The sequence below is a fragment of the Zonotrichia leucophrys genome, chromosome 1A (genome assembly GCF_028769735.1).
Source record: "Zonotrichia leucophrys gambelii isolate GWCS_2022_RI chromosome 1A, RI_Zleu_2.0, whole genome shotgun sequence".
Lineage (NCBI taxonomy): Eukaryota > Metazoa > Chordata > Aves > Passeriformes > Passerellidae > Zonotrichia > Zonotrichia leucophrys.
This window is the reverse complement of record NC_088170.1, coordinates 29,544,323-29,616,411: the sequence shown is the minus strand read 5'-3', so window position 1 is coordinate 29,616,411 and position 72,089 is coordinate 29,544,323. Positions and strand designations below refer to the sequence as shown.

Sequence of the window (72,089 nt, the reverse complement as noted above, 5' to 3'; positions counted from 1 at the left end):
GTGCTGTGTGAAAACTTTGGCCTTCCTTTGGCAGTTTTCCTTGCTATTCCTACTGTGCAAAAGCAATCTTTAAGGGATGTAAAACAAAGCTGTTGGCAATAAACCCTGCATTTAAATTGAAGCATAGCAAGAACCACATGGTAAAGTAGAAAACAATGGCAAATCAATCATTAATCACTCTTATTTTCTGGAGCAAAGCATTATTGTTAATATAATAAAGCATAATGCTACTCTGATAGAATACAGAGACTGGAAAGAAAAAAAAACCAAAAACATTTGCATGGTGTCAGCCGTAACAGTTCTTACACTTATTTGCTCTCTTGTAAGTTTGCACCATGTTTAATGGAAGACAACTTATTTTTGCTGTGTTCTTCTTCTGCTGTCAAGAGCTGCATAAAAGTCAGCTTCTTGTGTTGCAAAGTTCAGGGAGCAATGCTATGCTAGTTGTTCCAAGCTGGATAAATTTAGGAGCAATTTCTTCTTCATCTTCAAGCATTCTCTAAACATCTCCAAAAATCAGTGAAATTTTCAGCCTGAATGGAGGGACATGGCTATAGTCATAACAAATGATCTGCGACTACATATGAAATATGGTTTGTGATAAACTCCCGGCCTCATCCTATTCTAGAGCTGTTTCTCCAGAAAATATAACTTGAATAATGAAAATAGAAAATATCAAAAATCTGGATGTGATGAAATGCTAGTGATCCTACTTTTAAACCAGATTTTTTGGGAGGTAAGTATACAGAAAGATGAGTGTACTGCACCATGTTTTCTTTCCTTTCTTTGCCATTTGTACCCATTGAATAAAATGTTACACTTCAAACATTAAATGTACACAATTAAATACAAATACCACAATAAAAAAAACAAGCTCTGTCCTATAGAATTGTTGATTTTCTCCAAAATCTTTCCAGTTTGTCTTACAAGATAAAACCCATAGTAAGATGCATTAAAATGAAATCACTAGTCATGCACTGAATCCACACATTTTTTTGGATGCAGACCTTTGTTTTTACAAAACAAGTCTATGTTGACCTTTTTCACTTCTACAAGCACTTCACTAAATTTGTGCCGAAGTTTCCTTGTTGTTCTTGGCAATTACTTTTCTAACTTATCACTCATATTTAATATGCCGCTTAAGAATTAACAGAGATTTCAAGTCTATAAGGAATCATTGTAGCTTCACCTGCTTGTAGAAGCTGTGAACTTTAAACTGGTAAGTGATATATTCACTCTGCAACATCTGAGCTAGAGACATCCGAGAAAAATTATCTAGCCTTTATTTAAAGACTGCAGATGACAAAAAATTCAATGGTTCATTAGAAAAGCTATTTCAATGGCTAGCTACTCTGTGTTAAAAAGGAATTCCTCAATATTAGTCTACATTTGTCTTATTTAAGCCTACAGCAACTATACTATAACATTTCTGCCTGTTATAGATGTCTGTACTTTAAGAAATTTGTTCCACACTTACCTACAGAAAGTAATGCAATTGCCTTATTTTTCTCTTGAATAAACACCAGAAGTGGACATCATCATCAAAAAATTATTTCTCAAGTGCCCCACAGAGGAAGACAATAGGAAATCACAAGATCTACACACTTGCGCCTTCCAATCCTTATGCTCAACTTACACATAAGAAATTCACCATGATATTCCCAAAAATTGCACTTATCAGAAAGTGATTTCAACCAACTATCCTTCATCTGGTTGTCTCAGTACCTTTTTCTTACTCACTGCTTTTTAAAAGTTGCCCACCACTTTGTGTGGTTTATTGATTTTTTTTTAACTGCACAGACTTTGCAGAGAAGAGGAACATTGATAAGAAACTACCCTTTCATTGTTCAGTACTCCAGTGGGTTGACCTTGGCTGGCTGTCAGGTGCCCACCCAGCCACTTTGTTGCTTCTGCTCCTCAGCAGGATAAAGGAACAATATAAGATTAAAAGCTGATGGGTAGAGTGAGGGAGATCTCTCACCAATTACTGTCACAGGCAAGAGATTAAAACTGAGGAAGAATAATTTAGTTTATTTCCAATTGAAAATAGAGTAGTCTAGTGAGAAACAATACCAAAACTAAACACACCTCACCACTCCCACTTCTTTCCAGGCTCAGATTCTCCTGATTCCCATACCTCTGTCCCCCAGGCCCTTGAGTGGGGCAGAGGGAGGGAAATGGGGTTGTGGACAGCTCATAATGCTTCAGGTCACCTGCTCCTTCCTCCTCTGCCCTTCCCCTGCTCCACTGTGGGGTCCCTCCCATGGGACACAATCCTTCATGAACTTCTTCAACAAGGGGCTTTCCCATGGGTTGCAACCCTTCCAGAGCTGCTCCAGTGCAGGTCCCCACAGGCTGCAGCTTCCTTCAGGTTACTTCTATTCTGCACCCCCCAGATATCCCCCTCTCACCTCTATGAAAAACATATTTAAAAATTATCATTAAAATATGCATTCACCACACAGTCAACACAAACCTCACACAGAGGTTTGATAAACATTGATAAATCATACGTTGATAAAGAGCATTGTCCACCAAATTTGGACTGATATCATGACTGCACTGATGCTGGTGGACAACACATGCATGCTGGACCCTTTGTTCCTACCCCACATTACAACTACAAAACAGTTCTCACAAATATTCTGCTTTCTGGTAACATTCAGGTCAAGATCTGCTGATTACCTCTCTTGGTTACTGCTCTTTTCTCAAATTCCTCCAGAGCTCACATGTGGCACCAGAAAAGACTGTAGTGGGTTAAGCTGATCTGATCTCACAGCAGCCACCCCAGCAGTTCCCCTGCTGCCAAACCCTGCCAAATAAATTGAATATAAACACCCTTTCTCTTTGTGAGTCATCTACAAATTTAATGAAGAAAAATTTCATGTTTTCCCTCAGTAAACATACTAAAAATCATTAACCACATGCATAATAATTAGATTCCTTTGTATTCTTTATTCTTTTACTTTAACTGCCCTGTCAGATTAGTGACAAATGCACATTGTATTCATAACTGTTCATTCTCCCTAGGTAACTAATAACTGTATTTAAAGCTTCCAAATCATGCATCAGTTTTGTGACAAGGAGCAGCTAATCATCTTTCTGGAAATTCAATACCTTTTGTCATAAAACTTTGAAAATGTTTCTTCAGACAGCTTTTGTACAACATAATAATAATATTAGATATAGATTATTTAACTCTCTATGGAAAACAAAACACAATATGGAAAATGATGCTAAAGTATGGGGACATATTCTAAGTGGGAGACTAATTAATTTTTTGAAACAGCAAAGCTCCTCTCTGGCACAGTAAGAATGGGCAAAAGAGCAAATATTGGTTTTTTACTTTTTTTTCTCCTACCCTTCCCTCTTTATAAAAAGTTAATTTTCACAAAGGTTTTTCAGAAACTGTGGTTCAGGCAGAGGAGGCTGCATACTGTGCATAGTAAACATTCCCTTCCTTTTTCAGTGAAGAGTCTTAGCAACACAGAATCCTTGTCTGAATGCATCAAAACCCAGCAGCATTTGCAATGTTGAAATTAGAAGAGAATGGCAAAAAGGAAACCAAGCAAAAGTTAAACGATCCTGACACCTAAGCTCATATCTTGTGGAATATAGTTTGTAGGATTTTGTCCAGGATTCTGCAGCAGTATAGCCTTTGGCTACACTTACAGATGTCCATCCTTCCTTTTCCTCATTGTAAGCATCATCTTCTCTTAGACTGGTACTGTGTCAGGGCTCTTATTGCTGTGACAAGCCTCTGACCCTGTATGTTAGCCTATGAATCATGAAGGGTTTGCAATCCCAGTGTAGGATGTCCTTGACATTTATCTTTTTCAACAAAATGAGACAGTACCATTTTTCTCAATCATGAGTGCTTGTGCCAGCTGACCGGCAGAGAACAGGGAAGAAGTTGTCTCTTGGTATGAAAACATTAGCCAAATCATCAGGCAACATTCATTTCTCTAATTCTGTTGCTCAATGCCAGCCTTGAATATGCTACTATACATTTAAGGATACACTCATAAAGAACAGTTTCATTTCCATTTTGTTTATACAAAATTAGAAAATATTTCAATAGTATGGAGAGCAGCTATCCTCTGTTCCATGTTGGATTAGGGAATGTTTTCTATATAAAGATTTCTTTTCAAATACATTGTTCCATACATTTCAGAGTTTTCAAAAGAAACACAAGTTCAGTGCTATTGGCATCAAATTGAGTTTCAAAAGCTACTTTAAAACCATTGGGGATGCTTATACAATAGTAACCACAGGTAACATTTTGAAATAAAATACTCTATTTTAAAAGAGAATGGTGCATTATTATTCCAATAGTGGGAAATATAATAGTCATTAGTAAGATTTTATGTCTTGAAAGTCTCTTTCTTCACATGCATACTTACTGTAAATGTGGATCAGAATAACTTCATGCTGTATTCTTAAAGGTTTTCTTTTTTAAAAATGTGACTGATGGTGACATGGTATTTTGATTTCAGAAGTGTTGATTTTCCTTAGTTCTTATCCATATACTGAAAATTACACCGAAACAAGAAATAGAAGTATTTATTGTGGAGATGCTTAATATAAGCAGTAAATTCAAGGCAATACTATGAATAACAACTTAGCAAATCTAGAGCTTTAAAAACAGAGTAAATATAAATATCTGAAATTTAGTCTGGCAGCCTCATTTCACCAGACTCACACTGCAGCTTTTATTTTGTTTTTGGTTTCAAACTGAAGCTAGAAAAGTACTTAAGTTAAAAGGAAGAGTATTTAGCCCTAGGTACCAGATTATCTTTAAGTTTTTGATGAGTTAAATGTCTATTCTTTCTCAACAGGAATCAGATATGTGATCTTCAGAGCCCACTGTTAGTACAGAAAAAGAACAGGTTCCTACCTCAAGCAGCCATAACAGTGCATAAAATAAAGATGTACTTGATCCCGACTAGCTGGTCAGTTGAGAAAATTTAGTATCAGCTTTCATGGGACTTCAGGAAAGTTGATAGAAACTTGATTTTTATCTCTTATCCTTCCTCTCATTGAAGAAATTATTAGTTTTGTCCTTTGGTATAAAAATAAATGCAAAAAAAGTCTGCTTTTGTATGAAAAAGCTTCTGTGTCCAGTTGTAGCCACTTGTCAGTCAAGACAGTCAGAGATATCGAGCCTGCTATTAGGGGGTATCAGGGAAGGACTGTGATCTTACCTTGTTTCAGGGAATGTATTTGCTAATATAATGGCTGTAAAAAACCAAAAATCTGTGCTTTTAGTGTGTTTCCAACTTCTATGTTTAGAAATTGTAAGAGAAAACCCAAACACAACAGTGCTGCAAATAAAAAGTGACAGCTTTTGGTTTTACTTATGTAAAAGAATGGTTTCCCATTTTGATTTGTATATTTAAAATGAAGGTCAAGTCGTCCATTGGGGTAGGTGTTCAGAAATGAACACATTTACTTCTTGCAGCTTTTTGTGTCATCTTATTTTTGTACTCTGAATTAAATTCTATTTTATTTACTTTGAGTTTTATGTTTCAGACAGAAGTATTAATTTTTATTCTTTGGTTCTTTTCAATTTTTAAGTATTCAGGTTTTTGTTCATAATAATATTTCCAACCACTTTACTTTTAATTATGTTTCCAGTTTTAACTGCACATCGTTTCACTTAGGTCAACTTTCCTATACATTTTGGATTTGTTTGAAGGGCCTTTAGCTCTGAAATAAATCTGCTTCTTTTTACTTCTTTCTTCCCTTGTAAATTCTGCTCAATTTACTTTAGCCAGTCTGGTTCTGATATATGTTTCATTTATTTACATTTCATTATTTTCACCTTTTAAACTTTTTTCAACCCGTGATTTCTCATTTTCTGATTCTTTTCAACTGCTTACAAGTACCTCCCCCACACCTATTAAAAAGTCCTGGTTTTTTACTGTTTTAGCTTTTTTACCCCATACTGAAAGAAATCTTCCTTGAAATATTTTTCTTTTTTTTAAACATACTTGGTTTTATTTCCACCTTCTTTGCCTCGTCCTTGTAAAACCAGTTGAAACTGATGCTCCTTAAAACATGGCTTGTGATTTTCCTATTATGTTCAGTACCTAAGATAGCTAGATTTTCTGTAACTAACACTTTGAAATGATCTAGTGTTTTATTGATATCTCATTTTACAAAAGAGAAGGAGAGGGTGGGATCACATCAGACTGGTATGTTTCCTCTCACCATTTGTCTATGCTAAAAATGAAAAAGGAAATGAAGATCTGTTTTGCTCTGTAGTAAAGTTGGCCCCAACATGGAAAGAGAAAAAAGGCCTTGTTAAAAAGGGAGATGACTGATAAAAATCATGATGGAATATTGAAAATAACATTAAAGGCAACATTTTGGCTTAGTATTTTTTCCAAGTTGTTAAAAATGAAACAAAAACGTAACTTTGTCCTCTGTTACATTTCACACTTTTTGGAAAAGTCCTCTTGATTGAGACAAAAGTCTTATCTCATATTTCTGTTTTGCAAATATATTTTCTGTTTCAAGACTGGATTTTATTAACTATTTCTGAAGTCTAATAAGCTTTTCTTCTGCACATAATACAGTACCATATTTCCTTTTACATTTCAGTTTCACACCACTTTAAAAGGGTACAGCTTTTAAAACGGAACCTGACAATGCAATGGTAAATACACATTGTGCAGCGTGGGACTGAGTAAAATGTTCAAAGGAAAGATTCCAATTTATTTTACAGGATGCTAAAGTGATGCCTGGTTTTTTTCAGATTATAATTACACAATGACATCTGGAGTGTTCAATGCTTTTTACAGGAAATTCCTGTTCTCCTCTATGTTCCGTTTATTTTAGCTTGTTTTGTATTGTCAGAATCTGTCTCTCTTTCATATAAAACTGGTGAATTATTTAAGCATTTTAATCTGTAATCTTTATTGGCATGACAAAGTTGGTGCACAGGTGTTTCCAAGATTACAGTAGGCAATAAAGTTCTACTGCTTGGGTATGGAAACCTGAATTATTCAGCCTTCATGACACAAGGCAGAAGGGTAACTGTATGTTGATAACAAATCGTTACTATCTGCTATCTTTTGCAGCCTCCTGTATTAAAGTACATTGTTTTATACAGGATGATTTCCAAACTGATTCCATATTAATTGCCTTCCCTAATCCCAACATAAAGCAGACATGAAATCTGACCCATTACTCTAACTTGATCAGAAGTACCTGTCCAGACCACATAGTGAAATGTTTCTTAAGGTCAACACAGGAAAGGAGGTTTTTGGGTTTTCTCTTTTAATTGTAGGATTTAATATTTGTACTTTTATAAATTGAGTTACTGTTGGCTTTTAAATGTTTATTAAAGAACTAAATGAAATCACTGCTTTTTTATAGATGCAAAGTACAGGTTTCATCCAATACTGGCTTCTTCTGTGGACTTCAGATAATTACATAATCTAAATCCTCAGAAATCTCATTGTTTTCAAAGGCAAAGTATTTACTTATAGTATTTACTTTAAAATAAAATAAAACATGAAGTTGGTGTTTTTGAGCAATTCAAAATTTCAATAATAATAACTCTTTTAAAACTATGTGTGATAGCAGAAAGATGAATAAATGGCTGTTCCTTTGGCTGGACAGCCTAAATCAAACAGTCTTTGGTTTAACATTGGTGCCAAGAAATATTTTCTATAAATGATTTTTCAATCGCTAAATTAGTTTTCAGTTAAATAAAAAGAGCATATACTTTCCTCAAACTCTTTTGACAAACACATGATTTTGGCAAGAATGCTTACTCTTTAGCCAACACATACATAAATTTCTGAATTTTATGGACAAAAATGTCCAGGTTTCAGTTTCTTAAAGAAGAAAAATCAGTGTTTGGGTTTTTAAGCCTGACCAAAAAAAAAAAAAAAATCCCATTAAAAATTGTAGAGAAAAGAGCAAAATATGTTGATGCAGAACCTTCTCCATCTTTACTTTCCAATTAAATACAGTTTTTTGCAAGCAGTTGAGTTTATAAAAGTCTGCAAGTAATGAAATTATACCCTGTAGACTGACATTTGAACTTGTTCAATTTCTCACTTGTTTTAGCTGAAATCCTGAGACTTGCACATTTTTATTACTGATTCACATTATTTAATAAACATTTACATTTTTTGACCTGCCAAAATTAGGTTCCTCAACCATTATTATCAATTATGTAAAATTTACATTATTCTGCTAATACATGCGAGTTCTATATTGAGAGAATAAGTATTACATGTGCAATTCTTTTCCTTCGGCATGGCCAGATTTACAGCAATTTCAAAGAGGGAAGCCTTCTTCAAGAATAAGGACTGTTGCAGATATCTTTTTATAAAAAATCCTTTCCTTAGGATTTTTTCCTCCTGAGAAGCTGAGAGGCCTCAGGAACAAAATGTAAACAATGATTATCTGCTGCTGTGGAATGCAACAGGGGGATCTGTGATTATCCCATCTTGGATGTTTATAATTAATGGCCAATCACAGCCCAGCTGGCTCGGACAGAGAGTCCAGGACAGCTGCCTTTGCTATCATTCTTTGTTTTCTATTCTTAGCTTAGCTACCTTCTGAGATGAAACTTTTTCTTCTATTCTTTTAGGATAGTTTTAATGTAATATATATCACAAAATGATAAATCAAGCCTTCTGAAATATGGAGTCAGATCCTCATCTCTTCCTTCAACATAAGACCCCTGTGAACACCATCACAAAGGACTTGCACAGGTCTGAGTTCACAGGCCACCAGATGGTAAATAAATAAAACAATATATGCTTCCACACTAAGAGATATATTTCAGAAGGTTTTTTTTAATAACAAATCTTTATAAAACATGCAATATAACAATCTTTGCAAAAGATGCACATAATATATGATCACTTTGCCCCCATACTTCATCTGTCAGAATGCGTGCAATTACACGGATTACACAGAGGAATGATATTTCTACTCCTGAAGGTACCCATGTGAGGTTAAGGTAGAAAATAGTACTAAGCTCACCCTTCTGTGGCTTTGCTTACTTCTCACTCATGTACTTTCATGTACTTTTAAAAAAGTGTAGTACTAAAGAGAAAATATAAATCATAACAGATAAGTACACAACTGTGAAGACCTTCGAATATATAGGTATTCAAAAATTTCTTCAAGATGACTAGGGACAAAAGATCTTGAAGCAGAAGCAATAGTCAAAAAATTAAGAGTCTACAAATGATCAGACTAAAAGCTCTAACTGAAACCACTCGTTTTCTTCATGCTATATTAAGGTAATAAAAACTACATAACCAAACATGTAAATCCGATATATTACATGAGAATTTAAGTGGAAAACTTTGGCCTATGTTTCTATATATTGCATAGTCACAAATGCATAGCTAGATGGACAGAAAGATAAACAGAAGCATAAACCAGAGACTCTCTGTGAGGGAATAATCTAACATCTCAGTAAGAAAGAGTTCAATGGAAAAGGCAGTAAAAATATTAAAGAAGAAAAAAATCTGGATAATGTGAAAACTGGAGTTTGAAGCCTAGTAAAGAGTTCCAGCAGAGATGGGAAAATAACTATATTACATTCCTGAAGAACAGTATTGCCTGTTCTTTTGCTGGTTGCTCTGGATTTCATTTACACCGAGAAATTTGGAACAAAAAAAAGTTTGCTCAAGGGCAGATTTCTGAGCGACAAAGTGATAGGAAGTGCTGTTAATTTTCTTCTTTGAACAGCATCCCATTGTGCCAGAAACACAGTATTAGAGTTTCATATAAAAAAGGAAAAAAAATCCTATTTTGTTTTTCACAGGAACTTTTATTTTTCACTGTTCACCAGTCATGTGACATTTATTAAATATCTGCTTTGTACTGAGGAAAGTAGCTGCGTTGTCTGCATTATTTATTAAATGCATTTACTAATTAGGAGTCATATTCTTAAACACTTCAAGATGCAAGTCACCATGAAGAAATTCAGCAGTGTTCGAACATCACTGGTTTCAAGGAGGTAAAACACCAGTGCTGCATGAAGATTCTCTTTGAACAGCTGTCTAAAAGCTGACTTCAAACCACTGTACCTGACCATTCTTCACACAGTGTACAAAGGACATACTGCCAGGGTACATAGGGCAGCCCAGTCTTTACACTGCTGAAACTTTATGTCAGGACTATTCAACACACCACCCTTACCAACCTAATTTCTAGCTAGGCAAGTCATTCGCCAATACCAAACCATCTGTGTTTGATGTGCTGCAACAAGGCCAACAGCAAAGAGAAAAGGCGCTCTCAAAGTTACTACCTTGTAGGAGTTGGCGTAGTGTGAATGTGAGCTGAAAAGGTGCTTAGCTGTGTGTGATTAGGAGAGCAAGGTATTAATGCGTTTGTGGATAGAGGATGGATGCCATCATAGCTCTAGCACCAGATGCCTTGGCAAGTTTGTGAAAGGAGATGGTGCAATATCTGGATTTGATAAGAACTCTTTACACAGAGGAGCAATGCCATGGATGGATTATAAAAGCCAGACACATGAATGATATTGCAGAGGGTGCAAGAGCACACTATAATAATCACTTTGAGGACTGGCATTTTACAATGAACTTCTTGAATCTAAGCAGATGAAACATAGTACACAGCATCCATCCATTACTTTTTGCAGTGTCAACAAAAAGAATTAGGAAAATGTTTGCTGTGCTGAGTTAATCAGTTGTGGGGGAGTCTTGTACCCTTTTCACTCTGAGACCTAGACACAGATACCCAGGAAAACATCTGTGGGAACTACCTGTGGGTCTACCTTGGATTGCCATCAAAATCAATCTAAAATACTTATTTATGAGAAATGATCTGTTGGAAGGTTAGTGGAGAGGTAACACAGGAATGTCACAGCTGGACTTCAGCTGACACAGTCAGAAAGAATCATCTTTACCAGTCACAGCAAACAGCTCTGTAATAGTTACTGGGTGTTGCCGGGCTTGCAAGGGTTGCAGGGTGAAGAGAGAGATGAGAATCTTGACTCCATGATCAGAAGGCTGGATTTAATAATTTATGATATATATTACATTAAGACTATACTAATAGGAATAGAGAGAAAAAGTCTCAGAAGCTTGCTATGCTAAGAATAGGAAAGAAATGAATAAGCAAAGGAGCTCTCTCTGATTCTGTCCCAGAGAGAGCTCAGCCTTTGATTGGCCATTAATTGCAAACATCCAACATGGGGCAATCACAGGTGCACCTGTTGCATTCCACAGCAGCAGATAACCACTGTTTACATTCTTTTTCTGGGGCCTCAGCTTCCCAGAAGGAAAAATCCTAAGGAAAGGATTTTTCACTAAACATGTCTGTGACAACTGGGTTTTCCTTTGACCCTTGGTTTTGCCCTTCTCATTCAGCTGATTTAAGCAAACATCAACTGCTTTTTCAACCACAAACAAACAGTTTTGTGTACAAGGAGAAAACAGGTAATTCAGACTTTATGCAAAGCAGCCTCATCTCAACTGCTACATTCAAGTTAGCAACAGTAGTGTCTCACGTTTTCTCTACCAGTATCAATGGAGTGTGGTCAGAAAAAGATTAATATTCAAACTCTCATTTTGCACCCCAAGAGTCCTTACTCTCAGCTTTACTCACCTGGTTTTTCCTACTTAGTTACCTAGTCATAACATGCCACTTCATATAAATGTCAAATCATTCATACAGACCACTGAAGTTTGCATTACTCTGATTCATCCTGAGCTGCCCACTCTCCCAGGTTAATTAAAAAAAAAAAGAACAACAAACAATCCACCTCAGCAAGGAGGCAAAGGTAAAACTCCTTATCAAAAAAGTTTAGGAAAAAAGAACCCCACCCGTAAAACAACCCTAAAATTTTAATTGAGCTTCATTACCTAGTTAATAGTCATCTGCCCTTTGGATCTTCATATGTATACATGGAAACATCCCTCCAAGGACCAATCAAGCTGGTGTTTTTGATTACGATTTTCAGCATTTGTACAGGGCATAGCCTCTGAATCACCTGGTGCTGATTCACAGTGATTCATCATGTCAAACAATAGTAAACGAAAAGAATTTATTTAAGAATTCTCTAGATACAACATCAGTGGAAAAAGATTACAAGTAAAATAAATATGATGTGCAGGGCTTTTTAAAATGCAACAACCAGATGCCTCTGCAGTATTCTTGGAATAGCCTCCCTGAGAGACTTTGGGAAATGTCACCTGACTAAAGATCTCTATCAATTCTGAAGACAAAACTAGCTAGAAGCTGCAATATTTTGGGACTGATAACTGGGCATCCTCTTCTAAGTATTCCATAATATTTTTTCATCATTAACTTGGTTGCATATCTAATACATAAACGCATGAAGATTTACATCTTTATCTCTTGAGTACTTTCTAGATTTGGATTGTGAATATAAATTCAAGTTCCTTTGATGGATCACCTCATTTTACAAAATGGTTATATTTTAACCAGCTGTAGAGTCTTTATAACTGCAGGTATTTTTTTCATTTTCCTGAGAGAGGTTTGGTTTTTTTAACTGCTGGCTGACTACTTCCTGCCAAGCCTGGGTGGTTTAATGATTCCTCTAAGCCTTGTTAGAGCTGCTATTAACATATATTAAATATTTTATGTAAATCATTTACGTAAGAAGCATTCAGCCAAAGTTTTGATTATCTGGTTTTGACTTTTTCCTGTAAAACCTTTACTACAGAAGCTTTTAATGTTATTACCAAACGTTTTTTCACGCTACCTCAGTGAACCTGCTCCTCTAGGATTCACTTGCTATTTAACCTCATGGCATTCAACCAAGCCAAGTGCAAAGTCCTGCCTCTGGGCTGGGGTAACCCCCAATATTATTAGAGCCTAGGAAATGAAATGATTGAAAGAAGCCCTGCAGAGAAGGACTTGGGCATACTGGTGGGTGAAAACACTGGACAAGAGCTAGCAATGTGTTTGCAGCCCAGAAAGACAATAGTATGCTGGGCTGCAAATAAGGAACAATGGAGGTGATTCTGTCCCTCTGCTCTCTCTTTGGAGAGCTGCCTCCAGCGGTGGGGCCCCCAATACAGAAGGACACAGCCCTGTTAAACCAGGTCAGAGGAGCACTTCTCCTCTTAAGAGAGGATAAGAGTGTGGAGACTGTTCAGCCTGGAGAAAAGAAGGCTCTGGGGGAGATGTTATTGTGGCCTTTCTCTGCATAAAAGGGGCTTAGAATAAAGATGGAGAAAGACTTTTTACCAAGGCATGTAGCAAAAGCACAAGAGGCAACAGTTTAAACTGAAGCAGGGTAGATTTAAATGAGATATAAAGAAAGAAGAAAGAGCATACTGTTGTCTATCACATATTACATGGGAAGTTTATAGCAATTAATGTTCCTAGTTCTGAGTTTTCACATTTTCAGATGGTGTTTTTAGCAACACAAGTCTGTAGTTTCTTTTTTACTTTTGCTGCTGATCTAAGAAATGGAAGTAGTTAAGTCCTGCTTTCCTTAGAATTGTTTCTGGCAACATCTTAATGCATCATTTGCTTTCTACAAACAACTGGTGATAATACCTTCAAGAGTAGTAAGAAACATTTTCCAGAACAATAGTAGATTGTTGTGCAATGAGATGGGATTTATTAGCATTCTGTATATAGCAAGCAACTATTTTCTTTGATTGAATAGACTAAGGGGAAAAAGTACCATGGTTCACAGCAGTGATAAAGTTTTATTGGCAGATTTTCTGTGGAGATTGTGGGCTATAGAGAGAATGTCACTAATATGACTGAGGAAGTACTAAAGGTACTTTGTGTAGCTATAGAGTACTATTGCTCTGTGCACAAAGTGAGGGGCCCACAGAGAGGAAATGTGGGATCAGGGAGACTTATAAATGATTCTCTACATCAATAGACAGGCTTATAATTAAAGCAACCTATAGTGGAGGGAAGAGTGCATCCTGAATACACATAGGTATATATTTTTATATAGATAAACAAATTCATAAAAATAATGAATACAAAAGTTAAGACATTCTTAAAAGTTGTCATCCAGCTTCAAGGCAAATACTTTGTATGAAATTCTACAATTAAAGATTTGATTTACGTTCAAAAACTGATAAGGTAAAACTTTTGAAATATAAACCAATCAAAGGTTATTAAACCCAAACCACTACATCTTGTTAAAAGAAACCATGAACTTCAAATCATCACAGGCTAGGACATTATCAGAAAAGTGTCAGTATTTCCTTTTATTGTCATTTTTTAAAGATTGACTTGTCCAGAAAAGATCAATGCAAAAACACAGATTTTGTTTTACCATTTTGAGTATCTCTGTGTGACCGTGTTCACACAGATCCGAGGATGAGGGAAGAGATAAGGATCTGACTCTATGTTTTAGAAGGCTTGATTTATTATTTTATTACATATATTATATTAAAACTATACTAAAAGAATAGAAGAAAATATTTCATCAGAAAGCTAGCTAAGAATAGAAAAAAAAGAATGAATAACAAAGGCTTGTGTCTCGGACAGAGAGTCCGAGCCAGGTGACTGTGATTGGCCATTAATTAAAAACAACTGCATGAGACCAATCACAGATCCACCTGTTGCATTCCACAGCAGCAGATAATCATTGTTTGCATTTTGTTCCTGAGGCCTTTCAACTTCTCAGGAGGAAAAATCCTAAAAAAAAGATTTTTCAGAAAATATCATAGCTACATCTCTGTATTGTGTCTTTGAAGTCAAACATAGTACAGACCAAAACAGAAACCACAGTTCCCAAGACCAATGGAATTCACATAAGCATCCTTTAACTCTTTTCAAATTGTTTCATCAATAAATTCTGGGAAGAAAGTTAAGTTAGAATGGTGGTGAAGCAGGTTGGAATTTAGTTGCAGTCTGTACAAACGGAAACTGCCTTATTTGATGTCCCAATAAATAATATGCCTTTCTAAGCACATATTACAATATACAGAGACATATATTAGTGCTCCATATAAACTGGAAGCTCTGCATAATCTATATCAATCTTTGTAAAGGAGTCATTTATATAATGATACTGGTCTTTAATGCTTGATCAAGATCACCTCCTGAACACTTGCAAAGACAGTGACTGCCCCACCTCCCTCTGAAACTTATGCCAATGCCTGAAATTTTTTCAGTGAAAAATTTTTTTGCTAATATCTAATCTAGACCTCTGGTAACTTAAGGTTCATTTCCTTTCATCCTTTCACTTGAGACATGGCAGAAGAGATAGGCCCCCACCTGGCTACAACCTCTCTTCAGGTAGTTGTAGAGAGAGGTGAGTTCTCCCCTGAGACTACTCTCCCCCAGGCTAAACAACCCCAGCCATTCCTTACAAGATTTGTGCTCCAGATCGTCACCATCTTGGCTGCCCTTCTCTGGAAATACTTCAGCATGTCAGAGTTTTTCTGAAGTGAGTGGCCCAAGACTGAGTCCTGGGATTTGAGGTGTGGCCTCACCAGGGCCGAGTACAGGATGACAATCACTTCCCTGGTCCTGCTGGCCACACCATTCCTGATACAGGCCAGGTGGTCATTGGCCTTCTTGTCTACCTGGAGATGGCACTGGCTCACGTTCAGCTGGCTGGAAACCGGCATCCCTTTCTGCTGAGCAGCTCACACCCAAGCATTGGCTGGGGTTGTGACCCAAGTGCAGGACTTGGCACTTAGCTTTGGTGAACCTCATACAGTTGTCTTTAGCCCATTGATCCAAGCTGTCCAGGGCTCTTTGTAGAGCCTTCCTACCCTCCAGGGCTCTTTGTAGAGCCTTCCTACCCTCAACACTCTCTCTTAACATGAGATTGTCATGTCTGTCAATATCCTAACAGATATTGTCTCTAAACTTACTGAGGATGTATTCAAACCCCTCCTCTAGATCATCATTACAGATATTAAATAGAACCAGACTAATCCTGAGCCCTGGGGAATGCCACTGATGACCAGCCACCAACAGGATTTAGCTTTCATTCACTGCCACTCTCTAGACCCGGCTGTTCCACCAGCTTTCACCCAGTGAAGAGTACTTCCATCCAAGCCATGAGCATCCAGTTTCCTCAGGAGAATGCTCTGGGAGACAGTGACAAACACTTTACTGAAGTCTAGATAGGCAACCACTGCCTTTCCTCATCCTAAGGGAAGAGCACTTCTCTGCATACAGTTAGACATATCAATTTACTGCAGGGCTACACATACATCAGCCAGTTATACTATAGGCAGAAGTAGACAGAGATGTTTGAGAAACCTTACTGAATGATCAGTAAATGTAAGCACCTCAAGAAGTAGTAGAGTTTATGCATTTACAGTAGTGCACTTCACATCGGCAAAAAAAAAAAAAAAAAGCTTTTCTGGCATAATTTTCTCCTTTAGAAAACTAAAATGTTCACACATTAAAAATGTTCAATTGACATTAAACACATTTCAATCAGAAGAATGTTTCCCTGGGTTCCCAAACAGTTCCAAGCACAGCAACATCTTCCCTTGCACTTGAGAAATCTTAAGTTCTGGAATCAACTTATGCCTGGAGCACCACTGCTCCATAATGTGCAGTACTTTTGCCTTGGTGAAAAGTACATATCCAAGACCTGAGCTGGCTCGCTTAAGGACTGTTTGCTATCTGTGTGTGGTGTTTCACTATGCTGTGCAGGCAGTCCATTGCCTAGTAAATCTTTGTAGCCTATTTGAACCCTTTTCCTTGGGACCAGCATGAAAGCATGCTATGTTCCAAGATCCTTTTGATTAGTTTTCCATACGAGAGCTTATGGCAAAATTACACTTACAGAATTTGAGCTTTTAAAATATTTCTCTTCTTGGAACATATTCTAATCAAAGCACATTCTACTTTTGCTCCATTTCTATGCTGAGGTATTCATGATCAAAGCACAAGGGTCCTGGTATAGCTTTTTGAACTGCAAGACACCTACTGGTAGAAGACAATTGAACCAACAATGTTCTCAAGCTTGCAAATCCAACCTCTGATGTCATATGCGCAGGACCTGAACAAAGACTAGAAAGTCAACATAAACTACTATATTATATATAACTGATGACCCAATTATATATTTTTAATACTTCAACATAGAAACAGATTCATGACAGTGAAGTGATTCCCACTGTGTCTCCTAATTTTGTCACAGAAAAACCTTTCAAGTTTTGATGTTTGGCATCTGGATGAAAGAAGGCATTCAACTGATGCTGTGTTTTACAATTTAGTGTAAGTGCAAAAATCTCCTATGTTTGTGAGGAAATTCAATTTCGTTGGGAAAAAAAATCAAGAATGGTGCTCACCTGAGATAAACTTGAACATCCTTACCAGTCTTTAAGTCCTTTATCTTTTACATAGTTTTATATGTAACTGTATATATGGCCTTACAGCTCATACAGAATTTCTAAGTCTCACTTTGTCTTTCTTCTGGGTGGTATAAGTTGTCTAAAGCCGTGGAAGTCAAATGGGATCCTGGGGTAAACCTGTATATAAACCTGTTTTTACAGAGGCAGAACCAAGCCTGACTCCTCTCAGAAGAATATGCTTCTCCATAAGAACTGTGCCATAAGATGCTATGTCTCTGCCACTAGTCAGGGTATAGTTTGAGCCAAGAAGCATCATAGAGAATTTCACAATGGTTTCAGAATCTTTTTTTTTTTAATTATATGCTACAGATCTGCCTAGCAATTAAAAATTTTTTTCCTTAAGCCTTGTTTTTAGGCTTAAGGAAAAAAAAGCTTTTCAAGGCAGTGATTACTGGAAACGCACTATAGCAATGCCATTCTTTAGGATGAGATAATGTAATTAGTGATATTATTTAATAATCATATTTTAATGGGTCCTTTAAGGGTTAGTCTAGTTTTGCTACTCATATCTCTTACAACAGGATCTAATAGAAAAGCACAAGGACTGAGATTCTTTTGACCTGATTGTTGCAATTCCTGGACACGAATGGAGGCCCATGGCTAGAGACTATGCTAAGTGTTCTGAAAACAGAGTAAATAGGTTGTCTAGCACTATAGTGATTGTAACTGCAGTGTGTGTGTGTGTGTTTGTCTGTGTGTGTGTGTGTTTGTGTGTATGAGAAAGGTCTTGGAAAGTGACAAGAGACATTACCAGATATAAAAAGAAAGCAGGAAACCAGTAAGGAAGTGTTGTCTCTCCTGGCCAAAGTCCAAGTATGGGAAGCATGAACTTAGACTGACCTAACCATTTTCAGATATCTTCTATTCCTAAAAGGGAAGGGCTTTAAAGAAGAATTTTTAACGAGAAATTAGGATGGTTTTATGAATGTTTACAGGAAATCACTCCCAAGAGTAACAAGCAGCAAATATATGTTTAAAAAATCCATCAGCAGTAATGGAAGCAAAGTTTAATGATGAGCTGAAAGAAGATATTGACTTACTAAAACTGAGAAAAGAAAGTGACAAGAATAAAAATCTCTGTCTTGTTTTAGTTACAGAGGCCATCAGAATATGCTAGAGGCCATAAAGAGGGTAAAGACAGTGATTGGATCCAAAAGAATCACAGAATGAATTTGTTTGGAAACAACCTTTCAGATAAAGTCCAACACTGCCTTGTCATCTAGACCACGGCACAAAGTGCCACATCCAGTTGTTTCTTAAACACCTCCAGAGACTATGACTCCACCACCTCCCTGGGCAGCCCAGTCCAATGCCCAGTGACCCTTTCTGTGAGCAATTTCTTCTTAATGTCCAACCTGAACCTCAGCTGGTGCAGCTTGAGTCTGTGTGCTCTTGTCCTGTAGCTCCTGTCTGGGAGAAGGGACCGACCCCCACCTGGCTGCAGCCTCCTTTCAGGGGATGCAGAGTGGCTGGGTCTCCCCTGAGCCTTTTCTCCAGGCTGAACATCCCCAGCTCCTGCAGCTGCTCCTGCCTGGGCTGGTGTTCCTCACCCTTCACCAGCCTCACTGCCCTGCTCTGGACACGCTCCAGCATCTCAACATCCTCCCAAACTGAGGAGTCCAGCCCTGGGCACGGCACTCGAGGTGCAGCCTCACCATGCAGAGTACCAGGGACAGTCACTGCCCTGGTCCTGCTGGCCACACTGTTCCTGACACAGGCCAGGATGCCATGGCCACCTGGGCACGCTGCTGGCTGCTGCTCAGCTGCTGTTAATCAGCACCCCCAGGTCCCCTCCTGCCTGGGCCCTGTCCAGCCACCCTGTCCCCAGCCTGCAGTGCCACCTGGGATTGTTGTGGCCAAAGTACAGGACACGGCACTTGGTCTTGCTGAACCTCGAATCATTGGATTAATTCCATGGATCCAGCCTGTCTGGGGCCTTCTGCAGAGCGCTCCTACCCTCCAGCAGATCAACACACACCCCCAGCTTGGTGTTGTCTGTGAATTTCCTAATGGCAGACTCAATCCCCTCATCCCCATCCTCAGTAAAGACACTAAACAGGACTGTGCCCAAAGCTCAGCCTTGGGGGACACCAGCAGTGAATGGTCATCAATGGGATGCAACAAAATTCTGGACCAGAAAAATTATATGAGTATGCAGATCTTTTACAAATGATCTTTCATCATATCTTGCCCAATATTAGAAAGACAACAGATTCTAAAATAATGCCAGTGAAACACTGAAGCATGTTCATATATGCATGCAGTCCTTTTCAGAATGATGTATTATAGTGCAAGAGCAAGGAGGCTCACTTGAGATTGGTGTGTGTAGTACATTGGCTCTGCCTTCTCCTCACCTTCTGTACTGTGCTGTATCCCACAAAGTTCAATTTCAATGAAGTATAAGTGTCACTGTTGGAATCCACACAAGTAACAGAATACAGCACAATTTCGTATCTGGAATTACATGTAAAACCTGCCCCAAAATCCCCATCTCTGTTCCAGTAAATATCTGATACATTTAAACAATGACTTTTAAAAAGAGACTGGAACCAGGTCTTTCTTCTTCATTGCTTTATTTTTTTTTCACAAGTCTCATTTCAGTACACTGCTTAAAACCTCTGAGAGGAGCTGAACCTAGGCCAGAAATCTTAGCCAATGTTTCTGAAGTTGGAGGGAGATTCACTTAATAATGTAGGAGTTGCAGGCTCCTCCAAACGTTCTCAAATATCAAATTTTGTAACAGCAAGGCAGCAGACGGAATGTTGTGCAAGGATAGTGTGACTGGGAGGTGATAAGCAAGAAAACAGCAGCTTGGCATTAGGAAGATGTTAGGGGAAAGATAAGAAGATGATTACAGACTTCCAGGAAATATAAACACAGTGTGAAAATACAAGATAGTTGGCTGGGAGCATGATCACTCACTAAGGATCGACAGCAGCCGGCTAAGGGAACGGATAGCAGGGGCTGGGGAAAAGCCCTGCCCTGCTTACAGGGTAGCTGGGCTGGGGGCCAGGAGAGCTCCATTTCCCCCTGCGCTGCAAAGACAGGGGCTCACACCCTCCTTTACGGGGTTGCCCCTCTCTCCGGGCAGCCAAAGGAGCATAAGGGCAAAAGGCCAAGCACAGCAAAGACCAGCCCTGCACACAGGGAGGTCACCCCGCGCAAAGCCAGCTGCAGCACCCTGAAGGTGCCCTGGCCGGGAAGAGCCCTTTGCCCAGAGGGCCCCTCATGTCCCTCTTTAGCTCCGAGCTCGCTCTTGCCTCGCCGTTCCACTCGTGAGCTCGAAGACGCTGCCGCTCTTGCCTCATCGTCCCACGGCTTCTGCCAATGGATGACAACACACTCAGGCCTGAGAAGCTCCAGACCTGGTGCCTGCAGGGAACCGCCACCCAACAGCCCCTCAGGGACATCCCCAACCAGCCACCCACAGATCCTTTTGGCTGCCCAAAAGCCTCACACTTCAGCTCCAAGCTGCAGCTCTTACTTTGCTGCTCCACTCCTGAGCTCGAAGCCGCCAATGCCGAAGCTCGCTCTTGCCTCGCCATTCCACTCCAGAGCTCGAAGAGGCCGCTCCTGCGGCTCGCTCTTGCCTCACAGTCCCATGGCTTCTGCAAACGTTGACAATCAGGCCTCAGGAGCTCCAGCTCCCAAAGGGAAACACCACCCACCAGCCTCACAGCGAGATCCTCATGGCACCAAGCTTTCTTAAACATGGAGTCAGATCCTTGTCTCTTCCCTCATCCTCAGACCCCTGTGAACATGGTCACACTGGGCCTTCCACGTTGAGCAGATGTCCTGAGGCTGATATAAGAATACATTATTTCAAATCCAGCCTCTGTTTCAAGCCTCTTTTCCTTTCCTAATTAAATCCATTATTTGTATATATTTTAATGTAGTATTTAATTTTTAATTGTGGAGACTCTACTGGTTACTGCAATATGATTTTCATTGTCAATACTGAATTAATTTTATAAAATGTGAGGGAAAAAATACTGGGAAAAAATAAAAGCTGCTGGTAAAATGGATTCGGTGAGCTAACTATCCACAGAAGACAGATTTCACTTTTACCTCCATGATTGTAATAGCAATACTGGCCATAAATCTCACTTATGAGATTATTAGTAAGGGATGTAATTTGCTGATGGTTTGAGCAAATTAATTAGGAGCAAGTGAACTGATGAGGTGAACGAGACACCTCTAAAACTAAGCTACGGATCAGTGATAGAATAACCATTTGAATTGCTGTTCCTCTCTGTATGATAAAGAGCAGCTGGCCCTTCCAAGGATCACAAAACTAGATTGGTATAATTTTAAATAATGCCGAATGCTGCAACTCAGAGCAAGATGGATGGAAGGTGCTCCAATTGTAAAGAAGGAAGTTACAGAGCACTCTTTGCTCATGGATATAACACAGAATTCTACGAGAAGAAGATTTCCCATAAAGAATTACAGGAGAATTATATGGGGAAGGAGAACAGAGCAATTCTGGTCTCTCTACCAGGAGGATCTGGGTCTGTCACTTAGGCCCTAATTCAGGCTCTCCAGAGGTTCTGAGAGTTATGGAATCACAGGTGGCAACAGTCAGTGTCCTACATCCCCCCATCAATAATCAATGTCCTCTATGCCCCCATCAACTTACATCATTTGTACACTTTGTATTTTCACCTGCACAGGTCAGTGGTTTCAGGAAACAAGTAATAGTCAGCAGGAACTTGTCTATAAAAATGTCACTATTACTCCTTTAGATCAATCTAATATATGATTTCTTTGTAACTACTCAGGAGAAAATGAAAGAAAAGTGTGTAAGAGTTTGCTTTAGATAAAGGGGAGATAATTTAGATATAAAGTACATAGGGATGGCACCAATCTCCTCAGTTTTGCTGTCAGAACTGAAATATTCTTACATACAATTATACCTTTATGATCCTGGGATATGTAAACCTTAAGGGTGACACTCCCTGAGATAGAAAATCATGTGTCTATTGTATCTTCCAGGCTAAACATTTTTCAAAACTAGAGGGAAAAAAATTTCTTTAACCTTTACCTGTGTTCACATTTTAAATCTATCCAATTTCATTTCTCTCTCCCTTAAAAGCACTCAAGCTCTGCCATCTTTGCTTAGGATGAAGTGCAGCTGACCTCATTAATAGTGCCAGTTATTTTCCATAGAGCGAAACACAAGTAAGACAGATTATATTGCCTGTCCTCAGCTGCACTTTGTACTGCAGCTTTTTTTTCCTCCTTTGAAATGCAAGGTGTGAATGCAAAACAATTGCTGAGTGGGCTGTTTTGTATCCTAACAAAATATAGTGAGTGACAGGGGAGTTTTATGGTATAAAAGGAAAGTAAATGAAAGAAACATGCAGTACTTGGAATGGAAGGTGCTATAGAGCAGCAAAGGAAATTATCCTTTAGGAATCTACCACGTGGACTGTTATGCTGTAAGTATTTAATAATATTTCTGGAAGAAAGAAAATTACATTTTCCCAGTAATTTTGCTGGCATCTTATCTTTCCAATTAAATTTTAATAAAAAATGAAGTTCCTTCAATGTGCTTCAGTTGATTTCATGGACACATGTCGCTCCTGTTTTAAATTCCATGTCCTCTAACAAGACTTTAATACATCTACTTATGGGAAATGGAGAGGAGCAAGAGTTCAGATCATAAATTTGAGTTATTGTCTCATCATCAGCTTCAGCTGTGGCAGTGACAACAATTGACATCATGGTAGTTTTGTCCATGTTATTCATTACTCCACTCTGTGTGGCTGGGAAAAGGGGATGTTTCCCAATTGACTAATGGCTTTAGTAGCCTCCCTTGCATATATATTTTTCAAGGTTTCCAGAAGTCTTCAGGTTCAGCTGCCAAAAACTGAAACCAAGCTGAAATTGTAATCAGCTCCTGTTCCAAGCCTAGCTCCATTTCAGTATCTCCTTAGGAAAGCTTAAATAAAACAGCAGCAAACAGCTGGGGAAGGTGAAGGACCAGAAGGAGGAAGGTGAAGGACCAGAATCAAGAGTGCCAGCTGTGGGCACCCACTGCAAAAATATTTACACAAAAACTAGAGACTACCTCTCAGTTCCTCCAACCTGGTTAAAAATTTTCTTTTTGCCACTTACATATGAGACAATCCTACAAATTATTGCTATTTTGATTTCCATTGTGTCATTTCTATGGCTGAATATTCAGCCATATCAAATAATTAATCAGTCCTGTTCATAGTGATGTGATCGAGTTCAAGCATGTCTCTCTTTTCAAACATGTTCTTTATGTGGTGGCATTTTGAGACTGATAACAAATAAAAATGATGCCAATATATAAATATATCAGCAAAGCTTCTTCCTTTTTAATACACAATCCCTTGAGGCAGTTCAAGACATTTGTAGCCATGGGGTTGGATGCTGTTACGGATTAAAAGGTGATTAAGTTGAATGTATTAAAGTTCCTTATCAGGGTTTTTAAGAGTATATTTTACACAGCATTTTGCAATACTGAAATAGCTGAGGCAAGTGTGCAGATGTCTTTGCTGGACACTCAGCATTTTCAGAAAGCATTCTGTAGTTGGGTGTTACTCCAGCGATCTCCCAGAGAGCTCTCAGATTCAGGTTCTCACCCTATTAGCCACAAATCTGAATTCATGCATGCATTTGATTTTCTTTTTCAAACCAGCAAGAAAGATGTCACTCAATCAGCAGCTGCTGGAGCAGACAAAGCTCAAAGCAATTCCCCAGAAGGCTATCCCTTTTTTTGCTGTTTCTGCCCCAAATTCTAACATGAACAAGACTATACCATTCCAGTGCTTCTAAGAGGTCAGTCACTAATAAAGCAGTGAAATAAAGCTTCAGTAACTCTGAACACACTTCAGTCCTGTAAGGACCTGGTTTAACCTTTGCCTGAATGGTGTGAATATATTCACAGTTACTGATCATTGTAAAATAGCCTGTCAGTCTTACTAACACCACTGCAATCACACTAATATGAAAACAAGCTCAAAGTCATGAACATCTTCACCACTGGGTTCTGAATTACCTACACAAATAAACTTTGAACATTTCTTACTGCAAGAAGAATGAAGTCTCTCTTACCTGCTTGAAATTAGTTACAGCTTTTATAACTGGGGAAGCTGTGACTAGAAAAATGTCTTCTGATGGGAATTCTGCAGCCAGCTTGTAGAGAAACAGAAACCATGATGAGTCTCATCATCAGACTTGAACACAATAAAACTACAGGTGACAAGCAGCATGGCTGAATACATGACTTTGGTTTTGTAGAAACACTACTTGAGGATAACAGAAGGATAAGGACTGAAGAGAATTTGGAGACACAACATTTATTTCAATCACACATAAATATACCTTCAAGAACCGCAGCCACAGTGTAGAGGACTATTGTCACAATATTCCAAAGGCCATCTGGTGGATCAGACTGTGAACACGGGATCTCTGGACACACCCACTTGGTGGATACACGTTTTTTTTACTGCGCAGCAGTGCGTAATTGCTTACAGGTTTCATTTGCACAGAGGAAATGCTGATTTCTCCTGGATATTTTATATCCTAATTAATAAACTGATCATGTTCAGGCTGCTATTAAGCAATGCAAGACTTATAAAGCCCCAAGCCAAAGGGAAGAAGTCCCATTTTCAATGTGCCTTGCTCAGCAAGGTGTGCTGCTCTGCAGCCCTAACAGCCAAAACAGTCATCAAACTACTACTCATGTCATTTCATTCTACAGCTGCAAAGTTACCTCCAGTTACTGTTACTTTAAAACCATCAAAATCCTTGAGACCGAGAAACAGATTAATTTATTTTTAGAGCTTGGGCTCGCAGAGCTGGATGAGGTGCACAGCTCTAAAACATGGAGCTTATAAAAACTGAGCAGGACGAAGAAAAAGGAGCACATAAATCCCAGCAGCACATAAATCCCAGGCTGCAGCACAGTCCTTTAGAATAATTCCTGCAGAGATCCCGAATCCCTGAGCTCTGGGCCAGGGCACGGAGAGCCAGCGCTCTGCAGTTATGAGTAACTCACTCTCTTTACAAAGCGTTCCATAAACTGCTTCAAAATAACCTTATCAGCTCTGAGCCTCTGGAGACGTACTTGTACACAGATAAACACCCTCATACTGCAGCACTGCTGCCCTGGGGCTGCGCTTGGCTCGTGTTTTCTCCAGGGACAGCCAAAAAATTATTAACATTATATTTTAAAAAGGGGGACTAGGGGTGTGTAGGACAGAGTACGGAACTACCGTACACACGCGAAAATTTGTTTCCACGGCCGTGCCCTGCGGGGGTTTATCTCTCTAAGTCAGCGCCAGCCGCTCTCACCGGGCAAGCGGCAGCTCCGGGCCGCCAAGGGCCGGGCACACCGGGGCTCCCCGGGCTGGGGGAGCCTCCCGCATCCCTGCGGGCAATTCCCGCCTGGCGGGGAGCGGGGAGCAGGCGGGAAAGGCACCGGCACCGGAACCGGCACCGGCCATGTCTTCCGGAAGCACGCACCCCGCAGCATGACAGCCGCCCGCCCATTGGTCGCGTCGGCCGTCAATCAGCAGCCGGCTTGCGCGGCCGCGCGGGCGCACCGCCCCGCCCACGGCCCGCGGCTGGCGCTGATTGGCGGAGCGGCGGCGCTAGTGGCTGAGGGCGGGCGGCGGAAGGGGCGGGCCGGCGCGCGCGGCGCAGGTGGGAGCGGGGCCACGGGGCGGGAGCCGAGGGGGATGAGGGATAGAAGATAAGGGAAAAAAGGTAAGGGATGCGGGGGCGCGGTCGGCACTAGCCTTTGGGACAGCTGTGGGAGCGGCCGACCCGAGCCACGGCTGAGCCCAACGCACGGGAGGACACGGCTGCGAGGCGCTGCTCCTGCTCGCCTTGGCGGCCTCACTCCCTTCCTTCCTCCATCCATCCTGCCCCGTCCTGCACTGCCGAGCGGGGCCTTCCCTTCCTGCCGTCCATCCGGCTGTCCTGCCCGGTCCCGCAGCCCCACCGAACAGGTGCTTCAGGCCTGGCAAGCGCCGTGCCCGCTGCTGGCGTGAGGGTGAGGGATGCAGGGAATATTGCACTGTATACGCTCACTGTATGTATTTGTATAATGTTCACACTGTACGCCTGTGAATATTCCCACACTGGAGCAGGTTGCCCAGGAGGTGGTGGAGTCGCCCCCCTGGAGATGATTAAGAGGTGTCTGGGTCCGGCCCTGGGTGATGCGGAAGTGTTTTGTTCACACATCGTTATTAATATGTATTTCTCCTTCCATTTATAGGAGTGGGAAGATCCTTGTCGTGGTGGAATTAGCTGGTAGTGAGGAATTTTTTCCCCCCAGTATTTATTGTAATGTTGAATTTATTCCCTTTCATTTTTCGTTGGACTTTGCTTCCATCCATATAAGAAATAGTTCAGGATGCAGTAACAGAAAATATCAATTTCTTGAGTTTGGTATTATTAAGGTGCAATGTGACAAAAACTGTTGTTCAAATAATGACCAATAAATTCAATTCCATGTTCATTTCACTGATGATTATTCAAAATTGATCCCCTTCTCTAAACCAAACAGCATTTTCACTTCCTCCTAACAGATCCTGTAGGTGTTATGGTGGCTGCCTTTCTAAGGGGCACAATATAATGTGTCCAGACTTTTCTGTAAAATAAGCTTTGAGGAGATCAAAAATGGCCATGAGCACTTGGTGAGTGAGTGGTCTGCCTTAGAGCATTCCTCTTGCAGGGAATGCATGACTTGGTTGAACTTCACTTGGATTCATTTAGAAGCCTGGTGAGCTGTGGCCTTGGGAATTAGTTGTGAGTTTGTGTTTATCCATATTGCAGGAGAGAAAAAGCAGTTGTCATCTAGTGAGCAAATTCAATTAACCAGTGCTTAAACTGTTACATCAACAGCTCTGGTAATGAAGAATCTCCTGCAGAAAATTTGTTCTAAGTTGAGAAGGTTTACTTATAATATATATTTTAAAATGTATTTATTTCATTTTCTTTTTAGTGACAGTTGCTTGGTTAAATAAGGTCTCCTAAAGATAACATTCTTGAATCTCCAAAGATGACAGCTGTTGCAGGTAATCCATGATTTATATTCCATATGTTCATTTTGCTGTCTCTTAGCTAACAAGACACAACCACCTGATGTTATTTACATTAATTTAATGTATGCATGAAACAGCTTGTGGGATCTGTGCTACTATACGTAAGATTTGAAGAAAAAATTCTTTTACTGGATAGCTTTTTATGTCTTAGGTGAAACTAAACCAAAATGCCCCATCCCTGGAAGTTCAAGGCATGGTTGGATGGGCCTCTGAGCAACCTGCTCCAGTGGCAGGGGAGTTGGCATGAGATGAGCTTTAAGGTCCCTTCCAACCCAAGCTATTGTAGGATGAAAATCAAGTTTGTCAAGGGAATTACTTGGTTTTCAATATTTTAAAAATGTGCTTCATATTTTAAGATACTCTTAACTGTTTTCTGCTGAGTAGCAGTGGGCATTTAGGAAGACACTTGTCACCATTTTGTGCTATTTGAAATGAAGATATTTTTTCCATATCACACATTTTTGTTTCCATAACCATATTACCATGTCTGCTCTGGATGGGCCAAAATCTCTTGGGTTTTCTGGGTGTGGGGGAGGAAGTAATTCCTTCTGATGCTTTTCTGGCCTGGCTCTGGAGTACATGCTTGGCATGCAGGTGTGTGTGTTGATTATTCCTTTAGACTCCAGGGACTGGATTCTAGAACACAATCTGCAATTCACACACATGCATGTTGGGATGGAAAGAGGCAATTCCTGCCAGAGAGTCACTTGTGTGACTCAAGCTTTTGGGGAGCATTTGCTTCACTTCTTTCACATCTGAAGGATGGATAAAACGTTTTCCCTCTACCCAAACCCTGCTGCCCAGCACATCCTTTTGTTCTGTGGAGGAGACAGATCTTGGTGCATGAACAGGGCTTGTTGCTAATGGCCCTGTTTACAACTCCAGAGGAGTTTAACTTGCTCGGGTTAATGTTGCTTCTCACGTGTAAATAAAGCCTTTCTTAACAGCTTGATCACTGGCTGGAGTACAAATAACACAATTAAAAGCTGCATCAGCACATGGCTGTGGTCTCTATTGTGCCTTCCCCTTGTCTCTCCCTGCAGTGCTGGAGGAGGTGCTGGTGTCCATTGAGAATGAGCTGCAAGCAGTGGAGATGCAGATCCAGGAACTTGTGGATAAGCAGCAGGAGCTTCTTCAGAAAAAGATGAGAGTAAAGAATCTGATAAAACAGTCCTCAGGAGATGTGGAGGCAGGTGGAAGTAAAGACACTGAAACCTCAGCTGAGGAATGGAACAAAAAAGGTTTGCAGAGTCAAAGTCTAATATTTTAACAGAAAGGTGAACTAATCCAGTAGGGTAAAATGCACTCATACAGAATTTTGTTTGGATAATGATGTTGTCCTATTTAATTTTAATCAGCTGACTGACATGCCAGGGAAATGGGGTAATATTTGTACTTGTCTCACTGGACATTCCTAAACTCTAATTGAGTTGTTCTGGGCAGAATTATCAGTTCTCTCAGAGTGGCCCGTTATAACTGCTTTAATTCTTTGCTTGTTATGAAGTCACAATTTGATCTGATTTGCTCTTAGAATGCCAGAGTAAATTTTTATTGCAATACTTGTATACTAAATGTTTATACTGCTATACTTCTCCTTGTTTCTGTTCTAAAACAAATTGCTTTGGAATTTGTCAGGGTTTGATAATGACAAATTTGGACTTAGAGTTGGTTTTTACTGGTTTTGTGTTTCCTCTTGCTTGAGTGGGTAGGACATTGGTAGTGTTTGTGATGGGTTATGTAGCCTCACTGTCTTACCAAATTAATGCAAATTAGATAGGTGCTGACTGCCAAAAATAACCTAGAATACATTATTATTGTAGAATTAGTGCAAGTGGCAAGTGCCTCATGGTGGTGTGAGGGCTGCTGTGTTCCAAGTTAGGCATTAGCTGAAGTCCTGAATGGTTGTTGCTTCTTGGCCATGTTATGCCTTGCCACATATGACTCAGATATTTTGATTTCTTTTTTTCTCCTTTTTAATTTAATTTTCAATTTGTAAATGCTTATATCTATTGTACATATAAGCTTGTTTTGGATTGTAAAAAATGAAATTAATTTTGTAGTTGAATCCATATTTATCTGTATTTGAGAGGTATTATGCCTATGTAAGAATAGTGAGAATATTGATACTTTATCATTGCAAATTATGCTATTGAACAAATCATTTGGTTTGTGTTGCTCAATGCCTGATTCTCACCTCCTGTGCTTTGAAAATTATTGTCTTTGCAGTCAGATGCTGTGTGTGTATTAAACAAGAGCAGCAAATTTGTTCCCAGTTTAAAGCTCATGGAGGCCAGTGGGAGACTTTTCTTGGCTTCAAGAGCCAAGGCTTCAAGGCTTCAAGAGCCTTGGATTTTAACTTGGCTTTTTGTAAATTTTTTGTAAATTTCTCTGCAATGTCACCTCAAGTCCCAGAATTAATTCTTGCTTTGCACATGGTGTAACCTGGAGCTCTCACAGTTCTTCTGCATTTTAGTTTTAGTAGTACTAAAATTATCTATCAGGAAGCATAATTTAAGTTTTTACAGTATTACATCTTTTAAAAATGCAGTCTTTAGGTCTTTATTGGAGAAAAGAAAAACCTATTATAAGCGTGTTGGGGTGGTGATTTTGGGGAAGATTAAACAACTTTTCTCCCTCTTTATTTTCTTAAATAAATCCTTATTATTGATGGAATATTTGGAAAAAATATATCCCTCCTTCTTTATGCTGTTTGTAATTGCTGCGTTTGTATGAGGGAAGCATGTGAGTAACTACTGTAGGGCTCAGTGTTTGGTTTTATTTATTTTCAGGGTGGGTTTCTAATTTCTAGTTATTTTGGACTAATGAGTTAACATGCTCATTAGCACTCTGAAGTTCATCTGTTTTCAGTTTTTCACATTAGTTCACATTCATGTGCAATGAGAGCTTTGGCGTGGAGGTGAATTGTGTTTATAATTTGAGTTTTTAAAGGTCCACCCTAGAATATGGTGTATCCAGACTCAGGTTGTGTGGAACTTTTTCTGCCATTATGAATCCTTAAACACTTTCCCAGATCTAAAATTGTGTCACTGCTAGATTCAGTTATAAGAAGAAGGGATGATTTAGATATTGAATATTTTAATTTGCTTATGGAATGTGTTTGTTGAGTTGTTTTTTTTTTTCCCTTAACAGATTTTCCATGGTATGAGAAGATAAAAACTGCATTGCAGAGCCAATTTAAACTCCAGAAGTTTAGATCACTGCAGCTTGAAACAGTAAATGCTGCAATGGCAGGGAAGGATATATTTCTTGTCATGCCCACAGGTGGTGGGAAGAGCCTTTGTTACCAGTTACCAGCTGTCTGTTCTGATGGTATGTAAGGAAAAAAAAAGGACATAATATAAAGAAATAGATTCATTTTCTCCCTTTTGTAGTTATTTGGAGAACGAACATTATTTGGTGTGGGTCTTGTTTGGTTGGTTTATTTTTAATAACTCTTTCAGTTGCATTGGAAGTTGACTTATTCACAAAGGCCAAATTTACCACTCCCTATCACTGCTCAGTTCTGTGGCAAATCAGCACCTCATGCCACAATATCTAGCTTTTCTTTTGTATATTTTCATACTCTTATCCGTTAGAGATAAGTTGTGTTTGTGGTCTAGATCCTAAGAGGAGGTGTGTGTTGTGGGCATTTAATAAGAATTACCCCATGTGATCTGGCACTCACTTGTCAGCTGTCTAGGAGGGGAATCCCCTGCTGTGTATGAAGCTTGAGCTTACATTTGGCAGTTTCTTCAGAGCAGGACTGATGCATCAGTGTAAAGAATTAGAGGAGATATTTGTGACATCTGAACTGCACAATGGTTGATTGTTACAGGTTTCACACTGGTGATATGTCCTTTGATATCTCTCATGGAAGATCAGCTGATGGTTTTGGAACAGCTTGGTATCTCTGCAGCTTTGTTAAATGCCTCAAGCAGCAAGGTGTGTATAAGTTCTTGTGTTTTGTGGTGAATGTGCTGGTGTCTCCCCTCTGTGTAGTTACTTGTGAATATTGAATGGATGAGGCAGATTTATCAGCTCATGCTGTTCTAGCAACAGTATCTGGCCAGGAGTGTGCTGTGATGTGGGAAAGGTGCTTAAGTATCTTGTGTTCATGTTTTAGTGACAACAACACATGGGAACCAACACAATGTGTGGAATAAATAGATTTCTTGGGGCTGTTTAGAGGGTGTGAAGTGCCTTTGGCTGATGTGGGTTGTAGATTTTTACTCAGTTTCTAGACTTGGAGTAGGTGATTTTTGTCTTCTTTTACCATGTTGAGCAGTGCAGGCTTTTACATATAATTATTTATCTCTTACTATAGGGGGGTGAGCTGTTTGATCCAGAGGCCCAGAAGCAACTCATTTCCCAGTCTCTTACTAGACAGTTGCTTTTTACAGTTAATTTCCTGACTAGCAGGAGGCTGTGATCATTAACTTGCACATGACACTGGATTTGATAAGTGTCTGGCTTGATCCAATGTGCCAGACTTGAAGCCTACTTTGATGCAGAGGGCTCTGAAAACTCAGTAATAAAAACTGCTCTGGTGTGCAAGGAATTATTTTACACTTTTAGTATGACAGGGAAGTTTGTTACATCACAGTTTATTGGAGAAATATTGATACCACCCAATGGAGCAAAGACATATTCAACACTTTGCTTCTTCAAAGTTCCAGCACAGATTTTCTAAGTACTAAAACAACCATTTCATATACAGTAATCTTCTACATAGGCTTATAGCAGTCAGTGCTGTGGAACACTTTATCAGTCCCTGTTAATTACACCTTATGAGTTGCTCATCACCTCCTAAGAGCCTTAGCACTAAGCACTCCAGTGTGTTGTCCCAGTTTGTCACTCCCTGCTGTCTGGTTTTTTTTGAACAGGAACACGTGAAGTGGGTGCACACAGAAATGCTGAAGAAGAATTCCCAGCTGAAGCTCATTTATGTGACCCCAGAGAAGATTGCAAAGAGCAAAATGTTCATGTCCAAGCTGGAGAAGGCTTACCAGGCTGGGTGCCTGGCTCGCATCGCCGTGGATGAGGTGCACTGCTGCAGTCAGTGGGGCCACGACTTCAGGCCTGGTATGCTGCTCAGAAATCCCTCTGCAGGGCTGCTCAGGCAGCAGGCAGGCAGTCATGAGCTGAAATAAGGCCAGCTGCTTCCTTCCTGTGTCAAGTGAATTCTTAATGTGTGACACATACCTGTGTTAGCTCAAGGACTTTAATTCACAAATCATGCAGGAGCTAAGGTCATGCAAATGATGATTTCAACATAGATTTTGCTGTCAGTATTCTGAAAAATTACTTATTCTGCTTTTTTTAATTGGGGCTTTATAAAATCAAAGCTTTCTTATGGCATCTTTAATATGGATTACAGTTACTTTAATCTGCTATATGAAAGTGTCATTCTGCACACCACTCCCTGGCCCTTCTGATGAAAGAGATACAGCATTTTGTAAATTCATGAGATATATTTTAATCATCTCTAAAGTAAGTGGAAGCAAATTCCCTTTGCTTACAGGGAAAGAAAGTGTGCTTCAGTCTTTTTCCTCTCTTGGAGACTGTACAATATTGTCACTTGCTGTTTCTTTGTCTATGAAAGAAAACCTGATTTGAAGCAATATTAACTGTAAAGTCACTCTTAGCAGTTTTGCTAAGAAGTGGTGCCTGAGCCAAGAGCCAGGCTGGTTCAACAGGCAGTGTGGAATTTGGATGTGTACCTCTGGCTGCACTTCTGTTCAAAGGCAGCAGGTGATTGTCAGTACTGAACCTTTAAATTTTTTCTTATTACACTCTGGTATATGTATCCAAATTCTGCATTGCTTGTTTATTAGAAAAGCTCTGTTTACTCAAAAGATCTTTGTAAAAACAAACCTTCAAAATAACCTGAATGTTGGTTAATACAATGCCACACATATTTTTCTAACTTTTGAAGAATTTCTACTTCCATTCATTTTTGCCGTCTGAATTGTGGCTGATAATTGCAGCCTTTCAGTACCTGGAGGGAGCCTCAAAGGAAACTGGAGAGGGAATTTTTACAAGAGCTTGGAGTGAGAGGCCAAGGGGGAAGGGCTTGAAATTGAGGGTAGGATTAGACTGGGTATTAGGAAGAACTGTGAGGGTGGTGAGGCACTGGCACAGGCTGCCCAGAGAAGTTGTGGATGCCTCATCCCTGGAGGTGTCCAAGGCCAGGTTGGATGGGGCTCTGAGCAACCTGGGATAGTGGAAGATCTCCCCTCTTATGGCAGGGGGTTGGAACAAGATTGTCTTTAAGGTGTCTTCCAACCCAAATGATTCTGTGATAGAGTCTTTAAAACTCAATTAGAAGACATTTCTTTTGCTAAGTGCAACTTGCTTGTTACTTCCTTTAGATGTATAAATTAGTTCTGTAGTAGATTAGCAATAATAACATTTATTTCAGTATTACCCCATTAAATACTGTCTACAAGAATGCCTTTTTTAAGTTTGCATTTGTGGCATGAGAAATCTTTTTCTCTTCCCTTTTTCTTTTCTTGCTTAGACTACAAGTCTCTTGGTATCCTGAAAAGACAGTTTCCCAATACTCCCTTGATTGGATTGACAGCAACAGCTACCAATCATGTTTTAAAGGATGCTCAGAGCATTTTGCACGTTCAGAAGTGCATTACCTTTACTGCTTCCTTCAACAGGCCCAACCTTTACTATGAGGTAGGTCTTGCTACCTGGTTTGTGCTGTCTCCTGCAGGGAGAGGGGCAGGCAGCAGGCTCAGACTGCTTCAACCTGTTGGAAAAAAGTTCTTATGAATTATTCTGTTGTTCTGTATTTTCACTTTGTCCACGGGTTTGTTTATTGTTCTTGGCGGGGAAAGCTTGCAGCTTTGTCTTGGGGTTTATTTTTCAATGGACTTTTGAGTTGTAATCTGACTGTTCATAAAAAGAATACGGTAATTATTTTTAGTAGGTTGGAATAGTTGTGTTTATTATACTGGGGAAAGTAAAATAAAGTTGGCAGACTGTTTGCCTGCTTGAAATCTGACATGTGCTTAATGTATTTTTGAGGTTCGGCATAAACCTTCAAATAATGAAGATTTCATAGAGGACATAGTTAAGACCATTAATGGAAGATACAAAGGACTGTCAGGTAAAAAATGTCTCAAAAGACACATTATCTTCTTAACCTTCATCATTGCAAGGATGTTGGGATGTTTTCAAATGATCTTGAAGCATGTAGAGAAATTCTGGATGTTTAATGTATGATGAAGGCAGAATTAGAATAAATGAAATTTAGTAAGATCCATACCTTGAATAATTTCTCTCTTCATTCATTAGTGTTTAAATGTCTTTACAGTTTACTCGTATCTTCCGAAGTATTGAACTGGAATGTTGATGTCTATAGAACAAAGGTTACATAGGTAATGATAGGAAGGTTTAAGATTGTAAATGCAAGGCTCAGAAGAGCTGATCTCTGTTATTAAATCACACATTGTTTTCTGCCATGTGTCAGGATACTTGCTATCTTTACCATGTTTTTTCATATTTGATCAGAAGAGTCATCTGTTACTCAGAGCCTAGAATGGGTGTTATGGGGTGAATTGCAGATAAAAGCAGAACTGTAAAAGTTGAACTTGTGCAGTCAGTAAACTCTGTAGTGGAAATAAAGAGGAGAGACATCTTGCTAAGGCAGCAGAACCCAGGTTCTGGAGCAGCAGTCTGTCCGTGTCTCTGGTTGGAGCTCTGTGGCTGGGAGGAGCAGCTCCCTGAGCACAAACTGTGCTAAGATGATTCAAAATCATCTGGCTTTGTGTGTGATCCCTGACTTAGCCCAGCCTGACTAATGACAAAAGGCAGATTTAACTGAAACCTCAGGTGAGATGCCATAGATATCATAAGGCATAGCCCCTTTAAAAAGCTTTAATAAACATTGTCCTCCTTGAGTATTTACAGTATGCTTCCATGGTTCTATGGATTGGCACCTGCATTTTCTCTTTCGCCTTCAGGTCCAAGCTGATAAGTGAATTTTCATTCATAAATACCAATACTATGGACTAAATATGCACAAAGACTGTATAATGCTTTTTAATTATTTCATAAGCTAATAAAACTTTCACAATTGTTTTTAACTACTGGGAATTGTTTGGCCTTTTTAAGGCATTACGATGAGGCCTCTTTCACTTTTGTGCAGGAATTGTTTACTGCTTTTCTCAGAAGGATTCTGAGCAAGTTACTATGAGTTTGCAGAAACTGGGAATCAAGGCAGGGACTTACCATGCAAACATGGATCCTAAATATAAAACCAAAGTTCATAAAGGATGGGCAACAAATCAAATCCAGGTTAAGTAAATACTTTACATGGACTTACGTCTTATTTAAACAAATTGTGATTTGGTAGCTTGATGATTTCTCAATCATTTTCTTTTTCACAGGTGGTAGTGGCAACTGTTGCTTTTGGCATGGGAATTGATAAACCTGATGTGAGGTTTGTAATCCATCACTCTATGAGCAAGTCCATGGAAAACTATTACCAAGAGAGTGGACGTGCAGGTACTGCAGGAGGTGGCTTTTGCCAAGTTGCCATTGACATCCATGACACCAGCAAAACTGTCCTTCAGTTTTCCAGGCAGTTGTGCAAAGTTTCTTGGCTTTGGGACAGTTTTCAAAGGGTGTAATGAAATTGCCTCTGTAAAGAGGCTTTAAATATAAACTGAATTCATGACCAGGCCTCTACTGCAGTGTAACAAAGAATAACTGGCTATCTAGCATCTTTTTAAATACCTGATTTTCTATCAAATCTTGGCTTACCAGGATAACATGACACAGATTTGATATACAATTTTAATTTTTTTTTATTTTGTACAGCACCTGGGATGTGTGATTTGCTCAGATTGCCTCTAGATGATGTTTAATCATTGTATGAATTTCAGAAATACAAGAACGAGTCTGGAGCAGGGAATTTTAAGGATTGATCAATGTTTGGCAGCATTAAATACCTGTTATGGCCAAACTCCACCCCCAAAAATGTTTTGCAGTGTTTTGGTGTTATTTGATCTTGTTAATCTCATTACTTTTTTAAAGACAGATATGACTCTATCTGGAGAAGAGTTTATCAAAGAACTTGAGGGGCAATTGATTGAAATTGTAATTATCTGTTCATTTTAATGCATTGCAGGTAGAGATGACCAAAAAGCTGACTGCATTTTGTATTATGGGTTTGGAGATATATTCAGAATCAGCTCAATGGTGGTGATGGAAAATGTTGGCCAAGAGAAGCTGTATGATATGGTCTCTTATTGCCAAAATATGAGCAAGTAAGTTACTGTGCTGGCTTGGTTGCTTAGTTTTTAAATGGGCTAATTTTTTGGGGGGGTTTTAGGGGGCGTTTGGAAAAAAAAAAAAAAAAAAAAAAAAAACTAAAGAAAAAACCTGAAAACCAAAATGAACCCATCACCAAACAAAACCACCCACAAAAACAGGAGCAAGCTTGCCAGCTTCAGGATACAATTCTGGAAGTGGTTGTGTTGAGGTGAAGTATCTGTCAACAAACACTGTTTGGATTTCAGATCCCAGTCAGAGGAAATACTGGAGTTCTGTGGTTTTGGCTATGAGCTACAGTGTTTAATGGCCACATAGGAATCCAGGTGTGTTTGTTGCTTCACCTGCTTCACTGTGATATTTGGAATATTCATGGAAAATGTGTATCTGGGACCAAAACTGGTGCAACCCAGTAAAGCCTTTTGTGGCCTCAGTGTAACCATGAGTTCATATTCTTACCATTTTTCATTCTCTTGAAACTGCAGATTGTACTCTTGTGCTTCAACCAAACTGCCTACACCAGTATTGGCACAGCTGATAGGGAATACTGGTGTTGCTGCATTTGTTCTCTGATTTTTCCTCTGATAATTCTTTGTGCTTGTTCTGAGATCTGAGCTGTCCCTAGGACCTTTTTTGCCATTTCATGCTGTATAAGGCAGGTGTGACAAACCCACCTGGGATCCATAGCCCCCCTCTGCTCTCTGCTCCTCAGGTGTCGCCGGGTGCTCATAGCTCACCACTTTGATGAGGTGTGGGATTCTGCCAACTGCAACAGAATGTGTGATAACTGCTGCAGAGAGAATGGTAGGTAAAGGACAGGGAACATGGGAAAAGGTGATTTAAAGAAATACCTCGTGTAGAAAAACTCTGAACAAATTTTGTGACCTGTGCTTGTATTACTGACTGTTTTCAAGGTGCAGAGTTTGTTATGAATATCAGTTTTTGGTGGCCTGCTGTGGCCAAGTTAGTTTAAAAGCAAAACAAAAAAAAAGCTTTGCTATTATGTAGCACAAAGATATGTATTTATAGCTACATATAACAATATGTATAACTACATTTCTGTTTAAATGTTCCTTTACTTTTACTTGCAGCATGTGAGAAGCTGGATGTAACAGGATACTGCAGGGATCTAATAAAGATCCTTGAGCAAGCTGACAGCATGAATGAGAAACTCACCCCACTGAAATTAATCGATGCCTGGTCTGGGAAAGGTGTATCCAAATTCAGGGTGCCTGAAGTTACTCCACCCAAGCACCCTCGAGAGGAGCTGGAGAGAATTATTGCTCATTTTCTGCTGCAGCAGTATCTGAAGTATGTGAGATAACTATTTTGTTTTCTTTGTTTTGGTTTTTTAACATTTAGTAGTCATTTTCCTTGCTCTCTTGTTACTTCTGTATAACATTATTGGATACATTCTGTACTCTTGTTTTCATTTCAGATGCATAAAATTTATTCTTAAAAACCCTTCACCCATTGCTATATTTCCATTTCTAAAGTCAGAGAAACAGCTGAAATGGTGCATCTCGTGCAATTTTAAAAAGCTGAGGGTCTTAAACATTCAAGTAGAATGTTTAAATCTGCAGCAGGATTAATTTTGGAGAAGTCTGCAGTTCATACAGCTCTCCTTCACATTCCATGGATAAGGAGAGCAAATGGGGTTGTGCACACGATGTCTAAGTCAGGAAAGACTGGCTAATGTGGGAGGTGGTACTCAGAAATTTTAAGAAAGCATAGTGGAACTAATACCAGTGCTGCCTCTGTAAGAAGTCCATGTGCTATGTGTTGTGTCTTCTCATATAATTTCTAAGTTTAAGAATACCTACAAATATCTAATTCCTTTATTTTGACTTAATTTTTCTTTGCATCTCTCTGTACAGCTTTTTTAATATTATTAGTGGGATGAGCTGATGACTTACTTCTTTTTTGCTAAATCTCATTTTCTTCCATGTGTTTTAAGAGATTGCCAAGTGTGCATCTGAGTGGTTTTGTGTGTGTCAAGGTCCACAAACTGAATTATATAAAGTAATTGTTGAGTGTATTGGAGTAGCTCTAAGTCACCTGATTGTCTACTTGAATAGATAAAGCAGAATGAGGCTGCTCTCTGGAACATCCATCAGAAGGGTTAATGTGTCTCTGTCCTTATGGAAAGGGCTGTTGAGAAGGGCAATGGTGGAGTCACCATTCCTGGGTCTGTTCACACATGTGGATGTGGCACCTGAGGACATGGTTTAGTGACAGTGCTGGGTTGCTGGTTGGACTTGATTTTGGAGGTCTTTTCTCACCTTAATGATTCTGTGATTTTTTCCCCCTGCATATTCTGGCTTCCATCTCCAGCCTTCCCCTGTAACAGTGTTTTCATCCATGCAGGGAGGATTTCAGCTTCACAGCCTTTGCCACAATATCCTACCTGAAGGTGGGACCCAAAGCCCGGCTGCTGAAAAACGAGGGACATGTCATCACCATCGAGGGGATAACAAACAGCAAAAGTGGTTCCAAGGTATTTACATCTGTTCTGATTTGCCACATAGGTATCTTCTCCATTAGAGCTTAATTTAATCATTTGGTATCTGCTTAAAACCTGTTTTGTAGTAATGCAGTCATTCTATCCTCCTCAAATTGCATTTCAGTTACTAGTGCAAACAATACGCTTTCCAAACAATGTCAGAAGCAAAAATGCAGAAAAAACCCCAGTATAGTCTCTATGCTTAACCTAACACACCCTTTTCATTTCAATAAGTTCCTGGCAATACTTTGACATTGTTATTTCATTTCTAAAGGCATTGAAAATTGATCTTAGCTTTTATGGTCAGTGAAATGTAAGAATATCAACAATATTCTAATTGTAGGCACTTGCCAGTCTCCTACCACAGAATTTCAAGATTCCACATCCAGAAATGTTTGGAATTTGATGGAGCACATGTATATGTGCATGTATGTGTGTATACATGTATGCATGTACCTCTTAAATATCATAACCTCATGAATATCTTCTCTTTTGTGTGGGAACATGAAAAAAACAGGAAAGCAATGCTACAATTTTAATTGAACTCTCGTTAAATCTTTCAGGTGAAACCATCTCAATCTTCAAATTCAGAAGGAAGCAGAGAAAATGCCCAGGCTGGATCAAAGACTGTCCAAGATTCAGGGCTGAAGAAATCACAGGAACATAAACGGCCCAGCTGTAGTCCTAACTTAAAAGCAAAGAAGCCGAAGCTTCAGGAAGGTGCACGTGACCAACCAGTAGTTATTGACTGAGCGTCACAGACTACATTTAGGATCTAATCATGGTTGCTGCTCCCTGGACAGTGCAATATATTTTTATACTCTATCTGTTGGAGCTCAGTTGTGTTTGTGGTCTGGACTCTAAGAGGTGAAGCAGTGCCAAAGACGGCACTGTGCCCTGTGGCACACCCTTCTGCAAGCTGCCCCCTGGCAAGGGCCCGGGAGCCCTCGTTCCTGTCACCTGACTAAAGGAGCCTCCCCAGCCCTGCTTACAGGGACCGGGGCGGGGCTGCTCCTGGGGACAAAGGGTGCTGCCAAGGTCCTGACAGGTGCCCTGAGTACAGGGCCCGCACGCTGGCAGCTCACCAGCACCACTGGCAGCATGGGTGCACGCCCTGGCCCTGGCTACAGGCGGCACATGCTGCCCACGCTGCCCCTGAGTGGCTTCGTGCCGTCCTCAGAAAGCAGGGGCAAGGCTGGACGCTTTCTCCACCCGTGCATTTTAGGCACCCGCCTGTGGTTGCACAGAGCTCCTCTTTCCCTCCTGGGAAGTCCAAGCTACACTGCTCTGTTTCTAAAGGTGGAGCGGGGGGGGCTAAAGCACAAACACACTTCCTCACTCACACTGACTAAGTGGAAGACAGGGGAGGGGGGAGACAGTTGCAGAAGAGGGAGCAAGTTCTGTGCAGCCAATCTACTCTAGGCCAGAGGGGCCTCAGCACGCTGAAGCGCTTCAGGCCTGGCAAAGGGACACAGGCTGTGACAATGCCCTGAGTACAGCGGGTCACGCTGGCCAGGGGCCAGCAGCAGGCAGAAAGCTGCCGGGGCTGGGGAAAAGCCCTGCCCTGCTTACAGGGTAGCTGGGCTGGGGGCCAGGAGAGCTCCATTTCCCCCTGCACTGCAAAGACAGGGGCTCACACCCTCCTTTACGGGGTTGCCCCTCTCTCCAGGCAGCCAAAGGAGCACAAGGGCAAAAGGCCAAGCACAGCAAAGACCAGCCCTGCACACAGGGAGGTCACCCAGCGCCAAGCCAGCTGCAGCACCCTGAAGGTGCCCTGGCCGGGAAGAGCCCTTTGCCCAGAGGGCCCCTTGTGTCCCTCTTCAGCTCCGATCTCGCTCTTGCCTCGCTGTTCCACCCTTGAGCTCAAAGACGCTGCCACTCTTGTCCCACGGCTTCTGCCAATGGATGTCAACACACTCAGGCCTGAGAAGCTCCAGACCCAGTGACCTGCCCAAAAGCCTCACACTTCAGCTCCAAGCTGCAGCTCTTAGCTTGCTGCTCCACTCCTGACTTCAAGCTGCCAATGCTGAAGCTCGCTCTTGCCTCGCTGTCCCACGGCTTCTGCAAATGTCAGCGAGGACACAATCAGGCCTGAGGAGCTCCAGCTCCCAAAGGGAACTGCCACCCAACAGCCCCACAGCGCAATCCTCATGCCACCACCCACACAAACCCCCAGCTGCCCAAAAGCCTCCAACTTCAGCTTGATTCACTGTCACGACGTCCGGCGCAGTCCCATGCTGTGCTGGAAGCCGGGTTCTCTGGGCAAATGAAGCTGGGCACGCAAAGCAGCGGCCAAGAGGCTGCACCCCTGCTTACAGGGGGCTCAAGGCGCTGCCCGGAAAAGTGCCTGAGACTCCAGAGCACTGACCCCCACTTACAGGGCGGCTCTGCTCCCCAGGGGCTATGGAGGCTCCTTCTCTCCAGTTGTGGGGCGCTCCCCACTAACCGGGCGGGCGCCCCACACAGGCTGCCAGCTGAAGGGAGCACAAAGGCTCCTAGACCTGCAGCCTGCTTACAGGCCGGTCCACACCCAGGGAGCCACCGAGCTTGGCCTTTCCCCAAGGCACAGGAACCTGACTGTAGAGTCAGGCAGTCCAGCTTACGGTCTAAAGCCGACGGGCCCGAGGGGCCGCTAGCCCAGCCCCGATGACAGGGAGGGCACACGCCCGGCCCCATGACTCCTGGCCCCACGCCTCTGAAAGAGCGGGGCTAGGGACACCTGCCTGATTACAGGGGGTCCCTCCAACCGCCCGCCGAGGCCAGGGGACTCATAGAACCCCACTAACAGGGCTGCCCTCTGCTGCCCGGCACCCCCCAACAAGCACTATGGAGCACAGGCTCCTCTCCTCTCCTCTCCTCTCCTCTCCTCTCCTCTCCTCTCCTCTCCTCTCCTCTCCCCACATGGAAGGATCCTCACCCAAGATCTGCGCTTTCTAGCTGTTCAGCAGCATAAATAATAATGAATTGTATGAATTATTTGCGCGGGGGCGTGAACGGCCCTGGAATCCGGCTATCTGGTGAGGGGCGAAGGCCAGGGCCCCTGCGCATCAGAAAACAGCCCCCCTCGGCGTCTTGGCCTTGGGCTGAGCTGGGTGATAGCTCGGAGCAGCGCGGTGAGAGACGAATTAGGAGGCGACCACTTGCTGGGGGTAAACTGTCGATTTATTACAGAAGAACCAACAAGGAGGGGAAACACCCAGCAAATGGCCCCGAACAGGGGGCAGGAGAGGGTTTTAAGGGAAAAGGGGGGAAGAAGGCAGGGAAACTCGGCTATCCAATAGAAATACATATTTGGAGGTACGAAACATAACTGATATACTAAAGTAACCAACTGTTATAAATCATAGGAGGGGCTCCGGGGCTACAGCCAACCATAACTCCCAGAGAAAAGAAAATTCTCGAAACCTGGGAGGAGAAAAGGAGTGATTGACTGACCCCAAGGAGGAAACAACTTTCACTTTATAAGAGAAACCAAGGGAGGAGCAGTTTCATTTCCATAGCAACCTAACTGGCAGGGTAGCAGCAGGAAGTAATACTGCTTGGAGTATTACTCCAATGTAATGGGGGGAGCAAACTAACAAACTTAAGAACACACCACAGCAATTATTTTGACTAGTTCTATCCAAAATAAACAATGTGTAATACACACTAACTGCAACTTCTGTCAGGTTCTTGGATTGTCACAGCAGCTGAATGGTAAAACCAAAATGTTCTAATAAAAAACAAATGGTAATGCACTATCTAGGTAATGGTAATGCACTATCTCCTAGCTATGGCAGAAAGAAGATTTTAAAAGAGATATATGTAATTAATGTCCAACCACATGGCTTTTTTCACAAACTCCGCTGAAAAGAATACATCACCTCAGAACACTTGTGGTCAGATTTCAAATTCCTGTATTCATGTACTGAGCCATGTAATCAGCCCTGAAGTAATAGAATTTCAAATGGAATATAATGTGAGTTGCATTTGGAACTTGTGGACAGTTCTCTAGTTATGTTCTCTGCAACTGCAATCAGCATGAATTTTGTTTTCGGAAGAGAGAATGGTGTTTCGTAACAAGCAGCTACAAAGCTATCTGATAAATAACTGAAAACTGAAGTGATATTTTTTAACATTGCTAAAGAGTTAATGGTATTTATATTTTCCAAAAAGCATAACGTTTAGGAAGGAGTTTAATAATTTTTCCAGAATTCATAGGACTGAAATTGTTAGCTTGAAGCTGTTTGATAGAGACAAGATACCTGATGGGTAAGTGAATAATCCCTTTCTCCATATAGTCATGGAACTTCTAATTTGTTATGCTATGAGAATATTTATTTGAGAACAAAAGCTTGTGGTTGCATCAAATTATATCTCATCAGAATTCAATGCTATAAATATACATATATATATATAAATATATATATATATGCATGCTGCTTTCTGTGTTTTGCAGAAGACTTGCAGAATGTAACTGAAGAATAGCTGGTGTACTTCACCTCATTCATCACAAACTACCTTCTTAGATAAAGTAGACGGAATAAAGAGGTGAAAATTGAGGCTCTTTCCTATTTTCTGTCAAAGAAGATAAGTAATATTTCATAGTGATTCCCAACATATTTCTGTCTCAATTGCATTCCAAACAGAAATGGACAAAAAGTACAAAGAATGTTGAAATGTTTTGCTGTCTGAACAAAATATGTGCTTTTGACTGGAACTGAGGTAGAAATTCTTCAGTTTTTTTTACTTCTGGCTATTTTTCACACATCAATCTGTTTGTTTGGGGTTTTTTTCCCTCATAATTTTGAGTAAGTTTCCAATTAATTATACACCACTTATTGTCTTTAAGAAAAATTGAGGAAGATTGTCATAAGTTTCAAATCACAACATCCCTAGCGGACAGAGTTAATCTACTTCAGCAGTTTTATGAAATATTTTTTTAATGCCTATTCTTTCACTACTCAGTTTGATTATTAGGGGAAACAGTACACTGAGAATACTCAAGAAGGATAATTTTAGAATAGAAAGCATAATGTTCAAGGATAGGATACATTAATTTCTAACTTTGAGTTGTGATGGCAAAACATCCTGAGTTCTTATATAATTGCTGCATTCATTCTCAGGCATGGAATGCAGGAATTCCTCCTGCATTTGTGAGTGCACACTCATTCCATCTGTTTTCTGAGAGAATGCCTGAACTCAGAATTAGGTTAAAAGTATGTTTTCTGTGTTATGCAGATGATATTATTCCTCTGGTGTTAAGAACTGTAACAATGAAGTTGGGAGAATAAAGCAATATGAACTACATGGTCCTTCACCACAGTTACATTTTTAAAAATACCTTTTGGCTCCTGGGAAAACATATCTGAAAACCTGTTTCTTATGAAACAGTGAACTCAGCAGAAAAATAGGCATAGAATGACATTTCAAATTCATCATCATCTCCTTCCTTACAAAGGAAGAAGTGGTTTGTGCAATGGGACTTAAAAGGCTGCATCAGACTGATACATATTTCTATTGGGGAATGTTCATGGTAATTACATGTTTACATTGCAGCGCACTGCCATTAAATCCCCCTGTACTAAGGAACAGATATCAGTAGATTAAACAGTGGTAAAAATTTTACAGAAAAGGGAAGAAATTAGCCATTAAATCCTGGGTCACCCAACCAGAAAAAAATGGGGATTGTTCAACTATACCCTGGATTTGTTGGACAGGTTGACTGCTGATAATGAAGCAGACCAGTAGAAAATTAAAAACATGCTTATGGGAAAAAAATCCTGGCTGTGATATGTGTTGATTGGTACTGATGTGTAGTCCCTTTCCTTGGTGTTAAGAAGTGTGAAAAGAAAACAAGTGATGAAATGTTGACTGTCTCTGCAGTCTGTTTTGCTTTTTGGTTTGCTTTCATCTTGCTGCATTTGTGACTGGAAATGCCTTTGGGTTCAGTTTGAGCAAAACTAAAGATAAAATTAAATTCTTGTATCGCCTTGTGAATTTTAGAGAGGGCTCTTTTCTCACACCCAGAAAGATGTTTGTGTGAAAGTCTCAGCCTAAAAGACAGAAACACAGATTGCAAAATCACAGTTTTGGACAGACTCTGGCATGCCTTTTCTCCCAGAATACTTCAGCGGAAAACCACTGGATGTGAGACTGTATATAAAGCAAAGTCACTCAAAAAACAAATGCCAAAATGAAGTGGGTGATAGGTAAGAAAGAATAGAGGATGCTCCAATAAAAGTGGTTTATACAGGTTTTAGTGAAAAGGTTAAATTACCTCATAAATACTATCAGAAAAATAATAGCTTGCTAAAAGAACCCTCAAATTCTCAGCTAGATAGATGAAACAATTTTTACCACAGAAGTGGGTAGGTGCCAAATTGAAACACTGATGTTTAGATTCATATACTTTGTGTGTTGATTGCCAGAAGCAAGGTAGGTAGAAGCATAGAGCTGGAGAGATACCAGTGAGATGAGTATACTCCTTTCCTCAATGAATTACACTTGAAAAGGAGATGGGGATGACAGCCCAAAAATATTACAGGCAGTGACAGCAACAGGAAAATCATGTCGCTGTGCAGAAAAAAGGTGCATTCATCAGACTGAAATCAAATTAAATACCGTTTTATAGAAGAAAATACTCTTTATAAATAAGCAGATAACCCTATCTGCTCATAGACATTCTAATTAATACTTGGGGAAATATCTTCCCAAGGAAATAGCTATCTAAGCCCACAAAGAGTAAACCAAATGCCTGGTATTGGAAAGTGACAAAAATGTAGGTGTTGACTAATCCAACTTTAAATAAACAAACAAGCAATGTTGTGAAATAGGTGCATCTGTAAAGCCCTGCATTTTGGATTCCTGTGAAGAAGGGAAACCCTACATATGATTGTAATCTATCTCATTGCATATGGAATCGTTAAATCCAATTATCACAGGATTTTAAATCTTGTCTTGGCAAGATGTATTCTCTGCTGGTGGTGAGCCTTTGGAATTTTCCAGCAGTTTTATCCAAGATCAGCAGGCAGTTAGAGTTGTCAAAAATTCAAATTTTTCTTCACTGTTTTAACCCTGTATCAGGTACAGAGCAGGAGCAATTTATAGTACTAGTATTGTCCAAGGAGTTTGCATCCCTGAAAATTCAGAAAAAAACATAAAGATAATATTGAAAAGAAAAAAAAACAAAACTAGAGCTCAGCTCCAGTTTAAATGGGTGTGCATGAAAACAACTTAAAACGCTAGTGTTTTCACAAAAAATGTACACAGCCAAGTGTAAGAGAGAAAACCCTACTGCTAGCTCTGCTACATCTTCCTGCCTCTCTTTGGAGACAAATCCCCGCCCACCCAAAATATTAAATCCTGGATGCCTCTGTATAAAAGGCAATCAGTAAACCCTGACTTTTACAACACCTTCTTGTGATTTATTTCACAGAATATTTGCATTGAGCAAGATGCAATATAACAGTGCATCCATCTTACATATGTGCTGTCCTATTAAGACTTTCTTTTACGTTGCTAGCCTTCAGCACAACCTGATGAGTTTTAACTGTGTGAAGGGGTAGGATTTATCCCTAGCTAACAAAATATATCCCAAAACTCACTAATTCAATTTTGTTGATTTCTCCAAACCCTGTGGTTAAAAAATGTTTTGTCGTAAAACTGTTTTAAAAGTACATCTCTCCATTGTTAACCATAAAATTAGCAGCAGTTTAAACCAGCTGCTGGGTAATTGGAATAAAGTTTCTTCTTTTTTTATGTATTTCATTTCTGGCTGCTGGTTCACCCCTTGCTGTGGGTTTCTCAGACAAATTTAATTGAAAAAGGAATTGTATTTTTATGTAGCAATTTTGCCCATCAGTGGCCCAGCTATGTCTTTTCTGTACTTGAAACATGCATTATTTATAGACATAACGTAAAGAACATATAGACAAATAGCATATGCTTCTAACAACCTGTATAGACTATATAAATTCATACAGGTTGGTAGGGACCTCTGGAAGTTATCTGGTCCTGCCTCTTGCTCAAGGCAAGGGTAATTTATTTCAGGTTGCTCAAGATTTGGACCAGCCAGGAATGGAATTATATGTGATTTTCTTCTAGTTCTGGAGAAGACCACATTAGGTCTTGAAAAAGAGCCCAGAGCCCACTGAGTTGCAGAATCCTTTGTCAGCAGACCATGATGGATCCAGGGAAAAAAAAAAAAATAATCAGAAGACATTATATGAGAAGTGTTTGGATAATTGTGATAAGTTCAGACTGTATTAATGCCTTGGACAGTTAAAAAGTTATACTTTCTGTTTTAATAAAAGTTTAACTTTAATAGAAGTTAAACTTTCTGTTTAAATAAAAGTTTAAAATTTAAATGTTAAGAAATTATTAAAGTTTGGAAAAAGTGGGGTGGGATATCAAGTTATGAAATATTAAAGGACTGCCCAGAATGTCACATGCAAAAGCACTTAAAAAGTTACACTCCTGTCTCACTGCTGAATGTGATTGACTGTGGGCCACAAAGATCTGACATCCAAGCATTCATATACAGCACCTGTGACCTTCTCCGTTAATGTCTTTTCTGAGTTAAAAGAAAATCTCATTAAAGGAGCACTTTTCTCAAGAATAATCTCTGAGAACTGCTGTGTCCTTGAAATACTGAGTGCTGGTAGGTCAGGAGGGATGAAGCGTTAGCGGTGAGAAGGGGACACTGAGCAATGACTCTGGGGTAAATGAAGAACAGAGGAACACTGTGGTGATGCCATCAGGAAAATGTTCTTTCAGGCAGAGATGGAGGTGTGAAGAGAAAGGGAGTGCATAGTTTCTTACATACTGTTCATGCTATTTAGGCTTTGAAGGTATTTTCTAAGCTATTTTTCAGTCACAGAGCAGTTTTAGCATGAAATTCCATGGAGGCAATCCTCCAGTTACTGTCTAGTATTACAGTTTACATTTCTTTTCTAGATGCTGAAAGGTTTTGAAGTGTTAAATGTTATTAAAAGTTCTAACTCTGTATCTGTAAAGAGCCTTTTAACATTAAATATTAAAAGAAGATGTTACTTTTTCTAGTCATTGGCTATTTTTGCTAAATATTTTATCAAAATAATTTTTTTTCACTAGTAGTGAACACTGCATTCTTACCAAAAAAAGCACAAATTCTTAATAAAAGATTAAAAGTTAGCTATATTTCTTTAGATGACCTTTACTTCTTAGCACATTAAAGATTTATCAAAACCTTTGGTTTTTATTCATTGGGAAGTGCAATACATCCCAAACTACATTGCAGGATAAAACATTTTTCTTTAGAAGCTGCTATTTAATATATTTTGCAGTATTCTATATGGAATACTGAGGAAAGTTGAGATTTGTCTAGCATCTTCTGTTAATGAACAATTTTATCACAGAAGATAGTCACTGTAGTTGCTTACATTTGAACTAATTACTCTAGTGACAGTAGTTGCAGACCTTTTGCAGAAAATCTTGTATAATTTTATGAGTAGCCAGAGAAAATATATATATTTATAGACAATCGTAATGAAAGAAACTTATTAGAATAATATTTATTTTTGTGTAGCATTTGAAATAGTCATGACTACTACTACTTGAAATTGGATTTAATAGACGGCCTTACAGTATTGTGAAACTTGCAAATAAAAACTGCTTATTTATTGATAGCTTAGTTATGTGATGTTTTACCCAATATGAGAGCATCTAAGGACAACTTCCTATTTTTTTCTCTCTTAATCTTTTTAAAATATAATTTTATATCAGGGATTTTTGATAATTCAGCCAAAAATGTGCCTTTGTTCTTCTTCCCACTCTGTAAATTACATGAAGTTACAGTGGATTATAGTATTTCCCAAACATCCCATAGTGTCAGGGGAGGTGACACAAGAGCAGTAAAGGAGAAGTACGGATCACAGAGAAAGTGGAAAGTTTGCAGCTTTTGTGAAAGTTAATTGCCCGTGTTTTAAGAGTGCAGCATGGGAAGGCTACTAAGTAACTGAGTTGAGGAAGCACCAAGCAGAGAAAGAATTAGAAATTTTAAAAAGTGGACAGGTAAGTCAGTAATTGGGCCTATCATGAAGATGAGTAAGGATTGATGTGAACAAATTGGAAAGGAAGCATTTAAACAACAGATCAAAGAGTAAACACAGTATATAAACAGAAAAGCTGATCTGCATTAATTGCTTTTTATTTCATTTTGAAAATACATTCATGATGTCATAAGAGATCATCAACTTGTTTATGGATCTGGCATGTAAAAACATAGATTTAGCTCTGAGGGACTGGAAAACAAAGGTTTTGCTTATCAAAAGTTTTGTTAATCAATATTAATAAGAAGAAACAAAGGCACACCTTTAAGTTAAGATGTACTAAATACCTATAACTGCTATGTAAGAGAAAATTCAAAATTACCCTCTAGAAAAATTCCAAAACAATTATGTATCCACTGACCTGAAGCAATACAACTTCCTTAGCTGGACTGAAAAAAACCTATGCATTTGTTGGGTTTTTTGTTGGGTTCTTTTTTTTTTTTTCCTGAATCTGCCAAGTATTATGAAAGACTTACAGCCATCCTGAGCATACTGAAACCTTCATACAATGTCAGGCAGATCCTTGCATTTTTCCTGCCTACTGAAGAGTTAGCTTTTGATTCTTGGGTTGTTTTTAATTTGTAAATTCTTTCTTACTCTGCTCTGTGGGTTCCTGTTCCTGGAATAACTGGCTTTCCCTCTACCTCCCTCTCAATGATTTATATGTATTTCTCTTTTTCTCTGCTATAGCATTTGTGTTTGATTCAGGCAGTTCTAACATCAACTGTTGTAAAATTAAGATTTCAATTACCTGTAGACGGTCTAGAATGTGCACTGCGGTCTACTAGGTCTTTAAAGAAAAAAAAAATTGAAGGTGGTATTTGTACTATCATGCAGTATTTGATATATAACCAAAGAGATGTAAAAATTTTGCCTTTTCATCGGAACATAGTGCATTATGCAATTTAGGCAGTAGAGAATGCATGAAATTTTAAGATTTTCATGCGTGGAACTTTGTCCTTTTGTTACTCTTCTTCTCCTAAGAATAAAATATACTTCTACATAAATCACTAAAAATAATATGGGGATTTGGAAAAGAAAGGCAAGGGCTAAAGAAAACTACAAAGATGCTAATCTTTGGCTGGAATTGTATTGGTGGTAACCTTCAAACAAAAAGTAAGTATGATTAAATGTATTTAAAAAGTTAAATACTTCATGGTCACTATTTTCCTCAGAAATGTAAGGGGTAGTTCTTAGAAAGGTAGCTAAACATAGGTAAACAAAAGTATATGTAATTCATATTGCCTGTCAGCACAGGTGTTTGCAAGACAATCTGTGCTTTGTACATGAAAGGGGTCATGCCAAATATCTCCTGCATTTTTCTATTCACAATTCCTTTAGGTTTGTCAGAATACCTTACTGACATGTTCTGAAATGCCAAGTGTTAGCATTCCTGATTGGATTGTTCTGTAAGCACTTCAGTAATTTCATTTAGGTTTTCTTGTAATGATGACTGACCACAGGATTTTCTCTCCTTTTGAAGTACTTTTATTATGAGAGTTAATCATGTCCTGATGAAAACAGAAATTCAATGAGTTATGTAGACAGTCAAATTTAAAAAGCTATAGGAAAAAACCTTTGCTTACTCTGAGACAGCAGAAGAACAACAAAAAACCCCAGCTAAATAAGTTACCCTCTCTAAGTTACGTACTTCTGAATACGCATAGTCATGAATGTGTTCTTGTCACTTCAGCACAGTTCAGTCTGTAAAGGATGACACTGCAGTATGTGGTAAACCTCAGGATACAAACTGCAGACACAAACATTACGAAACCTTCCCTTGGCTAAAACCAGCTCCTTAGAAATGGCACCACTGGATTGATAGGCACGCAGTAGAAAATCCAACAGGTCTAATTTCTGCTCTTTCTTGCCATAGTAAACACTGAAAATTATTTCATCCATTTCTCATTTAGCAGACAGAAAGACTTACCTAATGTAAACAAGGCAAGCAAGCCCACATTTTTAATAACATGCAGCAGCACTAGATTTGGGGCTTTCTGTTGTTCTACAGACATGTTCTACCCATGCAAAAGGCTTCCTAAATGACCAACTATAATCTCACACTCCATTTCCTACACATTTTTAAGTAAGTTTACTAAGGTCTGTACATTTCAATCTGTTATAAAAACCTGAAATGACAGTTCCTATTACTTGGGGATTTGTTTCAAAACTGAACAGGCTTTACAATAAAAAATACTTCAACAAACCAGAAAGTTTTTAAATGCATATATTTCAAAATTATATTAAAATATGTTCTGGTTTAGATAAGACACTTTTTCAGAAACATAGAATCTGCTGAATTTTTCACACTTTGTCTAATGAATGATCTGTTGATTTCCACAACATGATGACCACTTCAGTAAATCTCTGTGGTCCAGGGTGTTCGGTTTACCTGTAAATAATGACCATAGGATTCAACATGACACAGCACTTTTACTGAGTAGAGAATAACAAGTTGCGAGTATAGTTTCAAGTCAGAGTTTAAAAATTGCTGTTTCTTTTTGTTCACATTAAAATAATCAGACTTGTACAGGTTTTCCCAGTAGCTGAGGGCGTGGAGCCTGAAGCCATGTGAACATGTCTAGTTTGGTATTCTCTATGTCACTACCAGAGACAGGAGTAAGGGATTCTCACTTCCAAGAAGGGTGGCAGGAGTGGATTACCATCAGGAAGAAAAGGGTGGCACAGGGAGTGTCTGCTGCCATTTTGTTCTTTGTCTCAGGGATCAGGTGGCACTGGGTAGGTCCATTGGTGAGTATTGTTTGAAAGTAAATCACCTTCTTTTGCGCTTTTATTGTCAATATTGTTGCTGTTACTGTTTGGTTTTTTACCTCATTGCTGTTTTCAGTAAATTGTTTGTATCTCAGCTTGGGATCTCTTGCCTTTTTTGTCTCTCACTGAAAGGGCTGGGGGAAAGCAGGAACTCGTGGTTTTCCTTTTAGTGGGAGAACTAAGTTAGGGAATGCCATTTCTAAACCACAGCATGTATACAAATTACTATGACCTTAAACCATTATTTTTTTCATTGTAGCTACATTAGCATTAGCCTTTTCTCTCTTACAGTGTATTCTTCCTCCATTTTCCTTTCTTCCTTTCAAGTGTTGTTTTTCTTTCCCTAGTGAAATACTTTTTCTTTCGCCTCTTCCAAAACATCACTGCAAGCCTCTTACAAATAGAGAAATGCAGTGAGGCAGTCATTTTGTCCTTTGCAAGATGAAGTGGTTTCAGTAGGTGAGACTGTACAAAAAGTGGGTGGGAGTCAGATTCCTCTTGTTTTACTTTTTCTTTTTCCTGGTGTAATAACCCCATCTGGCAAACAGAGACAGCTTCACTTCTGTAACTTCTGAAGAGGCTGAAACCCTCAATAAAACCCAAAGCTAGCACTGGATGGCTGTTGCAGAGATCAAGTATATTCTAAAGAAAAATATGAAGTCACTGTAGACACTTATGGGACAAAGAAACTAATTAATTTGCATTTTGAAAACCAAAAGGATTGAGATGAACAGGAATTACAGTAGACTGGGCAAGAACCAGATCATCCATTTCACAAAATTTTCCATGTTTTTTATGTCTTTTCTTGTTTCAAATCAAACTACAAACATTTTTAGAAGTCCTCTAAAACAAGTTAAAATCCCAAAATGTCCAGATCCATAAAATCAACACATTTTGGTCATATTGGAAGTTTTAATTCAATTTTTATGATTTTAAATTAATTTTAGACCTGCATCAAAAGCCTTCATTTTTTGAAATGTCTAACTGAAATAAAAAAATCCAAAATATATGCTATTTACAAAATTATGAAAATTAATTATTATTAATTATAAATTATTTGTAGAAGAAAAATTTGAAATATTTCTTTTCATGTCTATCCTTATAATATATCTTGCTGATATATTATAAACAGCTACTTCTGTTAGTAGAACTGAAAAGATCTTCAGCTGATTATTTTGTAATTCAGTATACAAAGATGAATTTTTCCCACCTGGGTTGAGTCACTCAAGAAAACATTTTGCATGTAGTGGTGTTGGAGCATGTGCTTTAATAATGAAGTGCTGCACCTTTCCTTGAGTGGATGTAAGTAGAAGTGACAGACATATGATAGACTAGTAGTTAGGAGGGCAAAAAGAAGGCTTCCCTTTTACACCCTCACCATTACACAGCTTTCTTTTCCCTTCCACATCTCACTTGCCATGGCATCTGATTTCATTAACGTAGGAATAACCATATGTGTCAAACCATATGTTCCATTTTTCAAATGAAAAATTGGCCAAGATTAATAGCAAAAAATAAATTTGTGGTTAAGTACATAAATTTAGAAGTTAAATGTCAGGATAAGCAATAAAATTTCAGTTTCTGGCATTTGATTTTTTTTTTCTATTTGCTTTCAACTGTGTTACAAACTGTGACATCAAAATGCCTGCATCCTTGGAATGTATGATTATGACAAAAGCTGAAATAAAGAAATAAGAATGTCAATGAAGAAATAAATCTGATCAATCTGTCAACCAATTCATTAGTCCCACGTACTGTGGGGACCTCAGCTGTGCCTCTCAGTTCTTGAAATGGGCATGTGTCTTATCTATGTCCTAATTGCTTTAGAAGTTTGGATTGAGGTGTGTGAGCCTTCCCTTCTTTATCATATCTGAGTTTCCATGGGAGTAAAATCAAGCTGTGCACACCAGAAATCACACATGCCCTGCTTCAACAACTTCTCTGATCTGAATAATCTGGGGCACAGGATGGGCAAGCATGATTGACAAACCTGTCACATACTTATTGATTGTTTTGACTTAAATGTGATTGGTATAACCTGCCAAACTAACTACCATATTATATCCAAATTTCAAAATCTGGCTTTTTCACACAGTAATTTCTGCATTATGCCTGTTAGGCATAGTTCGTAGTATGAGTATCTTGCTATGTGAGGATTATCAGTGAACAACTTTCAGTTTTTACTTTGAGACTAAAATGAAACTTGCCTGTCACAGGAGAGCTGCTTAGCTCAAGATGTTGCAAATATATTGCTCCATCTACCCCATATGCTCTGTTCCAAAGCATCTAATCCACTTAATCCTAATCTTGTATAATGACTTCAGAAACAATTTGACAGAGGTGAGGATTATAAGTCACTATGCACAGTATTCTAAGTGAAAGACACCTAAACAAGAGGTTATGGAAGAGGGGAATTCAGAAATTCTGTAAGAACCACCTTTTTTAGGACAAAACAAGTAACAAGTTTTGACATATACTTTGCTTCCTCATGGATTTTCTCTGGCAAGAGGAACAAACTAGAACTGAGTTCTTCAAATCCAAGCTGGGACTTTGAAAAACTAAAGGACATGGAAGATTTCTTTATATACTTCATCATTTTTTGTTTTTAGTTTTGGAAATACTCAGCCTCTACTCTGCTAACATGTTGGTTCATTGACTGAGTTTTTTTAAGTATCATCCGTAAAACTGATATGTTAATATGGTTAACTGTTGGCTACCCAAATGATTCTGTGAATACTCACACTTATAAAATGTGCTCATAAAAGCTCATAAATTGGGGTACGGCAAATTTCAGCCCACAGGAAACCCTCTGTTGAACCTTAACAGCAGATTGCAGTGATGCAGTTATGCCTGGAACAGTACTATGAATGTTGACACCATACTCTATTTGGAGGTTGTTTCAGCCTGAAGTCTTTCACGCATGATGATACAAGTTTCTGCATGCAGAAATCCCAGGGAACTTTATTGGAAGAGATTACAGGACCGAAATTATGGCATGTGACAGGAAGGTTCCTCAAGGATGAAGAAAATGTGGTTGTTATATTTGACTGAAATACAATGAACATATTGTATTACATTACCCTATATAGAAGAAAACTTTCAGTACTGAATGATTTGTTATTTTTTGGGGTGGAGGGAGGAGGAGGGAGACAGTTGGGCAGGAGACTAGGCAAAGACAAATGTGCAGTTGCCAACACATATGGAATCACAACATTGCTGGCAAAATGAAACATCATGCAAACTGCAGTATGAGTTTCATTTAGAATTTTTATAAGGTATTGTGTCAGTTTTGTACTGTTTTTTTGGTAGCGGGGGAGCCACAGAGGTGGCTTCTGTGAGAAGCTGCTAGAAGTTTCCACCATGTCTGGCAGAGCCAATCCCTGATGGCTGTGAAGATGGACTTACTGCTGGCCAAAGCTGGGCCAGTTAGGGAGATCGGTAACGCCTCTCTGATAACATATTTAAGTAGAAAATCAAAACAAAGTACACAGGCTTTTTCTTCTAGTCAGAAAAGAGGAGGAGGTGAGAACATGTGAGGGGAAGCAACATGGCGACACCACGGTCAGTGAGGAAGGAGGGGAGGAGCTGCTCCAAAGGCCACAGCCCAGATTCCCCTGCAGGCCGTGGTGAGACCACAGTGTGCCCCGGCAGCCCTTGGGGATCCACCCACAGCCTGTAGGGGAGGTGCCCGTGCTGAATGGGTGGATGCTGGAGGAGGCTGTGATCCAGTGGGAGACTCAGTGGAGAGAGAGGGTCCTGCTTCCTGGCTGGGGCAGCCTGGCCTCGGAGGAGTACACCCTGTGGAAAGAGAGACCCACATGGATAGAGTTTTCAAAGGAATGTGTGCCTGTGGGAGGGACTCACATTGCAGCAGTTCTGGCCGCACTGCTGCTTGTGAGAGTGGATCCATGTTGGAGAACCTCATGGAGAACTGTCTCCTGTGGGAAGGGACCCCACAGTGCAGCAGGGGAAAGACTCCTCTCTGTAAGCAGTGGAAGAAAATCTTCAGGTGACGAACTGACCAAAACCCCCATTCCCTGTCTCCCTGTGCTGTCAGTGGGAAGGAGGGAGGGCTTGTTTTATTTAACATTATCCTCCTCTGATTCTGTTAGTAATGAATTCACTTTTTACCTTTAAGTTTTGCCCTTGGAGTACTTTTTCCCAGTCCATATCTCAGCTAATGAATCTTTTGTTAATCTTTTTTTCTCCCCTCTGCCCAGCTGTGGCAGGGGAGGGTGAGTAAGTGTCCTTTATGGGGGCCTGGCATTTGGCCAGTGTCAATCCACAACAGGTACCTGCCAAGCTGAAAAACAAGAAAGCACAAAAATTAAGCCTTGTCTTGTTTTTTAAAGTTTCTTCCTTCACTTGTTCTATATCACAAGCACTTTTTTACTTTTAGCTGGCTCCCAATTATGTCCTTAATTCTGTTCATTAAAATTCTTGTAAAATTTTTTGACTGTTATTCAGTGCTCATTTTTATTAAACCAATAACTCTTTGGCCATTTTCAAACCATGATGCCTTCAGTCCCATCTGTTCTAGTCATACTTTTAAACCTTTGATTTTCATACATGATGACTTAGTTTGGGCTTAACCCTGGTTGAGAATTTTTGAAGTAAATCAGCTGGTGTAATTAAAGAAGAGTTAAATTACTAGGGGATAGCTGAAATAGTAAATTACATGCTTCAGTTTTTGCTTCCTAAGCAAGGTAGAAGATCATTTGCAGTTTTGCCATAACATTTTCTCATATGAAAAGGAAAAAAAAAAAATTAGAAATGTTCATGCCTCTTTCAAAGCATTCCCTTAAACTCTTCCTGGTGTAGTATTGACTAAACAAAACTGTCTTAGTAATTATTATGGCATCTGTTGTGCCATGATTGTGCCCTGTCATATTGACTTTCTCTGGAAGACCCTGTTCCACGTTTGGATTGCCTGTCTGCAGCCAGGTTGAAGAATGTTTAGGAGGTCTGTGCATCTCTGGAGACTGGATTACTGTTTTGAAATTTCTGCTTCCTCCAGCGAGATGCATCTGATAGCCCAAAGAAGTCTGAGTTAGACTGAAAGGAGATATAACCTAGGGATAGCATTTTAAATTAATAGACATTTATATGAATGACTGCAGGTTTTTGACAATGCATACATGTTTCTCAGCCGCAAAAGCCAAGACTTCTGGCCCACTTCTCCTTTTCACTTCTTGAAAGGAAAAAAAATACCTTCCCACCCCCACCCCCCAAAGCTGTCAAATTACCTATTTTGATATTTACATCAGTGTGGTCTAAAGTCTTCCCATAAGTGTTAAGGTTCTGAGTGGCTTAGGGGAGAAGGAAACACTGTAACCCCCTGCACTTTACAGACCTCTTTAATAGGTGGGTAAATGATACCTCTTGTGGTGGGTTCCAGCATAAATTGCTAACCTACTCCCAAGGGAATAAAACCAGTACTTCTTACAAATTAAGTTTAACAAAACAGTCCAATTTTTTTGAAAGCAGAGTTTAACTGCCAAAAATCTATAGTGTGATCCTTTGGAGCTTCACATCATAGCTCAGCTTGTTGGCAGTCATAGTCAGTCTGGGTCCAGGTTAGGTAATGGCATCTCAGCTAACATTTTCCTGGAACACTCCTAGTGCTCCAAGCAGTTCCTGAAATATGCTTCAAGTTCTCACTGGTAATGGATATCTAGCTTAATAAAGTCCAGGATACTATCAGAAAACATCTTGAATTGGTCCTTAGTATCTCCATTGCCAAGCTGCTGGTTTTTCTTGCCTCTGCCAGACATGACATCAAGACAAACACTGGCTAACCAAGCAGAGGAAGAATAAAGAGTTGTTTACCCTTTTTATGGTCTGGCCCCACTTCCAAATTTGTTCAATGTCTCCTCGTGTTCCAGGTTGAAGAATGACAACAGGGAGGAAGACTGATGCAGAAAAGGAAACAAGGCACCAAAGTTTCACTTCGTCCTGCTTTCATACATAATTCCATATTTGAGAAGTAGGGGGAAGTTCTTGTGTGGATATTTGCCTTTATGGTTTAGCTGGGTTGGAGATGGATGAAGCTGGTAAGCCTCTGGGCCAACTCTTCTGTTACTTAAAGTACTGAGTTAGATGCACTTCCACACACTGAAAGAGGAGGGACCTCCATCCCCATTTTCCAGATGAGTTGGTAATGACCAAACTATTACTTAGAGAAGTACTTAAATTCACCACTTATAGTGGAGAACTTCCATAAGTTCTAGGATCTATCTGAAGGTGTTATTCCAAAAACCTGGATTGATGATTCACCATTCTCTCCATCTTCTCCAAATAATTTAAGTCTGTGCTGCTTGTAGGAGAGCCCTTTTTGAGTTTTGTGGATGTTTGATATTTGTGCTAAGATACCTCTCTCTTCTTGCACATGATAGAGGAAATTTATGTCTACGCCATGAACTTCTATGCATTGACTCTCTCCAGTGGACTGATTGCTTTGCAGAAGTGATATGGGAGATGAACATGTCTGTCTTTCTATCATAGCAAACTTTTTTTACCCATTTGTCCTCATTTTATGGACAAACATAAAATGGCTGCCTTCACCATTGAGCAGGGAAATGGCCCACAACTCTGTTTGCATCTACTGACCTTCTTCAGCTGTATATTTGTACATTTTCAGGCTATCCTGAATTTATTTCTACGTTGTCCTTAGTGCTATACTAAGAAAAATCACTTGAGCTGCTCTTATAATTCAACCCACATACTTTTCTATGTTAACATACCTTTTAGATAATTTATAAAAGTTGTAAGCTGAATCACACTAGTATAACTAGTATAACTTCAGTATAACTGAATCGCACAAGTATATCTTTCTGGTTATAAGTCTCTATAATTGTTGTTTTTCTTGTTTGCCCTATATCAACTTTTACCCTTATCACCCAGGATATGGAATTCTTTATTCAGATCAGTGTTTATAGGATCAGCACATAAACCAGTACCTGATAAATATATTCTAAAATGGCAGACTCCACGAAGAGAGCTAATAAGTAAAATGATTTCAAGTTGCTTTATATACTTCTCAGCTGTTTTCTCCTCCTCTCAAATAAATAAGTAATTCAAACTTGCTGGATTTTTTTTTTTTTTTTACACAGAGAGATTAATTCAATTCAGTTCAATGTAATTGCTTTTGAAATTAATTAGGGAGATAATTATAAATTGCACAGTTCAACAAACGGTGATGAATTCAAAATAATTTTGGTACTATAAAAAAAGTCATGCCTCTAATAACAAAGATTTCTTCTGCAAGATAAAATTACACAGTTCTTTAAGATAACAGCTCTAGAAAGAATATTCATAATATATTATATATTTGAAGCTTATATTAAATAAGTGTTTTATAAGGCAGTAGAGATACGTATGCCACCACAACACATACAGATAATCATACCAACATGAAAAGTATTTCCAAGTATCAAATAAAGAGTCTGATTTACAATAAAGCCCCATATTCAACTTTTAAAAAATGAATCCTCTTCATCTTGGATCCAAGTAAATATATTGGACAAAATATGTGAATAGTTATGGAAGATCTTTAACAGTTTCCAGACAAAGCTCTTTATGCTTATAAAGGGGAAAAAAATTAAGACATGATTTAAGGTTTCCTTTAAAAGGGCATGTTTTTTGTTTGTTGGTTTGTGGGATGTTTTTAACTCTGGAATGTAACATAAGAAGTCAGAACCTGAAAGCTTGACATTTGGTTGTTTTGTTTCAAGCCTTTCCAGTCCTCCATGTTTCACAGGGAAAGCAAAAGTTTATATTCTTTCTGTCTTCCTGAAGCCTTTCTGCAATCACAGCAATCTTTTTAGATATTTAAGACTTGTTGCTGTAATCTGGACATTTATATTGCAAATCAAATGAATTATAAACCATGTCAGCTTACTAAACTAAAAGGCAAAATTGTTATTTATTTATGGATGTATCATTTTTAACACCATGACCAATAGAAAAAGATTTCTCAAGTTTTTGTTCACAACACTTTTATGCTTCATAACTAGCTGTCTATCAGTGTGGAGCACACTGTCAAGTACAAATAAATTATAGTATATTTACTTTAGCTGGCAGAAAACTTGACATGGTAAATGAGTATTTGGGGAATAGTGCAGTACAAGGTAACCTTCCAGCAGAGGTTGACTGTGCCATTATGTGCAAAAGTTTCCTTTTCCACTAAGTTAAAGTGGAAAATTAAATTAATATAAAGAGAGGGTGTAAAAAAGTGATCTGCATGTGGGTAATCTAAAATAGATTTAGAATAAATTCATCTTTTTCTTTCAGGAAAGAGAATAAAATCTTATGATTTCAATGAGGATCAATTTGGCAAGCTTCTGTCTGTTTCCTGCACTTTGTGTTATCCCATTGACTTTTATTGTTTTCACCTGTTATCAGAAGTTTCTTTTTTTTTTTTTAGCATTTTATTTCTTCCATCTCTTCTCCTGTCTCTTTGCTTCCTGTCTCTTCCCTGATTTTGGGATTTCAACAGGAATAATTTTGGCAAGTTTTGGTTCTTTTTGCTGCACCTTCCATGATTTTGTGAGAATAAAATATGATCTTTGAACAAGTCAGTCAGATCATGAAACTGTGGTATGTTTTAGCACAAAATAGAATTTGAGTTTTTGTCCAAGTTCCTACCCACTCAAATGCAACTCAAAGTGATATTTAAAAGCTTGAGCAATAACATTTCATTTCACCACATGAAAATTACTTGTAATTAAATATATTGAAGTAACAAGACAGAAAAAGAGTCCATGTTTGGAAAAAAAATGGGAATGATGACGTACATTGAGGGAGAAAATACTCAAGTCAGCCAATGCTAATTTTAAAGAAAAAAAATTGCATTCTTTTTGCATATGCCTGGCTTATTATTCAAAAATTTATATTTGTATTTTTCTACCCATCATGCAAATATTAACTTGGCAAAAATTGATCTCTGTTGGATAGGATATTTGCACTGTAGTAGAAAAATATATCTTGGTGGGGAGGATGTCAGGTATGATTAAGAAATAACAATGGGCTTATGTTTTCTTAAGAAAGTATATGCTTTCCCTTACTGAATTTATTATAGTAGAGTTGGAAAACGTCAAAACTTGTTTAGGTAAAGTTTTATTTTCTATGTTCAGAACTGCATCTGTAAGAGTGTTTTTTGTAGCTAGTTTAAGTCATCTTTCTAAATGTATTCTGTAAGAATCATAAATTCCTCATTATCAATATTTTTAAAAAAGTAAATAAATAACGCAAATATGCTTTGTCACCTTAGGAAAACCTACAGTTTTAATTTGTAATTCCTTGTTGTAAGTTTTGTAATTTTTGTTTGTAAATTTTTTGTCACATCTTCAATACCACTGGGTTACTTTTCCTTTCTGTGGATGTAGAGCCCATTACCACAATCACGTGCCATGAATATTTAAGCTATTTCTTAAACCACCTTGGAAATACCTATGAGTGTTTTGTCTCAGCTTTGTATCACCCTGGTTTCCACAGTGCAGCTCCCTCCTTCCATGGCTGCCATCCAGCTCCTATCTTACCCTGCAGGCAGGCTGTGGGAGGCACTGCAGAGGTGTCCTGCAGTCCAGGCCAGATCCAGCCCTAAGAGAAGAGCACCAAGGTTTATTTTCATAAAAGAAACATTTTGACTATATCATAGATATGGAGAACCCCTTAATTTCTCAGGAAGGAGAATTACATTTTAGTTGTATAGGTGCCTGTTTGGAATTTAGGAACAATCAAGTCTTGATAGCCAAGCCACCCACCTCACTAGGTATTCTTCATTTAGAAGTCCTTTAGAAACATTTGTTGGCTATAATTTGCCTTAACAGGGTCCTTGAAGGCATAGAATGTTGGCTCATGGACACTTATTGTCCACCAGGACCTCCAGGTCCTCTGCAAAGCACTTTTCCTGCAGGTTGGCCCCCAGCCCGTACTGGGGTGCCTGGGGTTATGTAGTAAAATTAAAGGATTTCAGTGAGAAATATTTGATATAACGTCAAAGAGCCAAAGTAATTAAGATATAGGAAAAAAATCTGACATAAAATTTCCCGTCCTAAATTGTTATAAAACCAAGTATATCCATAATATATATAATTAAGAATAAAACTTCTCAGGCATGTTTTCAAATTAGTTTGATTAATAATTTTTGAGAAAAATAAGTGACTTTCAAAATTTAGACATGTATGCAGGTAGAAAGAAAGACTTCTCTCTCACATATGCAGGACAAAAATATTATATTCATGAATTATTGAGAGTTCAAAAGTACCACCATTTTCAATAACAGAGAAACAGTCAGTTCTCTTAGAAAATGGCCATTTACTGCAAACTATTGTGTCTATAGCAAAAGTTAGACATGCATGTCATTGGAAGGAATTTCCTATATTTTGCAAGGCTTGATCTCAAAACTTTTCACAAACTTTAAATGTTTGTACATTTGGACATTGTAATCTACAAATACATTATTTCATTCCCACTCTAGACAATAATGTTACTTTTGAAGAAGTTAGTATGTCATCCCTAAAGATGCTAATTTTCTTTGAAAAGTTTTTGGGTTGGAAAAGCTGCAGAATCAATATTTTCTGAAGTCCTGAGAATTGCTGACTTGATCTGTACTAGAATGACATGAAAATGAATTTTAGAGTCTTTGCAGTCTTTAATTTATATCCTAAGAAGGATGTAACTTTTCAGAATTACTGGTCTTTTTTTAATGTGAAATAATGTAGATAGCTGTTGAAGAATGAAATGGAAGTGGTCTCACTATTTTATAGTCATGAAAAGAGGGAAGGAAGTTGTGGTCATGCAAACGTGCTAAGCAAACTTGAAAAAAAACCCAAGATCACAGATCAAATTGAAGTTTCACAGACCTGGAAGGATGTTTCTAGGATTAAATTGGATCCAGCTAACACATGTAATGCCTCAGAATTTAATAATCTGCATTATTCAAATAATTTTCCCAAGTTTATTAGTGCTTCATCCTGCTGATTGTGTTAAAGTTTCATTTAGAATATTTCTTTAAATAGAAATTAGAGTGTTAATAGTTCCAAATAATTTTGAAGATTCTACTTTGACATGAAATCCAAGGAAAGAATTAATTTGTTCCTTTCCTCTAAGATTTTCAATGATCCTAATGAACTGATTAGCTTTAGGGAATGCATAGTCATAGTTCCCCCCCCCCCCCCCCCTCAGAAAAAACAATTCTAACAATTCAATTTGTAGTAATTATTCAGAAAACACCAGTTATCTCACCAACTAAAACTGTAGGCATAATCTGTGTTCACCCTTTATTTAACAAGTAGTGACTTTATTCAATAACATACTATTGCAATGGTTTTCAACATGTATTGCAAGATAGCAGTAAAGGCAAACAGAAGTGTGAATTTTAAGTAGCATGAAGAGCTCAGCTTTCCCACAAGTCCTTATTCTTCTTTTCCCTCTTCTTTCTCTTCTTCAACTTTCTCTTCTGTTTTCGTCAGACCTAACATCACAATATCACTTTAATTTACAAGGGAAATTTATATTGATTTGATTGGAAATTATTTCAGATCACCTATTTCCTGTTCAATATACTTGTATTATTTTAGTCTGTAGCTAGTCGTGTCAAGAAATAGATTAGGAATTACAAGGTGCTTGCTCTACGTTTAAAAATCCAGTTGCATATTCTCAGTGCAATAATAACATGTCTTTTAAGGTTTACATTCCCTTTGGAATAATGCTATTCATTTAAGGACAATTCAGATGGGAATGAAAGTATGGTTATATTTTCCTCTGCTGGTTAGTAAAACTGGTATTTAAGAAGAAATAAATGTTAAGCCTAATGCTGATAAGTGCCCTTGATCAGCTGATTGTCAGCTTGGCAAAGCAGAGCCCTAAATTGTCACTCTGTGGGATACACTGGCAGTAATTTAATTGTCTGAAAGTATAAATCTAAATAATTCCTTTTCTGATTCCTCTATTATTATTAATGAGATGCAGACACTAAAGGGAAGCAATTAATCTTAAAATTTCTCCCTCCACTAAAGATTAAAAGAGTTATTCACCTCAGCTGTATGATTTTCAGATGTCTGAAATTTGGAAAATGAATATAGCTTACTGCTTCTTTAAGAATCTGGTGCTGAGCAAGGAAGATAACATGATGTACCAAGTTCTCTGTACATCCTTTCCTTTATAAAATGGTGATCCATAAGCACAGATATTTTCAGACCTATTTATGGTTTAACATCTGATTTTTGCTTTCAAGTGTCACTTTTATATATATATGTATATTTTTTATATATATAATATATAGTATATTAAATTCTCTGACGTATAACATCCCTCAGAAGTAAATTTTATTATGGGATCTGCTGTGGGTTGCACTCTTCCTGTATTCCCACATGTTAATCCTTCCCTTCTGATTTCGCAATGAACCACAGGGGATAGTTTTCTCATGGAAGGAGACAATTTTATGGCCTCTGTGTATGTTGCAATACCACTTGAAAAACATAGTATCAGGCTGCTATTTGGTAGGGCTGTAGTGTATATATAAAAATGCAGTGTTACAAAATATATAGTCTGAATGGAAACTCTGCAATGTATGAATAATTTTCAACCAAGCATGTGTCTTCCTGAATCAAAAGATTCTGATACCCTGGTTGTAGATCAACAGCCGGGGTATCAGAGAGCTTAAGAACTGCCCAGCTGCAGACCAAGGGAAGCAAAAATGGAACTTATCTAAGCAATAGATAATTTTATTTTTGTTTCTCTCTCGTAACGTGCAAAAAAGTAAATGTTCATTTTGAGCAGAATATGATATAAGGTGGAACACCAACAGAGCTGTTCCTTCTCAGTTTAATTGGTTGCATAGGAACCTATTTAAATTCTCCAAAACAACTAGAGGTACTGACAAAAATATTCCTAAAAAATATTTTCTCTGGCACCTAATACATGGGACTTACAGGACTATCAGTTTGTGACTCTGCACTTGTTTGTCACCAAGTCAAACAAAGTAAATTCTGGAGATTTCTATAAAAAGTACAGTAAGTCTTGATCAATGGCAAGAACTATCACTGCATTATTTCATAACATGATTGCTCTTGTAAAAATTTAAACGATGTGTTTATTTACTTTATAGTTTCAGAGAAAATATAGAAAAACAGCAGAGTACTGGCTTATGATGTTTTTGCTATCATACACTTGTACCTCTCCCCTATTTCTGACACATAAACCATGTCCAGACTTGAAATCCTGTTCCAAATGCTAAAGAAACATATTAGTGTTTGTTGTAGGAAGAGAAAAGCCTTATATTTGTTAAAGCAACTGAGAAAGGAAAACTATTTTTTTACATTTTTGTGTGTTCTGCAGAAATCTATCAAGATTGACACCTGACCCACTGTAATCTTCAGAAAACTTTGCAATTATTTACTTATCTTTTCTTGTTATATGTTAAAAAGTTCTCAAGAATACAATTAGAATATTGTTATATTTATGAGCTGAATTTTATATTTATATTATTGGATATTCGTTTTCTCATATATTTTATCGACATGAATACCAGAAATAAAATTTTCAGCTGGTTAGATAATTTCATTCAAGAGAGATTGTGTTTCAGGACTTTGGAGTAAGAATAGCATATTTTAAAAAAGCTGAAGTTGGACAAATTTTATTAAAATAAACTCCAGGGTTTAAAGCCAAATTTCATGTTTTGTTGATCAAACATAAGAAAGACTTGTATGTCCAAAACACAAACTCAAATAATTAATACCACCTGTGAAAACTGAGGAAGAAGTATAGTTTCTTTCTTTTTTTATTTCTTTTCACACTAAGTTTTTTTTTTCAACAAGAAAGCAGCAATGTATTTGAATTTGCTGTGACTGTGAGTGAAAATATAAGCAGGTTTAGAATGTTGATTATGTGTTTTGCTCTCTCCAGTAATCTGCATTCAATTTTTAAGGTGCAATTTTCATGGGTTTCTTTAGCTTCAGGTATTTTATATTAGTTCCTTTCTGCTAACTTTTAATGTGTTTAACTCAGTGTCTTGGAAACCTGATTATAGCCAATAATCTTGTGGATTAAAAGTAGATAAAGGTAACTGAAACTTACTCAAGGTCACGGATGTCTTAAAGGAATTTTCAGTTTCTGTTCAGAATGTGAAAATCCCTGAATTTTCAGTCTTATGTCCTGTGTAATTCTTTTACCAATTGTGGAAAGTGAATATGAGGAAAAACAGCAAGTCATGGTTTTATTTAGAGGGAATAGTGCAGAAAATTTTTAGAACACAAGTAAGATTGAAGAAAATCTCCATTGTCCTTTGGTGGTAAAAAATACAACGTAATTATTGTCACTTGCGGAATAATTCCTATCTGTAAGGAATGAGGTGTGCTACTGTCCTTGTTCCAGCCAGGCAGAGCAGAGCTAAGGGTCACCACCACTTCCCACACCCTCCTTTTGAAGCAGAGGAAGTCCAGGTTCACAGCCTACACACAATAATGGCGTGCTTTGAGATCCCTCAACATCTTTGTATGCTGCAGATCCAGGACAAAAAGGTAGTCTAGATAATTAGCATTTGTTTATTTCAGTGATGCAAAACACAAAAGGACTCATTTTTGCTGAGCACTTTCATTTCCCTTTAGTTGACACTATCTGATGTATTACTCAGTTTTGAGAGGTTTACTTCAGTGTGACGAGTATGCTGAACTGCTGTGTTCTGGTCCTCCTTCAAATACAGGATTTCAGTCGATTTTTAAGTTGTTTCACAAAAGGGCCCACACAGAATATTCCTCCTTACAAAACCTTTCTTCACAATAGCAGAACCTTTGAGACCACTGTGTTTTCAAATACATTTGAACTCTACTGCAGCAATGAATAATACACTGTTCATTCATCTTTCTTGCAAATGAAATAAAATTATATCATATTGTTTAATTATATTCTTCAATACCCATAAAATACATGTGTATACATATACATGCATTTTATGTGTACGCATATGTACATACACGGTATGTATGCTAGCACTCTTATCAGATGACTCACCACAGGAAAAAAATAGATGGATTTTAAGCATCCCTGTGTTTACTGAGAACATTGATGGAGTTTAGACATAAGGATAAGTGGAGTGAAAAAATTCTCTGGCTTGAACAACTGAACAGAAAATGTCCATCACTAGGTTTTGCAGATCAAATTTAGGTAACTGTGGAGTTAGTCAACTGTGGAGAACAGCTGGTGTGAATATTTTTTATACTATAGTTACCTAAAATACAGGCATGTCACCTTACCTTGCCATCTGTCATCAGCGTAGGGCCTCTGCACATAGATGGGCTTTAGATGAGCGACACTGGGAAGAGTCATCATCTAAGTTTTTGACATGTTGCACTAAACTGCAGTGGACTAGGTAATATTGTTGTCACAGGACAATAACAGAACACTGCATCTGTGCCTACTAAAGACAAACTTTAAATTGATTATCTCTCTCCTATATGTGTAAACATTCATGGGATTTCTTTCACTTTTTATTTAATAGTAGTGTGTGTGTGTGACAGGGAATTGTTTCTTGGCTGCCAGAGGACAGTATCCTCCTGTTCATGAAAGGAGGCCTTTGTGGCTTGTGGCACTGAACTCAACTTGCTTTTCTGTTCTGATTACAAGATTCTTTCTGGGGACTTGACAAATGTTTTGAAGAATTACAGAGGCTCCACAATTCATTGATTGAGTGCATTGAGCCCTTCACTGCTCTGTTTCTGACAGTTGGGTTTTACCTGTGGTGGGTTACCTACTACCATTTTGGATGTGGGATCTCTCCCTGGATAAAGGAAAGTTCTTGAACTGGGCTATCTATTTTTGACAGTAGAAGTTTTTGTCTTGGATCTACAGTTGTGGGTTTTTTCATTATTTTTTATTGTTTTAGAATGACTCATGTTTAAAGATTAATGAGAATCTTAATTAAAGTTTCAAAGTGGTCCTCAGAGATTTTTAATGTCTGGTTATTAAATATTTTGAACCTGAATGTTTCTTTGTTCATATATTTCAGATTTTCTCCTTTTTCCTAGCTCATTATACCATTATATAGTGGTATAGGCAACTGGACAATATATTTTCACCTATGATAGAGCACTCTTTGTCTAAATCAGTCCTATAAATTTTTGGCCGCCCGAGATTTTGACATAATTGCTGTCAATCTTTTTTCTGGAGATTAATTTTTTCAGCTCTATCCCTATATAAAGAGTGAAGCAAATCTTTTGCAAATCACTTCTTTCTACAAAACTACATTAATTGCTTTGAACTTACAGGAGAGAGTGTGGGAGGAAATGGTGGTATAATTAGCTGGAAACTGTGTGAATGCTACCTGCAGGTTATGTACAACTTCTGGCAATCTACTTTATTACAGATGTCTTGGGCAAATATCACAATATTGACTCCTCTAAGAAAACTGCACTAATGACTGGAAATAGCCTTTTGTTTAATTTTCTGTGATTCCCATAATGTAGAAGTCTTGCCTGTCAGTATTATCTTTCTTTTTTTAAACACTGGATATTTCACATATGAATCTGTGGTGAATAAAATGCATCTTTATGTCTTCTTCTGCCTGAGTGCCAGAAGAACAGTTCTAATGTAAGTGTAAATCTATTGTAAATTTTCTATACTTTTTCTTTTGTTGAAATAAGTGGTATTCTCTTTGCTTTTTTTTCTGTGTGTAGTTTTAAGTGCCCTGTATCATAAGTAAATGTGCTCCTGTTTCCTTGACCTAAGTTCACCAGCCCAAATAGGCAGACATTTCTGATTATTGCAGACTATATGTGACCTTAGGTATTGCAGAATCTGTGACCTTCTCCAATTATGGCTTTCTTAATTCAATTCTGGAGTTAAGTTGTCTTTTGAGTTGTGAGGAAAGTGACTATTTGTAAAAAAAGTGTGGATTTTGCCTCTTGCATTCATCAAGATAACACAGTTAATTAAGAAAAGGTAACAAACAAAGCAAAACGAAAATCTTAGCAAATTCATAAATTTCATCAGGTGACAGTAAAATTGATAGAAAGTAGTGTTGCCCTTGCAGCATACTTCTCTTTGTCCCTCTCCTCCTCTCTCTTTCTCTGCTTGCAGATAACAGCATTTTTCTCTAAAATTCTGCCTTTTGTAGAATAAGCATCTGACTGCACACCTGGAAAGTACAATGCGTTCACTGATCCTGTTAACGAAATCTGTGGGGCAGTTAATTAACAGATGTTCCCTGTACCCTGTTCTTTTCTAGAAGGGATTTTACCTTATGCTTGTGAGTTTTAAACTGATTAGTGTGTTTATTGCAACTGAGGAAGTGGCCTCTCTTTTTCTGTAGCTGTGACAGGCCAGGCAAGTGTTTGTGTAAGTGGTTTCCAAGAGTTATCCTAGTCCAAGTCCACCATATATCATTGTATTCTGACTTATCTTTATCCACTGAATGGTGGTTGGGTCTGTAAGGCATAACATGTCCCACAGGCCCTTGAAATTTGCCTGAAAAAAATCTTCTTTAATGGTAGACACGCAGATTTCCTTAGTTTTGGTGAGGTTCAATTTCCCATGAGTGTTCTAAGTACAGCGACACACAGTGGAACAGCAGGACCTGAATGGAACAGTTGACTGAAAGTAGGAATAGTTATGATCAAAATAAATTATGAGCAATTAATGCAGAAGTGGGAAAAATCTATTCATATAACCAACAGGTTGACAGTTGCAAAGGAGGTAAGCATCATACACACGGAGAGCAGAACTGCTGTTTGTCTGCTGAATTTGCCCTGGTGATTGCTAGCCTCACTCTCTGCAATACCATTGAAAGTCTGAGGGATTTTCAGTGGAGGAGATATGTGCTATATGCATCTGCAGCTCTGATTCATTTGTGCTCCAGAGTGCTACAATACTGTTTGTCTGCTCTAAATGACATTCATGGCTGCTCAATGCATATATGGCTGGCAAAGCTCTCCAAAGGTGATGAACCTGGTGACTTCACTGACACTGATACATGGTGATGTGACAATTTGCTTAGGTAGAGTATTCTGACACCTTTTTCTTCCCCTCATTTCTTCCTCTGTCACAAGCTCTGCCTGTCACAGACAGCTCGCATAGTGCAGGGCTGAAAGGATGTGTGAGCTGAAACCCTGGAACTGTGCACATCACATATAGCTCAGGCAAACAGAAGGTGGCAGGAGCAATAGGATGTCATCACCACAACTATCAAGAGAGATTTTGTCTCTCCATGCTCCTGGCACAATGCAGCAGCTGCTAGGATGTTTGGAGACAACATAGGGCCTTGGAATCCCAGCTTTGATGTTGATGAAGAGCAATATTCTAGGACACCATGCCTCAACACTTCTCAGGAAAGATCTCTTAGAGCTGCCTACATCGGTCAGTGCAGCACTATAGTGTAAGGTAACAAGTAGGTCTTATTTAAGCTTTGATGCATTCATCAGGTATCTGTAGCAAGGAATATATAGTCAAAGAAAACTCTTAGCAAAGCATTACTTGAAAAGTTTCACTAAAGATTAAAGTTGTTGTCACTTAAATTTGTGATAGTTTTGGTAATGATAAATTATAACTGCATGTTCAGACTGCTTTTAGCACATACCCTTTTTAGAAGTTGGAAAGGTGAGAATATAGACCAGTAATCTGTCTGCTCTATAGGTCTGAAGTAGCAAAGGGAATTGGTGTACATGAGAACCACATAACAAAGTAGAACTAAACAAATGCTTAAGCTGAACAGTTAGGAAAATATATGTATCAACTAGATAAAGACATTTTCAGGCTGTTCTGTGAAGAGCACCAAATGAAGGAAGGCTACATACATCACTTATGGAAGCTTACTGTTAAACACAATGATTTTGAGTTTTAAAGTCACTTTTCATACTAATAGTTAACATACCCTAGGAAAGTCTTTGGCTTCCAGCAGCTCTTTCTAAGCTATTAAGACAATCATCAGTGCAATATCTTTGAAGTGTTAGCTCATGAACTCTAGTCTAGATAATTTTACCATTTATAGGATACATTTTGATTCTTTGCAGCTCTATAATTTGCACTATACAAACGATCAAAAGCTGTTAGTAGGATTCTTATTGTTTAGATTTGCATCATAAAGATTGTGGTTTTGACTAAGGCAAGATAATAAAGCTGCTTTAACATGAAGGAGAATGAAACAGTAATTCACTGGTTTTGGAGAGTTGAACTTTGTGAATTCCTTTCTTATGATACTGCCATCTTTCCATTAATGTCTAATTTGAGTTATTAAATAATTGCATGAGTTTTATTTCAGACATTTGTGCAAATGTTTTCAATGCTTGCAGTGGTCACACTTTTTCATTTTTATTGATGCAGTTTTCTGAAAATAACAACCTGTTTTCAAGTAAGATAAATTTTTCAATTATTCATTTTTTATTTCATTTTGTGTTGTTTCTGGATTTAAAACTTCTCTGCCAATTCTTCAATTGACACCATGACAAGAAAAAAAATCTGAGTCGAGTTATTTCTCCTGTACACACTGTGCATAGCTTTTTAAATATATATACCTGTATTAAGGGACAGCAGAGGCCTAGTTATTCTAACTGCTGTCTCCCAAAATCTGGCAAAATTCTCATATGAATAAGAACTGTTTTGAAAATTTGTAAAGAAGGCAACTTTGGGACTTCAGTGTAGACCTGAATATATCACTGAAGTATCATACTGAGGTATCCTAAAAAATGCTTGTACTTGACAGAATGGTAAATTTTGTTTGGTAAAGGCTTTTCTTCTAATGATATGATCCATTACACTCAGCTGCTTAGAAACTTGGCAAGTGGAAACTTAAATAAATATGTACATCATAAACACTTCACTTATGCTAGGATTTACTTAAAATTTTTCCTCAGTATGTTGGTAACATGTAAGCTACTTTTCTCTTTATTTGTCATAACCTGCAGTTTGTGTAAGAGCCTTCCTTTTAGTACTGTTTTTTTGGTTTGTTTGTTTAGTTTTGTTTTTTAAGGGACTTCCCACATTATGTTGTGAAGACTATCCAAATTCAGTTTGCAATTTGAAACATTTTATTTGCACATTAATACTTATC

At 38.6% G+C, this 72,089-nt stretch overlaps 1 protein-coding gene and 1 long non-coding RNA gene across 5 annotated transcripts; one reads left to right on the top strand and one right to left on the bottom strand.

The window, feature by feature from the left end:
- Positions 1–19,891: 19,891 nt before the first annotated feature.
- Positions 19,892–24,821, bottom strand: LOC135457141 (uncharacterized). The gene is made up of 4 exons (XR_010442669.1): positions 24,687–24,821; positions 24,417–24,497; positions 20,815–20,938; positions 19,892–20,651 (listed from the first exon to the last, which is right to left on the bottom strand). It is a non-coding gene; the product is annotated as an uncharacterized LOC135457141 (long non-coding RNA).
- Positions 24,822–25,949: 1,128 nt separating this feature from the next.
- On the top strand, positions 25,950–40,031 carry RECQL (RecQ like helicase). Of its 4 annotated transcripts, none has more exons than XM_064702018.1 (15): positions 25,950–26,072; positions 27,316–27,388; positions 28,459–28,656; positions 30,566–30,745; positions 31,251–31,357; positions 32,299–32,497; positions 33,936–34,102; positions 34,454–34,535; positions 35,577–35,725; positions 35,818–35,935; positions 36,561–36,699; positions 37,416–37,507; positions 37,795–38,014; positions 39,071–39,200; positions 39,770–40,031. In XM_064702018.1, the coding sequence occupies exons 2-15, from the start codon at positions 27,373–27,375 to the stop codon at positions 39,956–39,958; spliced, it is 1,986 nt and encodes a 661-aa protein (XP_064558088.1). In that variant the 5' UTR covers positions 25,950–26,072; positions 27,316–27,372; the 3' UTR covers positions 39,959–40,031. The 4 variants fall into 4 exon arrangements, with proteins under 4 accessions (XP_064558088.1, XP_064558087.1, XP_064558089.1 ...); XM_064702017.1 differs by having other exon boundaries at positions 26,052–26,361; XM_064702019.1 differs by lacking the exon at positions 25,950–26,072 and adding an exon at positions 26,087–26,317.
- Positions 40,032–72,089: the final 32,058 nt, after the last annotated feature.

What these genes read in the sequence shown, in the direction of transcription:
- RECQL (XM_064702018.1), top strand. An exon ending in GGGCCACGACTTCAGGCCTG is followed by an intron (nt 32,498 to 33,935) that starts GTATGCTGCTCA and finishes TTTCTTGCTTAG; the next exon opens with ACTACAAGTCTCTTGGTATC. An exon ending in GGCCCAACCTTTACTATGAG is followed by an intron (nt 34,103 to 34,453) that starts GTAGGTCTTGCT and finishes TGTATTTTTGAG; the next exon opens with GTTCGGCATAAACCTTCAAA.